The sequence below is a fragment of the Hippoglossus stenolepis genome, chromosome 9 (assembly GCF_022539355.2).
Source record: "Hippoglossus stenolepis isolate QCI-W04-F060 chromosome 9, HSTE1.2, whole genome shotgun sequence".
In the NCBI taxonomy this organism is placed as follows: Eukaryota; Metazoa; Chordata; class Actinopteri; order Pleuronectiformes; family Pleuronectidae; genus Hippoglossus; species Hippoglossus stenolepis.
In genome coordinates, this window is record NC_061491.1 from 5,911,068 (window position 1) to 5,981,325 (window position 70,258).

At 42.6% G+C, this 70,258-nt stretch overlaps 1 protein-coding gene across 2 annotated transcripts; it reads right to left on the bottom strand.

The window, feature by feature from the left end:
- Window positions 1–28,936: 28,936 nt before the first annotated feature.
- tet3 (tet methylcytosine dioxygenase 3) lies at window positions 28,937–60,384 on the bottom strand. Of its 2 annotated transcripts, XM_035165663.2 has the most exons (11): window positions 59,641–60,384; window positions 58,891–58,950; window positions 43,745–46,694; window positions 41,714–41,804; window positions 39,674–39,767; window positions 38,363–38,571; window positions 37,519–37,669; window positions 37,278–37,367; window positions 36,925–37,062; window positions 36,428–36,776; window positions 28,937–35,665 (listed from the first exon to the last, which is right to left on the bottom strand). In XM_035165663.2, the coding sequence occupies exons 3-11, from the start codon at window positions 46,644–46,646 to the stop codon at window positions 33,897–33,899; spliced, it is 5,793 nt and encodes a 1,930-aa protein (XP_035021554.2). In that variant the 5' UTR covers window positions 46,647–46,694; window positions 58,891–58,950; window positions 59,641–60,384; the 3' UTR covers window positions 28,937–33,896. The 2 variants fall into 2 exon arrangements, with proteins under 2 accessions (XP_035021554.2, XP_047197150.1); XM_047341194.1 differs by lacking the exons at window positions 58,891–58,950; window positions 59,641–60,384 and adding an exon at window positions 50,053–50,447.
- Between the last annotated feature and the right edge of the window lie 9,874 nt (window positions 60,385–70,258).

Sequence of the window (70,258 nt, forward strand, 5' to 3'; positions counted from 1 at the left end):
CCAACGAATCATCGACGATTGAATTCGTCGGCGACTATTTTTGTCATCGATTTTTGTCGATTTATTGACGTTGATTCCCCACATCTTGACACAATTAGCCACTTTAGCCCGATTTCTCTTATTGATATTGTTAATACAGTATAACACATGAGGGTGTCGTCCTGTCCTATGGATATTATCCATACTAGGCTTTTATTCGACGTAACTGAAACAATTGGGCCCTGGTTACTATAAATTTTTAACAGTTAACCATCACTAGGCTATTTTCCCGATTACAGCTAGTGTCCAACCAATTTTAAAAAAGACCAATCTTAAAACAACCTTTAATCTCTAAAAGATTGTGGCTAAGCAACTTCTTGCCACTGTCGAAGGAAATAACATTTTTGAAACCTTCCAATCTAGCTTCCTTGATATGATTGACCCCTGCATCTTATTTGATAGACGAAGGAAATGGGTAGATGTATTATAAGAAGACACAGTAGTTGCCACCCGCCAATGAATCGAACAAAGAAGAAGAAGAATTATTATTACTCGCGGCGAGCAGGAAAAATAGAACAGATACCAAAACCATCGCTGCAGATCGTGAGCCGGCCGGGGCTCGTGGCTGCCAGTGTGAATAGCCCAATTGATAAACAGGGGTGCCGAAAAGCGGATAGCATATCGTGGTGCTTTGCGGAGCTTCTGCCTCGGTGTGCCTGGGGCATAACACAGGCTTGGCAAGCAGGATGCAGTCATGTAAATGCAGTCTTTTGATTTACATTTTTACTTTTTAAAACTGCTGGAGCAGATACAGCATGGACTGTTACTGGAGTAAGAGATATGAAACATTTATCTGAGAAAATAAAGAAACATCATGAGTCTACAAGGGCACACATGGAAAATACAATGAAGCTATAGCCATGTTAGGCACAACTGACATCGCTGCACAGCTGGATGAAGGCCACAGGATTGGGGTGAGAAAACACAATGAAGAGGTGGATAAGTTGACTGTGTCAAATTCTGCGGCGCATTCGAACTGGCTTTGCTCGGCCACAATGAGACAGATTCCTCTGACAACCCGGGCGTTTTCAGGGGTTTGGTCGATTTTCTGGCTTCGTTGGAGACTGTCTTGGAGGAGCATCTCAAGACAGTTATCGTATTTAAAGTCACATCAAAGACAGTGCAAAAGGAACTTTTGGACTGCATGCTGTCAGTTCTTGAAGATTGCATTCTGGATGAGGTACACAATGCCGATTATCTCGCTATGCAGATGAGACAACGTTTTCACCCGCTTCAGGAAGCAAACACTGACTCAATTGCCACAGCGCTGTTGGAGAGGCTGAGCACTATGCTCGCTCAGTGACAAGAGAGCAGGCTGATCGCCCAGGCCTATGACAGGGCTGCTGTGATGAGGGGGGCAACAGGTGGAGTACAGCGTAAGGTACTGGATGTTTACAGAGATGCATACTTCGTCCACTCTTATGCTTACCAGTTGAACCTCATCATGCAGCAGGCAACAACACACCCAATTTTTCTTTGTGTATAGTTTACCTCATAAGATATCCAGCAGTATATGACACCTCCTTTGATTTTGTCTTAATAGTGTTTGTTAATAGTACTGTATATGTTTCAGGAATGTGTTCTTAGTAAACACTAGTGTGGTAGTGGGGCGTGGTCAGCGTCGGCTGCAGGAGGGAGGGAGTGGAGATGGGGTTCTGGGATCGGTGCCAGGGAGAGAGTCTGATTGTACACAGGTGTTCCAGTTCAACTAATGACTCTCTCCCCTTTATCAGCAGTAGGGCGCTGGGGCGCGGGGGTCGCCCAGGAACCAGCACACAGCAAACGAAGAGACGTGTCTGGTGTTGTATATTTGTATGTGTGATAATATTGGAAAATAAAGAGACTTAGAAGAAACCTACCTGATTCCCCCTTGTGTTCATGACGAGGAACCCACGGTGACGCAGATACGTGTTACAACTAGTAACCAGACTCAGTCTGTAGTCTAATGATGCATACTCTACTTACTATCTGAGCACAAGGGCAACAACTAATAATAATTTACAATATTTATCAATCGGCTGATAATTATTATTTTTTTATATATTATTTTGATTTAGTTTTCTAAGTTTAGTTTTTTAAGTTAATTTGTGCAGTATCCAGTTTACTAGCTGTTAGCTGTTTTTGTGTAAAAATGACTGACTGACTGACTATTGCAATTTTTGTTAAATCGTAGTGGGATGGTTACTGAAAACGGAGTATGACACAGCACAGCCCCAACAAGAATATTTTTCACCAGCCGCCACTGTCGTCACCTATGTTACACCATGGCCCCTCAAAATCATTTCCACAGCCACTTCCATCAGGTGACTCTTACCATTGCATGTGTGAACACGCAGGCTGGCAAGATCTCTGGTCATGTACAGGAGCTTTCACAATAGAAGCAACAGGCAAACGTAGCAAAGTATAATCACAATTGACGGAAAGGTGTCAGCCCAAACAAAGCTAACAGCCAAATCATTGCCCACGATAAAGTGAACCGCACTCCAAAAGCTACCTCATTTTATGTAAGAGAATAGACAAAATTGTTAATCCAATCCCACCAATAAGTAAACGGTCATTGCTGTCAGACTGTGTGTCTGATAAAGGCAAAATGGAGACCGGTATTTAAGAGTCATAGCCCGCTCTATCCCTCAGGATTTTTGTAGAAAATTTAGCTTCACTTCTTAACAGTGACACAAACCAACTCTAAAGAAAGGATCATATTCATCCAAAACTGCAGGAATCACTTCAGAGACACAGTCTGTACTGACAGGCGCAGCAGACCTCATGTCAGATTTTATTCCTTTATTTCTAATTAGCAACACCAGTCAGTCCACCTTTCAATGGCCTTTCCTATAACAGTAGTTAGTGATGCCTTGTCAAAATTGCCTTGCGACCAGCTTTCCCCACAGGACACTGGTCAAATTATGTCAATTGTTCCCTCTCCATCCAAGTCATCGCCCACAGCAGTGCTCTCTGCTGTGGGCATATTGTCTGCTGACAAAGCGGAATCAGCGGCTGTGGTGAGCTTTCTTTCTTTATTGAATATTACAATTCAACCTAGCAACACATTTTTACACTATTCCAACACTATTCCTAACAGAAGTGTTAACATCAACTGCAGCTAACCGTAGTTTAGTATGTCTAGTCAGAGCCTTAAAGGGGACATAGCATGCCCATTTTACCACAAGTTGATATGGTTCCTTGGGGTCTTAATGAAATGTCTGTAACATACTTTGGTCAAAATACCACAAGGATCATTTAAAACAGCACCCTTTTTACCCTGTCTAAATGAGTGAGGGGGGACGGAGGTGGGGGGTGGGCCAAGACCATGTAGGGAGACTTCCAGTGCCTTGTTACGACACAAAACCCAGGAAGCTCATTCGAGTCACTCAAGCATGACGTTTCTGACTTAGAGGAACCATAACAAAACGCGCGAGTGTTTTTTTCCCCAGAGTTTTTGGGTTGGTAGACATGCCAGATACCCACATTAACGTGTAGAAGCACTAACAAAGTGGAATTTGCATGCTATGTCCCCTTTAACACATTCCACATATGTTTGGCCATTTCTCCTCTCCAAGACCTGAATCACTGGTGATGATGTATACAGTACTCATAAGTCAGACTGACGCCAATGCACACCCGATCCTCCCTACACCCCTTGTCATCTTATACAATATTCCTCCAGCTCCAACTTAGTTTTTTTCTGTCTGCTCTCTCTGACTCAATATGGAACTTAACTTACAGTTCATGTTTGGATTTGACATGCTCCATTTGGAGCAAGAGAAACTCTTAGGTGTTGTGCCATAATGCATCAAACGTGATACCATGAAATGGTGTGCCTTTCGGCATTCAATAAGTTTGGTTATCAAAATAAAATATTAATTATTAATATTAATTATTAATAAATAATAACTTTAATTGATTAAAGTTACCTCGGGGCACCACCCTTCAAAGGAAGGGAAAAGATAGCCAATTTATTGAATAAGTCTCATAAAGGTTCTAACTACAAATTTGGAACTCTGATTAACAATTAAATTAATAACTATAACCAAAATTACCATATAGATAGTTAGCTAAGTTGAAGGATATGGAGTTCTTGACAGTGTAGAGGTTGACAAAATTCACTTATGCAACATTAATGAAAAAACATTTGTGAAAGAAAAACATTTATTATGAATATAATAAAGTATAAAAACACAAATTACTAACGGTCTAATTGCTAAACAAAGATAGGTATGTGTGTGTGTGTCTGTGTGAGTCAGCGTGCTTTCAAAATGGTGGCTGGCCAAAGAGATAACACCCTTCCCCCACCTATTGTAATGTTTACGACCTGTAGAGATAATGAGGTGAAGAGTTATGCGTGTGTCTGTGCCAAATTAGACAAAGTTACTAGATTGGATGCAACGAAAGACTGTGAAGAGCATAACAGACTAACATTACTTTCTCAATAACTTGTACCCTGGTTTTCACACCTCTGATGCTCCCTGGGAGACTGAGTTCCTTGCTCTGGTTTTTGATGGCCCCTGGGAGACTGAGTCCTGGGGGAGCATGCGGCTTCAGGCTTTGATGGCACATGTAGACCGAAGTGTGGTTTCACAAAAAACCATGGCCCAACATAGGTATGGTAAAGACAACTGGAGTAAACTCACATAAATCCCATTCAAGCCATTTAATGTTTTCTTGAAGATGCAAATCTCCACGGCAACTGAATAATGATCTGCAATGTTAAGCAACTGCTCTTTTGTGCAAAAAGTCTACACAGATGAAACAGTAATAAATACCTCACATTCAGCTATTTAAGAGGATGAACGCCCCAGCTGGTTTGTAGTCTTCCTGCTATCTGCACCCCCTGCTCCACTTACTAATCTTCCTCCTACGCTTCATGCACCTACTGTAGTTGGTGTTTATGCACTCAAGCCCAATGGATCAGAGCCATGCAAAAACTCACCCATAGATCCTTCAACAGTTTATAACTGGATGAAAAAATCATTAAATACTCGCACACAGTTTTTAATTGCATGTGACACATTATGAATTGCTGTCTCAGTTATGTTTACCATTGTTGATAGTCAAAATGATTATTATTTCCCAAACCTACACAAATACTCTTGCAAGCTTGCAAAACCCTGCAGTCTTGTCCACTCATTCAGGCTCACAGCTTTGATTATATTACTCCCGTTATCTATGGTCATGCACACTTGCTGAGTTTCTGACAAGTTCCATGACATGAGAGCATCTTTCGGCCTTTGTGCAATGAGCTCTACTGTATGATCATCACGAAAAAAGTGTTTTGGGAGGCACGAACCTTTCAACTCCAAGTTGTCAATATAATGTACTGTTAAGTTGAGATAAGGCTCACAGGTTCTGCTGGACCACAGATCCGTAGTTGTGGTGAAGTGGGTCACATTTGTTAGCTGTTGGGCCACCTTTTCTCTTATTGAAATGTACAACTCTGGTAGAACATTCTCTGCAAAAGATTTGCGACCTGGGGCAATGTCTTGACTGGTGATGTATTTTGTTACTGCTGCCAGGATCTCTTTCCATTTTTGACTTTTTTTGTTGCATGGGATTGATTTGGCAAACCAAGAAGCCAGACTCATCTGGGGCTGGTTCCTTTGACGTTTTATTTGGGGTGGGTGGAGATGTGGACATGCAGAGTTTGAGGCATTATTCGTTTTGTAGTGGATGGCATTTCAGGTGGTGAAACTAATTCGTGGTCCTGCTACCTTTTGTGGCAATGGCTTTGTGGCGGGGGAGTGTGCTGTCTGCTGTGAGAGGGGAATTAGGAGAGTGAGAGAAGTGAAACTCCAAAGAGAATATCATGCGGACGGCTTAAAACATTCACGTGACAATTTGTACTCGATGGTCGCGATATAGTAATACATCTCACGTGATTGAGAAAAAGTGCACTTCTCATAAATATTTATAAAAAAGTTTTTTTAAAAAAAAGTTAAATATAGTAGCACAACTCTGACTTACTTACCAATTTATTTGAATACCCTCACACTCTCACAATTGTTAAATACTCAACAGTTCATCCAGAGACAATGGTCTTCTTTAGTATTCACTTGGTTAATCACAAGAGCAGATAACAACAGAGGAAACTTTGCCACAATCTGCATGTTTTCTATGCTCCTAGTTTCTAGTAAATAATCACTGATTGCACCAGGGAGAGGAACGTAGTGAACATAGATACATTGTTTCTTTTTGCACATGACAATAAATCATTTGAATTCCTTTGGTGGTATTGAAATAAATAACACTTAAAAATAACTTCAATCACTTGTAGTCACGTCAAACTACAAAGTAGGTGTTTAGTTGCAATAATTAGGCTTAGTTAATTATGCTCTCCTCTCCTACTCATTTTGTTAATTCTACTGGGAAAAACACACAATCATTACATAAAAGGTCTTGAATTTTGAAATAAATTTAATGATAAATCCTAATACATTTTTGGCATTGTGCAGCAGGCATGATTAAACATGAAAACATGAATACTGAATTGCCTGAATACATTAATGATCCAATTCATTAGTATTATTATTATTACACTTTCCACACACATAAACAATGACTGATGGTGACAATTACTTGTGTACCTACAATTCCCTCCTTTCACATTTCAGGGAGGGCTGTCTGTATCATGTCATGTATTGATAAAGATCAATCAGCATAGAAAAAACTAGTAGATTGAATAGTTATTAGATGAGGAGTCTACAATCAAAAATGCAATAAAAAAAACAGGCAAAAACGTTCATGTACTGGTCAATTTTGAGATTTTGGTCTATTTTGCTTCCATGTCTTCTTTCACTCCAATGGAAAAAAAACTTCCAAGAATGGAGCGATGCTTGTGAGCTAGTTCAGGCAGCCAACTCGAGCTGCGCTGCTCCAATCATGTGACATCCTGTGACATACCCAACTCTCCACAATTATCTAGAATACACACCCACCCTCTTGGGCAGTCTATTTAAGCAGAGAAAGTTTCCCATCACTCCCTTTGCTTTCCCCACTGCTGCGTCAGAATTGCTGCCAGTTGCTTCAGTGCTCCATCATCCATGCTTACCGTGCTGTGTCAGGCTCTACAAGAAGGAATATTGATTGTCAAAGATCATCAGTTGCTGCACCCTTGAGGCTTTAATACAGGTGCATCTCAATAAATTAGAATATTACATAAATAACCAATAAAACAAAGGATTTTTAATACAGAAATGTCAGCCTACTGAAAAGTATGTTCATATATATATGCACTCAATACTTGGTCGGGGCTCCTTTTGCATGAATTACTGCATCAATGTGGCGTGGCATGGAGGCGATCAGCCTGTGGCACTGCTGAGGTGTTATGGAAGCCCAGGTTGCTTTGATAGCGGCCTTCAGATCGTCTGCATTGTTGGGTCTGGTGTCTCTCATCTTCCTCTTGACAAGTTCAGGTCAGGCGAGTTTGCTGGCCAATCAAGCACAGTGATACCATAGTCATTAAACCAGGTATTGGTACTTTTGGCAGTGTGGGCAGGTGCCAAGTCCTGCTGGAAAATGAAATCAGCATCTCCATAAACCTTGTCAGCGGAAGGAAGCATGAAGTGCTCTAAAATTTCCTGGTAGACGGCTGCGTTGACTTTGGACTTGATAAAACACAGTGGACCAACACCAGCAGATGACATGGCTCCCCAAATCATCACCGACTGTGGAAACTTCACACTGGACTTCAAGCAACTTGGATTCTGTGCCTCTCCACTCTTCCTCCAGACTCTGGAGACTCTTCCCCTACGAATTGGGACAGCCCTTCAAGAAGCTGTTACATCATCAGTAGTTGTCGATGTAAACAGACGAAACAATTTTCCTGGGGATGTCATTCTAATAACATTGTTGAGATCTTAAATAAACCAATGATATTGCTTGCAGTTACTAAAGTGACAAACCTATAGCATCCAAATTACATCTGTGCTAATTCAGGTGAATCAATGACATTTGCCATTCATCAAATAAAAATTGAAAAGCTTTGATGCTCTGCATTATTTCATGTATGAATCCAAAGCACACAGCTTCAGGCTACTAGCAGTGGTCTGTAGGCAGCCCGGCCAGGAAGATCTTAGAGGAGCAGTTAAGTTCAGTAACAGTGCTACGCTGCTATAAGCTGGTTAAATCAAGTGCATCGTGTATATCTTTAAAGAAAGGGGATGCAACATGAAATTGTGTGAAAATACGGGATTATTCGACTTTTCTTTTTTTTTAAGGTTCGGTTTGAAGTGTGGGTCTGAAAAATCTCAGTTTCGAGGGCTGTACAGCCCTAACACTTGGCCCTACCCCTCCATCCCAACAAGAATTGGGACACCTTACCCCTACGCGTGAAGACGCAAAACAGAGGGGAAGGGCTAAGGGGTAGGGAGAAGGGGTGAAATGGGATTGGGCCTAAATGGGCCATTTTCCTTTTCTACAAAAAACAATCAGCATAGGTTATGTTATGTTGCAATATCCGTACTCCTGATGAATGAAAATCCTCCATTGGATAGCTTTGTCCACATCATTCCTTGATAGGCCAGCCACACACAGAGTTCTTCCCCTACACAGAGCCTATAAATAGTCACAGCCACTCTGTCCACAGAGATACTAACGTGTAACATCGTTACATATGATCATATATTCTCAGTGTCCACTGGCCGAGTCAGAGTGCACACGGAGCGAGCGCTCATCTTTCTCACTCACACACACACACCCACACCACATAATTAACATTGTGTTTTACTTTGTGTAGAAATAAAAAATACAGGACCCCTCCCCCAAAAAACTATGACAGGTGGTTAAAAATAAATCCTGTGATCAGTCACACACAAACATCAGGCTGTTTAAATGCAATTAAAAAAAATTTAAACCTGCATTTTACTTAAAGGGGACATAGCATGCAAATTCCACTTTGTTAGTGCTTCTACAGGTTAATGTGGGTATCTGGCATGTCTACCAACCCAAAAACTCTGGGGAAAAAACACTTGCGCGTTTTGTTATAGTTCCTCTAAGTCAGAAACGTCATGCTTGAGCGACTCGATTGCGCTTCCTGGGTATTGTGTCGTAACAATACACTGGAAGTCTCCCTACATGGTCTTGGCCCAACCCCCCGTCCCGTCCGTCCCCCACACTCGTTACTTCGGGTTTACACCGGAGGCTGCGAGGCAGCGCAGCGCCGTTCCCAAGCACGCAGCCGGGCTGTTCACACGGGACGAGCATTTCTCCGCTGGTCAGCCCGCGATTCACTCACATGTGGCATTTGTCTGGATCGTTGGGACTGGGAGGCTGGAGCAGCTGCTCGGGAGCGACCGCCGCTCTCCCGTGCGTGAGCTGGAATTTGTGTCAGCGCCACACAGCCAACAGTGTGGAGGACTTCCGCAGTGTTCAGCGCTACTGTAACCCCGAACCCCGACATTCACGGGTACAACAACAAGCGGAGAAAGCAGAATCGCGGGCTGACCTTATATATACAGTCTATGGGGCTGACCAGCGCGGAGAAATGCTCGTCCCGTGTGAACAGCCAGGCGGCTGCGCGCTTGAGAACGGCGCTGCGCTGCCTCGCAGCGGTCTTCCACACTGCCAGCTGTGTGGAAGACTTCCGCAGTGTTCAGCTCTACTGTATGCCGGGTTACAGTAGTTCCGCCGGGTTACAGTAGTTCCGCCGGGTTACAGTAGTTACGCCGGGGTACACCGGACGCGGAAGTGCCGCTGCGAGGCAGCGCAGCGCCGTTCTCAAGCGCAGCCGCCTGGCTGTTCCCACGGGACGTGCATTTCTCCGCTGGTCAGCCCCATAGACTGTATATATAAGGTCAGCCCGCGATTCTGCTTTCTCCGCTTGTTGTTGTACCCGTTGAATGTCGGGGTTCGGGGGTAAATGATGGTCTTCATAGCCCCCCACCTCTCTTTCTCTCTCTGTCTGTCTGCTTGTGTGCTTGTAGTGGATGGGCAGAGGGGGACATTTAATTATGTGATTGGGAAAATTAAAACTCCAGGACAACAAGGGAATACAAAGTATGGGATGCATATTTGATAATTTATATCATATAAAATATGTAATTTATATCGTTTAAAATCATGGGGGGAGAGGGGGGAGGGGGGAGCTGGCTCATTAGCATTTAAAGGAACAGGCAGTCAAAACAGGTCGCTCTGTGGAGGGCTGTTTTAGACAGGGTAAAAAGGGTGCTGTTTTATATGATCCTTGTGGTATTTTGACCAAAGTATGTTACAGACATTTCATTAAGACCCCAAGGAACCATATCAACTTGTGGTAAAATGGGCATGCTATGTCCCCTTTAATACTTCTTAATTCTGCATGTGTTGTGTTTATTGATTCACTGAAGTTTATAAAGACTTGCTCTGACTAGTTTTCTTACTCTTGTGATCAAAAACATTGATCTGAAGCTCAATTCTAAGGCTGTTCTGTAAATAGATTTCAAATAAATGAACCCATATCCATAGAGTACGGATACAGATAATTTAGTTACAGATACAAATACAGATATAGATAATGGTGTACTCGCTCATGTGTGTGTTGTGTTGTGTTGTTTGTTTGTTCCCACAACTAGCAAGATAGTTATCTTAGCAACCATGGTTACATAATTTGGAAATGCGCACATATTGTGATGCCAAGCTGAAAACCCTACATTCATGTACATGATATTGTAAACAAAATATGAGCTGTTGAATAAAAACATATCAATGTCACATCACAGCATCTTGGGATTTCATGGTGTCTGTGCTGGAAGATACATTCATCTTCAAACTTTATTGATCTTTGTGTTATGTGTAATTGCTGCAATGTATGTGCATATTGTCATTGGGCCTCATTCACCAACCAGTTACTGCATGTTTTTTATTTCTACAGCTATATGATAAGATTTAAATGACCATAATATTTTATCCTTTTTATCTTAAAGAGACATATACGTAGGTTTCAGTGCATATTTTAATTTTTACAAATTAGTTTTATTTCTTTAACTGTTTTAGAGATTTTAAACACATGGAAATGTTGAATAGAAAAACACTTATTCACAAAAGTAGTCTCCCATCTTTAGGTTGTACACACTACTGGTAAATATGTCACATGTTCCATGATTTTACAGCTGTAGCTTTTAGTCAAAATGTTCCGTCCAAGTGTATCCTGTTAATTCTGAAAACAAGTTTCTTTCTTATTCTGAGAGGAGAGATGGCTCAGGAGATGCAACTGCACTACATGGTGCATACTGCACTAAGGTCTGTGGGTGCAGTGTGCACCAAGCCTGACCCGCACGTGACAGGCATTCGAGCCTGATGCTTAATTAAGTTAATGCAGTTAATGAGGTTGTGTTACTCTGTCCATGACACAGATGGTTATTCCTTGTTTTCCCACATTTCAGACATGGGCAGTGTAATAAATCAGCTCAGTCAACGTGACCGACCTGACCTGAACCCAAATATTATTTTAAATATTTGGTCTGAACCCAGACCAGCATGTCCAGTCTCAACGGGTACTGCCAGGCTATATTTCCAATTATTTGGTGGTCAAACTCTGTCCCCCTCCCTTTTCCCGTCTCTCTTTGGTGGTCGACAATATTTCTACGTTTCAAGTTACATCCACAATTACAAAAGGTAAGATTCTGATGTGTAATGTTAGCATTTAGCATGTTTTTGTACTAACCAATGCTACCATAGTGATAACTTACTGCTTATGTTATGTGTCTGTATGTCAGTCACTGTTACAATTTTCCTAACGTCATTGTCAATCTTGGTTTCAAGCAAGGAGAAATAACCCTTGAAGAAAAGCCAAAAGTCTCAGTTTGAGCGTGAGGGACAGTTTTCCTGCAGGTTCAGTGCAGGCTGGTTCACGAGACAGGTTCCTTTTCGTCAAATCAATCAAGTTTCTGTGAATCATATCAATGCTATGAATCTACTACTGCTAAAGGATAACTTTAAACATTAAATATATATATTTCGTACATTACCCATATAGATAACACTAGTGTGTAAAGCTGTGTTAAAGTAATGGGATTCACAGAAACTAGATTGCGTTCTGAGTTCTGTCATTTCTTTTACACTTCTGTGTTCCTTATTTTAAAGGGGTAAGGTGAGATTAGTAATGATTTGGCTAATATTACAATTTTCTCATTCTTATAATTCATACATCATCCATATAAATGTTCCTCACTGTTCACATGTATTCCCCTTTAGAACAAAAGGTCAGAAATGTATTGTTATTGTATAAAAATAACGTTTTGATGTTTAAATGGACCTGCAACTAGTATAGTATGTACTCAGGGATTCCTATCCTGTGCAGCTTCAAAACTGCCAGTGTACCTGTGAGGCAGGGATACCTTTATGTAACCTCGTGGCAGCACTTCTTTACCAGGCGGCTCATTATTCGCAGCTGAACATCACTGCTGTTCCCTCAACACACGGCTGCACAGAAATGGAACATAAGTGGCATAAGCCAAGAACTAACTTTGTTAACATGATACTTTGATTTTATTCAAGGATATTTGTTTATGTTCATTATAAATGGTTTTGTATTTATATAGCGCTTTTCTAGTCTTGATGACCACTCAAAGCTCTTTACAGTACAGATTTACATTCACCCATTCACACACACATTCATACAGTGCATCTATTAGCAGCACTTTGTTGTTCTATGAGGGGCAATTCAGGGTTCAGCATCTTGCCCAAGGACACTTCGGCATGCAGATGGGAAAGACTGGGGATCGAACTGCCGACCTTCAGGTTGGCGGACGACCACTCTACCCCTCAGCCACAGCCGCCCCTTATATAATTTTATAATTATAAAATTATAAAACTTGTTTTTGTTTAAATGCAGGGGATTAAACCTGGTCAGGGGAACAACATTGTGATTCTTTCAGCCAGACCTAGGGAAAGGAGACTGGTAGAAGGCATCAGGTTATCATCATTATTATTAATAAAGTAATTAATAAAGGACATTTTCTGTAGTAATTGTATCAATAAGATATCACATAATGTAATCATTTACAATTTTATTTGAGCATTTATTGTTAGTATTTATACTGTCAGTCGATCAAGCAAGAAAGTCCAAACCCGATCTTTTCAGGCTGTTAACAAAAATAAGGTCTTTCTACTACTCTTTGAAAACAAATAAGTTATTTCTTTATTTTTAGGTGTTTTATTTGAAGTTTTGCATTAGCTTACTTTATGCAAACAATAAGCTAATCTTTGTTTGTTTTTTTCTTTTATTCTTCGTCTTTTTCATCGGAGCGACTTGTACAAGGGAGTAAGTTCACCTCTGCCTGAACTCTCCACGCTCAGGGTGGATGAAGTCTACAGTGACCTTTCAGATGATGTGGATCCTCTCATAACAACTTTGGCCATAGACAATAATGTGCCTCTGGTTGGAAAAAAAGTTAAAAGGACAAAAAGGTAGTTTCTTGTCATATAAGTAGCCAACAAAGACAATGCAGAACACGTGTCCACACGCAGAAGCCCCTTGCCCCCCACAGCTGCCACTTTCTGATCACAGGCAGGGACCCTCTACCTGAGCAGAGGACCTGTCTCAGACCGCGGCTCACGAACATCCTCTTTTTTTAAATGCCGGCTACAAACAAGTTTTCCCTCCGAATAACGGTATGTCAGTTATTCCAGAGCAATGCTCCCATTTCTCAAACCATCCAAACGACTCATCCAAATAAGCTGCATACAAAGAATTCAACAAGCTCTCTGACCGGCTCTTACGGGACACTGTCATTTGTGGATATATGACATGGATGTGGGAAGGACATAATCAGGCCGGGTGCAAGAGTTGATTGTGTCTCAAACCTTGAAATAACATTTATATATACATAACATATAACATTACATATCATTTAGGTGACGCTTTTATCCAAAGCGACTTACAATAAGTATATATGATTTGGCATTTTAAAGAGTGAAAGCCGAAGCAGAAATTTGTGATGCAAGCACATGCATACGTTCCTATAGGGTCTCGTTGGCAACAAAACACTATAGGGTGAAGCTCTCCAGCCAACCAATGAGCTGTAGTTTTTGTAAAGCCTTTAATCATTTTGAATTATCTAATCCTTCTAAATTACTTTAATAATTAATTTTTATTGCAGGTTTTGATTAAAATATCAATACAAATATACAATAATGGCCATGATCAATAGACTAAATCTATTCATACATGTTTTTATCGTACAAACAGTTATTTAATGAATTGCTTTCCTGCTGTTTCCATGGCATTCGGTCCTTCATACTCCTAGAAACCCGTTGCTTTCAAATTAGCACTGATACTTGGATAACATTACTTCCTCCCTTTCTCTCCGGTGGGTCTGATGCCTAATGACACAATGATCTTAAATGAAGGATTTCATTTCAGTGTCATTTACAGTGCAGGAGAATTGTTAGAATTCATGAAGAAATTGTATTGGGAGTAAAAATACTTAAAGCCTCGTGGAGGCGTTTAAAGTTGAAGTAAATATTTTAGCAGCTTTTGTAGACAAAAAGCGGTTGTGAAGCTTGTGTTAAAAAGTTCGAGCACTTTTTTCTCTCACTATTTTGAACTTAATTTCCCACAGTTGAAAAGCGGAAACCACGAGTAAAACACGAAGCTGATGGAGTGACCGCGTTGAGCAGGAGCGGAAAAATGTCGAAATGAAAAAGTGACTGACCTCCGTGGTTCCAGATGCTCCGACACTGACGAGGAACACGAGCAACCCGAGCACAACATGGACGAGCTGCCTGCGTCCTCCTCCGTCTCCCGCTGTGAACTCACTTTCACCCTGGATGTCAGACAGACAGAGCGGATCCGGCGGCGGCTCCACGGTCAGCCTCCACCCGGACACGGCGGGGAGAGGACGGGTTGTTCACCTCCGAGCCCTCGCTCCTCACCACCGGAGTTTAACCCGGGGACCATCGATGAATGACCGTCTGACTGCACTGACACGAAACAATATGTCATGTGACCGAATCATTTTCTTACACTGGGCAAATAGCACCACCTCTTTTTATGCATTCATTTGTTTTGCTTATTTAATGTGAAACTTTTTCAACATCGTCCATGTCACGTGAACAAATACATATTGAATCATTCATAAAAACGACAGATAGGGCCTCTTATTTTTACTTTATATATTTTTCTTCATGGGGATTTTTTAGTAATCCCCCATTGTTTTTTGTAAAAAACAATGTTACAGCAGGTTGCACCAAATCACAGCATTATCTCAAGGCAATTTACAGACCTCTCAATATTAAAGAGAGTGACTTGGTTACGGTGGTGCAGAAACACTCCATTCAACAGGAATAAACCTCCTGAGCCAGACTCAAGGTGAACGGCCGCCATCCTTAACAAATGTGTTGAAGGTGAGAAATGAGGTGAAGAGATGAGAGACCAGGAAAGGTGATGCAACTGTGGTGTATAAGAACTCTCTGTCAGACTGGTTGCTATATGTAGAAATTTGATTTTTATAGCCCATATTCACAAATCACAATTTGTCTCATAGGGCTTTAACAAGGTTTGACATCCTCTGCCCTTAATCCTCAACAAGAGTAAGGAAAAACTACAAAAAAAACAACTTTAACAGGGTAAAAAGAAGGTAGAAACCTCAGAGAGAGCCACATGTGAGGGATCCCTCTCCCAGGACGGACAGAAGTGCAATAGATGTCAAGTGTAAAGGAGAACATCAGAAAGATATGGGTATTTGCAGCATTGATAAGAATAAACACTTTGTAGCATAATGGAAGGTCAATGAATTGATGGATTATTGTCAGTAATTGTCGACTATCTGAGGAGAAATATTGTATATCAAGCAGTCTTGTTGTAATCATAGTCCATGGTCAGCAGCCACCACGATCATGATCCACCATCAAGATCGGATGCCACTAGAGTCCACAGTCATTGTCCACTGGATCCACCATCAGCTGCCACCTCGGTCGTGGTCCACCACCATTATCAGATGCCAACACGATACAGGATCCGCCATTATTATCACGATCAGCCAGCATGATACAGGATCCGCCATACGGGATCCACCATTATGATCACGATCTCTGATACGCGATCCACCATCATAATCCACGATGTGGCCGTGGATCTGCGGACGATAAGGCAAAGGGACTCCGGGGAAGAAGTCAAGTCAGTAACACGTATTGATGAGACATTCATTTCTTTGATGTGATAAGGATGGAGAAGAGGAAGGAGAAGCTGGGAAGAGAAGCTCTGTGTGTCATGTTAAACCACCAACCTAACAACTATTGAACAATCAACTCTACCTCCTGATCCATATAGCGACCCTCTAATAGCTATGGTGCAACTTGTGAAACAGGGTGCATTGTAAGCCAAATAACACATTTTACATATTTCAACCAAATCAATGAAAAAATTACGACAAACCTTCAATTCCAGTGGTGGTCAGATTTAACCTAATTACCACAAAATTGAAATTGTTAATAAAAGTAGATGCACTTTCAACAACATAAGTTGATTTTAATGATGAACATATTTATATATACACAGGTATAGTCACTGCACTGCAGAGTCAAATGTCAGATACTTTAAATGTGTGGTAACATACAGTCGAAGTGTGCAGCATGGTGAATAAGAGGACTCTCTTCCAGGATTAGGTTAGTCAGGTTAATTACAGCCTTATTTTGGAGCACAATAAAAGCTGTAAATCCTACATATAATTACGTTTCAGCATAAAAATCAATGATGTGGCCACAAAGGGTGTCACATAAAGAGTCCTTTAATTCAGGCAAAATCCACAAACCGAAAAAGCAAAGAAAAACAAGAGGCAGGGCTGACAAAATCCTCAAACAGAAAAAACAATGGGAAACTAGAAAAAAACACTCAAAAGGGATAAACTGTAAAAAAGTATTTTAAAGAAGTCACGATGAAGGACAGAGGTGGGTGAGGTGAGGCGACCATGAAGACGACGACCTGACAAAGGGAAGCACAGAGACTTAGATACACAGGGCAGGCAGGGGTAGTTGGACACAGGTGAAACACATCAGGGACAGGTGCAGACAATCACAAGGGCGGGAAACAGGACAAAGACAGGAAGTCAAGGTGGAAACACACAAGGAGCACAAACTACAAAATAAAAAATGAAACGCAGAACTCAGGGAGAAACATAAATCCAAACACAAGGAAAACAGAGGTACAGGCATTAACAAACAAAGAGTCTTTAATTCAAACCTAAACACTCCTTATTCAGGAGGCAAAGTCCAGAGTAATAAGTCCAGAGTTTGATGGCGCCATGGTTTATATCTGGTTTCCATTGTCCATTGATGGAGATTCCAGGCACTTGTTAGAGCTTGACAAGCTCTGTTGGAGGAGGATGCTACTTTTCCCCTCGCTCCTGCTTAAATCCAACGCAGCTGTAGTTTAGGGGCAGTGTTCGGCGTACACCCCAGTTGTCTTCCTCAACGTCCTCAACATGAATCCAACATATTGTAGCGAACAGATAAATGGAGGCAGAAGACGTTATCTTTCAGTCAGCAATGCACACATTCAGCGACACACAATAATAAAAACATGACTATATGAACCTGTGTATTATTTGAATAGCTTAGTATTGAATGCACAATAACAGGGTAGCTATGTTTATACATGGCACTAGGCCAAGTTTAATATAAAACACAATTTTATACAATATATATTGTTGGGGGTCCCTGCTCCATCTCTCCATCAGTTTGGGGGTCCTTGGCCTGAAAAACGTTGAAGACCCCTGCTCTAAATGACAATATTTTTATTTGAAATTTGAGAGAAGGTCAAGACCTCGGTATTGTAGCGGTCGGTGAGCCGGTCGCTCTGATCGGACAGCATGTTGCAAAGGCTTATGGGACTATTATGTGTTTGGCGATGTTTAGCCATTTTGACTGATATTTGGTTGATGTTTAGACTTGTTTCATGTGGGTTTTGTGTGTTTGTGTTTGTTCGGTGGTAATGTTGTGTTTATTTAAGTTCACTTGTTCAATCACCATGACTGTGAAATGTAGTGTCTGTGATGGGGTTCCAGTCGCTGTTCATATGAGAAGGTTATGTTAAGTGTATATAAACCATTCAACTTGCTGTCGTGCGGTGTATTGGATGCAAGTCAAGAGTTTTGAAGAAAGTTCCCTGTGCAGCCTTTTCATTCTCACACGCACTCGCCACAGTATTATTCTTTAAAAAAAATGTTAAAAGGTGATTTAACTACCTAAAAATAACTTGTACAACACCAAAATACGATGTGCTCCTCTGTCTGATCATTACCGTCTTTGCGGTGGGTGAGTGAGTTGGCGGTGGAGTCAGGGCTGGCCCTGGCAATGTTGGCGCCCTAGGCAAGATTTCAGATTGGCGACCCCAACATACACACGCAAATTGTCATGCATCCCCAAGAACTTTTGGACTGTATACAGATGCACACACAGGCAGACAAAATTGTAGGCTATAAAAAATAATAAAAACATATAATAACAAATATAAGAAGAGTCTGAAATCTGCTGTACTACAGCTAGCTAGCTATTCATGTCGACAAAAATAAACATTAATGATGTCCACAATCGGGGTGATTCTTACCTCTATATTGTTCTTTCTTCTCCTCCTCTACTTTGCGGCGCTTTCTGAATTGTGCACCTGATAATTTAATCCTTTTTTGACTCATCTTTGACTCTAACCGTAGTCCAACACCGCAGCGTGAACGTCGGGGAGAACCTGAAGCGGAAGCGTCAATTCTCGTGTGAGCAGCCGCCTGGCTGTTCACACAGGAAGCGCATTTCTCCACGCTGGTTCAGCGGTAAATGATGATGGTCTTCACAGGTGACTGACCTACGCAAGCCTATAGCCGCCACCCCCCCCACAAGAGATTATGTGCTTGTGTGTGTCTGTCTGTTTAGACACAACTGACAAATGTGTGGATTAAGTACATAATTAAAGATGGGGAAATTTCATCATGTGGGGGCAAAAATCAGGGAAATTTAAACTACAGGAGAACAGCGGGGAAATCGAAAGTATGGGATGCATATTTAATCATTTATATAATATCTAAAATCTATTTTCAGTGTGTTTTCCGGCCCGATTTGCTCGCGGCGAGCGGAAAAAATAGAACAGACCCCGAAACCATCGCTGCAGATCGCGAGCCGGCCGTGGTGCTTCCCGGCACTACGCTGCCGGTGCGAACAGCCCAATTATTTAACATGGGCGCGGAAAGGAGGCGGACAGCTTTTCGTGACGCTTCGCGGTGCTTCTACCTCCGGTGCGTCCCCGGGGTTAGAGGATGATGGTGTGATGTTAATGCATTGGTTTACATTGCATGTATCACGTCATGATAAATCAGTCTCTTGTGCCGCCCTCTCTGCATTTTGCGCCCTAGGCAACCGCCTATGTCGCCTATGCCAGGAGCCGCCCCTGGGTGGAGTGGATCATCTTCTCGTGAATACATAAGGTAACGTAGTGTTAACCTTTCCTGCTCGACCTCCAGGGAACATACAGGGGAGATGTCTGTCTTCCTCCTGGGCTGAAGCCGCTTCTTGCTTCAGAGTTAACACCCTTCACTTTTTCAGCAGTTGAGAAATAACGGATGACACTTCTTCTTGCCTGGAGAAGCTGCTGTATTTATTTTCCAACACACTGCAAATTATACTCTACATCTTTATATTGTCTCCTTTCTCCGCTCATGGTCTCCTCACCTTTCTCTCTGCTGCACGCTCTCTCGATTCACTACTCACTCTCTTAAACACACGGAAGCCCTTTCTTAAAGGGGACATAGCATGCAAATTCCACTTTGTTAGTGCTTCTACACGTTAATGTGGGTATCTGGCATGTCTACCAACCCAAAAACTCTGGGGAAAAAACACTCGCGTGTTTTGTTATGGTTCCTCTAAGTCAGAAACGTCATGCTTGAGTGACTCGATTGAGCTTCCTGGGTTTTGTGTCGTAACAAGGAACTGGAAGTCTCCCTACATGGCCTTGGCCCACCCCCCACCTCATCCCCCGTCCCCCCACACTCGTTACGCCGGGTTTACACCGGACGCAGCGAGGCTGCGAGGCAGCGCAGCGCCGTTCCCAAGCGCGCAGCCGCCTGGCTGTTCACACGGGACGAGCATTTCTCCGCTGGTCAGCCCGCGATTCACTCACATGTGGCATTTGTCTGGATCGTTGGGACCGGGAGGCTGCAGCAGTTGCTCGGGCGCGACCGCTCGCTCTCCCGTGCGTGAGCTGGAATTTGTGTCAGCGCCACACAGCCAGCAGTGTGGAAGACTTCCGCAGTGTTCAGCACTACTGTAAAACTGGCACAAACACACAGAGCCCCCCCACTTGTTACGCCGGGTTTACACCGGACGCGGAAGCGCCGCTGCGAGGCAGCGCAGCACGCTTGGCTGTTCACACGGGACAAGCATTTCTCCGCTGGTCAGCCCCATAGACTGTATATATAAGGTCAGCCCGCGATTCTGCTTTCTCCGCTTGTTGTTGTACCCGTTGAATGGGGTTCGGGGGTAAATGATGGTCTTCATAGCCCCCTCTCTTTCTCTCTCTGTCTGTCTGCTTGTGTGCTTGTAGTGGATGGGCAGAGGGGGACATTTAATTATGTGATTGGGAAAATTAAAACTCCAGGACAACAGAAGGGGAATACAAAGTATGGGATGCATATTTAAGGAAGGAACCATATCAACTTGTGGTAAAATGGGCATGCTATGTCCCCTTTAAAGGAGTCACACTACTCTTATAACACAAGGCCAATTTGTGGGGAAAAAAACAGAAAGGTGGTGATGATGAGAGAGAAGGACCAGGTACTGCCCACTGTTCCCACCAAGGACAGAATCAGTATTATATCGCTGTGCTGTTAAATAAAAAGACTGTTCTGATCCTGTTCAAACAATGTAATAACCACATATTATTTGGAAATTATAATGGAAATTACAGGCTCAAGTTAACTACACACCTAGCGGAAGTATCATAATAATATGTTATTTATTGTATAACATGTTTTGCTTATGAACAGACAACTCTATATCCCAGTCCTCTAGCAGAAGTATGAGCGAAAAACTCTCTGCTCAAAGGGTCTTCGAGGCGATACTGGAAGAGGACAAGGAAGGGGGTCTTCTTGCGTATTGCACAGTGTTTCTGTATACGCAGATAATTAGTTCAGGGTGTCGTGAAGTTTGAAAATTAAAGCAAAATGAAACTGAAAAAGTAGCAGGTGGGAGACTAATTACATATAAAGCAGCACTGGGCACAGATCTAAACACCTTTTGAGTTATAATAACAACTGAAAGCTACCACAGGTTCTCTCTCATGTTTGGAAGGGGAGAGTGAGGTGAGGGGTATTCAGCTGCAACATGCAACTTCACCACTAGATATCACTAAATTCCACACACTGAACCTTTAAGTGTGAAGATTTATATTCTAGCATTAAACATCTATGCCTATCCAATCATGTGATGTGCCTCATTCTCCAAAATCCTCTAAAATACACACCCTCCCAATTTGGTTGTCTATTTAAGCTGCAAAAATGTCCCATCTCTCCCCTTGCTAACCCCCCACTGCTGCTGCGTCAGTATTGCTGCTGTTTGATTCAGCCCAGGGGTCTTTCTCTTTCTCTTTGTCTCTGACATTTGCAAAATCATAGACTGCCCCCAGAGATTTTCAGAGGTTATGAGATTATGTTTAGTGCATGTCTGAAAGCAGTATAAGACACAGGTGGGTGCAGCTCATAAGGGTGGGGCAGGCAATCACAGGGGGTGGGGATCTGAAATGAGAGGCCGAGGTTACAGACACCATAAAAAACATGACCTATGATGTGACATTAGATTAAGTGAAAACTGGGAAAGCTGGAGGGTTGGCTACAATAAAGGGAAAGAACAAAAATCAATTGTGATCAATTTATGGAGATGAAAGCAATTATCTAAACAAGGTTACGAAGTGCTTCAAAAAAAAAATCCATGGCAAAAAGAAGAATGAATTACAATAAAAGGTATTCAGTTCAGTTAAATTTTAAGGGCCAAATCATAACATAATAAAATCAAGACCTTGACATTTATGGAGAAAAGTTCCCACAATGAGTAACATATACCTTGGATAAAAAAAATAAATAAAAGAATATAGGTTTAGTAGCACTTAAATGGCACTTACATGTAGCACTTTGTAGTTTGGCTTTCTTGAAGAAAAAATTGTACTTTCTTGATTCTTGTTGTTCTGGGTTTGTACCCTCATGGTTGAATGCACTTATTGTAAGTCACTTTGGATAAAAGCGTCAGCTAAATGAAATGTAATGTAATGTAGTGGTTGTTGAAATGAAAATAACAATGATAGTCTTTAAATGTACCTTGGCGTCATCAGAACCTAAGGGTACGCTAAGGCTAAAGGTAAATCTGATTGGCTACTGGCTTGTATGGCAGTGCAATGAAAGCCATATTTTGGTCATGTATTGCTGGGTTTGGGACTACTTCCTGGTTTTTTACTTGCTCTGTTTTTCGCCTTGATAGACTATAGACAGACAGACAGACAGACATGTCAACATACAGACAGGGCAGATGATCAATAAGAAATACTAGTGAAGAGCCCTTCTAAACCTGCTTGTTTAAAATAGGTTGTTCTCATGTCCTGTGTTCAGAATTATTCCTTGTCATTAGTAAGTCCTCCTCAAACTCTTGTACAATATACTCTCACTTTTTATTGTTTGCGTGCCGGACGTTGTGTGCAGAGATTTTTATAAACACTCTATTGTGCAGAGTGAAGACGGACTCAACTGTCCCGGGGGTTCAGCTCAATATTTTGAGCACCACATATGAAATCTCATTCACCTCCATTGCATATAAATACGTTTTCGTAAATAAGTACACTCCCTGATGCAGCAATGATGGGGTCAAGCAAAGGGAGTGATGGGAAATTTTGTCAAAAAGGGTGTGTATTAGACATTAGACTATCTATCTATCTATCTATCTATCCATCCATCCATCTATCCATCCCATTGGTCAGCACATCTAATGGCTATTTTCTCTACTGTACTCATGATTGTTGAGAGTAAACACTCGCTGAAATCTACACTCTGTGTGACTGAGACTGTGTTCTGCAATTGGACTTCCCCAGCTTTGGTAGATCATAACAATTATCCAATGGTAACCAAGATGTGAATAGAGATACACCAACATAGGGAATTGAGAACATTAAAATGAAACTGATATTCAAAATAATCACAGCCATTACACAGAAAGCAACAGAAATTATTCCAAGAAATGAGGAGGAAACATAAAAAGAGAGTGCCATAGATGGATGATTGGCGTAGTAGAGCCAATAAAAGGAGAAACAAAAAGTCACTACAAATATAACCTGTGCTATATATTAAATACACTATATGATCAATATTCATATTGCTATTATAAATATTAGAACCAGGAAAATATTCATGTTCAATATTCAAGAATTGAATAGTCACTGTTTTTATGGCCTCTGAGAAGAAGCCACTGCAAAATTCTCGAAATCTTTTTTTCCTGTAAGTGGCCATTGTATAACAAGCTAATATTTATAGGTTGTTTTTCTAGATCTCTCCTGTCTTCCTCTGTCCCTTTCTTCTATCACACAGTATTGTCTCTCAATAAGCACTGCTTTAATGATGTACTGGAGCACACCCACTCAGATTGTTGCTTCAGTATAACTCTCACCTTTGTTTATAGACAGTTGCCTCAGTTACCTCACAAATCAAATCATTGGATTCAGAGCAGACAGGACCACAGCACCTCTCGTTTGGAGCCTCAATCAGGAACAGCTCAAGTCTTGAGGCCCAGCGTTGATTGGACTTAAAAACAAAGCAGAGTCTACTCGGGATTAGCTGGAAAATGTAGCATTACAAAGCAGAAAACTGGCTGTTTTTCTGGGCTCATGAAAAGTTAAGCATATAGAAAAATATGGCTCTCGCACAACAGTAGGCTATATAAAGTAGTTCAAAAGAGGTCATTCTGAAACATCCACGTCAGTAAAATCCAACATACACATGAATACAACACTGATATTAAATATTTATCAGATATTTAATATTTATCAGATATCAAATATTTATTAGATATTAAATATTTATCAGATTGAGTAGTAGAACAATTTGCTGCACTATAAGAACCTATTTTTTAAGACCATTTTCACATACTATTACTTCAGTAAGGTTTTGAATGCAGGACTTTTACTTGTAGTGGAGTATTTATAGTGGGAAATTAGCACGGTCTCCAACTTTTAAATCGCTGTACCATTAAAAACCTCAGCCATACTTTGAAACGTCTTTCAGACACCTTGACAAGAACTTTAAATGAATATCTATGCACATTATGATGATGATGATGATGATGATGATGATGATGATGATGATGATGATGATGATGATGATGAACACCTGGACTCTTAAGTGTGAACACAGGAGCAAAGACAGACGGTATTTTAAGGTGTTTAATGCTAAAACTTGCAAAAATGACAACACACAAAAGATAAGTGAAAAGGCACATGGGTCAAATCCTAACAGGTGCATAGGCAAACAAAAGAAAAAGAAAAGCATATTATTTCCCCTTATAAAAAGCTGTGCTCTTTTCAGGTTTATCACATAAGTATTGTAACACTTGCTTTAGTTAATTGTATATTGATACACCAATAATCAATTATAATATCATATAAATAGGTGGAAAACCTATACATTTTTCACAGTGGCATAAATTTTGTATTCACAGCTTCTCCGACATCTACAACAATGATGGACTATGATCCTATCAAGACCTATCATTTACAGCTGCTCACTGCCATGTCCACATGTGGTGTTCCATGGAATCAATCATACCCACCCACTTGCAGAAATAATAACAGCATTTAGACCGTAGACTGTAGCTTTAGACATATGAGCAAGGGCTTTGTGTCAAAGTTGCACAAAAAAATCCAGCAACAACTGAATCATTCTTTGTCACAGTATGGAACATATATCTTAAAAAGGGTATGTATATTGGAGGAGAGTTTGGTATAATGTTTTACTCACATCATGAAGTTATAAATATCAGTTGTTAAATTATAATAAGTTATTCACAGGTTTTATTTTTCTCCAAGAAAGCATTTCTAACTTGGAGCATTGACTCCAAGCCCTGCATATTTATTATGTCCACAAAATCAAATTGGAACATATATACATATGTTGTTGGATTGTCCGGTGCTAATTTCTGGAAGCAGGTAGCAAGAATCTTATCAGATGTAATGATTGTAGGTATACCATGCCTCCCAAATATTATTCTATTGAATGATGACTCTCTTATATAATGCTCTTGCTTTATCAAGCTATCAAAAAAAAAAGGAATAACAGCAGCAAAAGGAATGATAGTACGGAGATGGAAATATCTGCATGATTTAATTTATACATCGCGGGCTTCCAGCATTTCCCAAAGCTCTTTCTTTAGAATCATCAATAGTAAGAATATAGGGAATGAAAGCTGAGGAAATAGATCTGTCTAGTTATGGAAAAAGTGAAATCCCAACTATAATGAAGTTGTAGTATATACAGAGTGAATATGAATGAAATATTATAATAATAACAATAATAATAATAATAAACTTTATATATAAAGCACTTGTCAAAAAAATTAAACATGTATGAAATGTAAAATGTAGTAGAAATTAAAACACCAAGAAAATAAAATACAATATCAAAGTTTTAAATAATGGAAAGGCCTTTCGATAAAAGTGCGTTTTAAGTGTTGGGAAGCTAAAATAGGAGTGATATGCTATCTTCTCCAATCTTCAATTTGGAGCCTATTGTGTGTTCTTTGCTTAAGACTTGTGAAAACACCATTACAATAATGAAGCCATGAAGAAATAAAAGCATGTATGATGATTTTAGTGTCTTTAAAACTCAAGATCGATCTGATTCCGGATATATTCCTGAGATGGTAAAAACATGTCTGAACAAGTATTAACATGGCTCTCAGAGTTTAGGCTGGATCAAATATGACCCCACGGTTTTTGGTGACAGACCTGACATTGTGGATAGAGGACCCAGAGATGACTGAGAATCTGGGAATGTAAGTGATCTGGGCCTAATAATGAGAATTTCAGTTTTGTCAGAGTTCAATTGAAGGAAATTATTTAACATCTTAACCAAACGGGACAGGTTTGTAGGGTTGTTGCTTCACTGGAAGATATATTTGTGTATTGTCTGTTCGTAGCAAACTACTGACTACAAAAAATATTGAGGTACAAATACATGTAGGCCAAGTCTGTACATTCAGATTTGACTGGTATGATGTCCTTACTTGGTTATAATCATCAACATGAACCTTTCTCACTCATCTCCATGTCAACTGCTCTCCCTGCCCTGACAGCATTCTCATTCTCTCTCTCTCTCTCTCTCTCTCTCTCTCTCTCTCTCTCTCTCTCTCTCTTTACTCTGAACGAACCACAGTGAACATGAAAGATTGAAAGATATTATCAGTAAAGAGGTGGTGTTTTTGGCCATTATGTTCCGGAATGAATCATTGAAAATTTCTGATCTGAATAGCAATGATTGTTAAAGTTACATCAAGAAGCATTGACACATCTCTTGCACTAGTAATACGCTTACTGGTACTCATTTCCACACTGTTGTCAACTCACTTTTCTTGTTTTTAGAGGCCCAAAAAACGTACGAATATCACCGGCACCCTTTCTCTTCGACATGATTGCACTCACTTAAATCTTTGATAGCAACAATAACGTTAATATTTTAACTTATGCGCATGACTGTTGGTCGATGGGTGAATGAGTGGCTGATAATACGACCCGGTGCACAAGATGGCGTCTCTCAACTTCTGCGTATTCGGGGTGAGCTTAACTGTTTCCGGTCTTTAAAAGACCTGGATCGTGATAGCGGTAGCATCACGTTAGCAATAGCCGCAATCATGAGTGTTTTTAATTGTGATCTTTGGTAGATCCTGGAGACACCGTGTATAGAAAGTCGTTTCGTTTTTGGTCTTGTCACTGACCGGCGTCCTGAAACGCTTGTACACACCGTCCTCAAACCGGAAGTAGTAGAACGGCATCATGGAAACAAATAATGTCATTGACTGCCTACATCTGAGGGTTGATTGCCGTCCGAAGTGATCGCGACGAGCAGCAAAAATATGCTGGACGAGTTGTGTTTGGATGTGTATCCTCGAAAACAGAAAAGCAAAGCCACAAGCAGCACTCATTAAAATACAATGTATCCGCCGCTGTTTTTGTTGTTGTGCTTAAAAGTAGTGCTAGCATTAGCTGGGAGAGCATAACCATATACAGACATATACAGTGATGTCATGACCTGGCGCTTTGAACGCCACTGGCCTGTGGAAAAGCAACTGCGAACCAGCACTAGCACCAGCCTGGAACTGGAACCTGGTTCGAGTTGGTGGAAAAGGGATATTGGACAAACTGCATGAAGAGCTGCCAGAAACAGTGCATGAGCTGCACTACACCGTAATTCCTTAATCGTTCAAAGTTTCATAGTGACTATTTCGGCTCTCTCTGAGGTTTCTACATTTCTTTCCCCTGTTAATAGGCTTTTTTGGGGAGTTTTTCTTTACTCTTTTACGGGTTAAGAACAGAGGATGATGCACCTGTGACTTGTGAATATGGGCCTTAAAAATCTAATGATTGAAAGCTGCTTAATGAGGACACTGCACTCTGCTCTCTGGCTGATCATCCTGCTGTCAGCTGAACTAGGGCAGAGTCCGCCTGCTCTTGTTAGACTGAAATCAATAGTGATGACATGTGCTCTTCCACTGTTCTATGGCCAGCTGCTCTTTTAAATACCATGAGTTAGCTGCATGTATCCAAACTGATTACAAGGGCTTCAAGGATGACCTTTTCAGATCAATATCTTTGTTCCGTACTTACCACTGATAGGGCAGACTGAAATTGTGTTGCTCACAATTGTCTTGTCTTTGTCTTATGAGAAACAAATGATCAGGAACAAGAGACTACAGAAGGGTGTCACGGTGCGGTGGTGTAGTGGTTAGCGCTATCGCATCAGAGGGTTTAGGTTTGAATCCCAAGTCTTTCTTTGTGGCGATTGAATGTTCTCTGTGTCTGCCTTAGTTTTCCCACAGTCCGAAGACATGCAGAATGGTCTTAGGTTAAGTGGTGACTCTAAATTGACTGTAGGTGTGAATGGTTGTTTGTCTCTGCATGTTAATCCTGTGATGGACTGTCGACCTGTGTGCACCCCACCTCTCCCCCGCTGTCACCTGGGAGTGGCTCCAGCTCACATGGTATAAATGATGAATGGAGACTACAGTAATTATCCTGTCCAGGAGATGTTCTGCTGCAGTTTTTTCTTTAGACTTGATCACTCAGACAAATTCCAGATATTGTGTTTTCTCATGTGTAAGCCAATCAAGTTTTCTTTTGGATCTTAACTTTATCTAAAGAATCTCATTATTTGAGACAAATAAATATTAGTGGAGGGAGACAGAAATAGGAGCAGATCTTACGGATCAGGCTGAGACAAGAGGAAGGCTGTTTCAGGAGCTGAAGTGCTGATCCAGAATCGCGGCTGCAGCCACATCATGGATCATGGTGGCAGCTGATCATGGATTATGATTACAACTAGATTGCTTAGATAAACCATATGCCTACTCACACACTGTATACTACCATTACTGGCAATACCTCTATCACTACAATCGTAATTTCTGCTTTGTCAGACTTTCTTTTGTATAAATACTTTAAACATTGACACACCTCGATTTATAGAAGACGCAGTCTTTTCTCATCAATGTTGTGCTGCTCTAAATGTTCATTGTCTTAAATGCGAATTGCCTTCACTCTTGATCTTCGTTCTTGCCTTCCTCCAGTCAAGCTAGCATTTATTCCGACTGGTAGGTGAGCCAGGAGGAAAATGGAGACGGAGTATTCACAGTAACTGGTGAGCACCCAAGCTGGAGCTCTCTATGCCTGCCTCTAATTAATAAATGGAGCCAAAACATGTTTTCACTTCAATGTTTTTATTTATCGCGCGACATAAAACAATATTGTGGGCTTTTTACCACATACACTATGTATTCACATAATACACCATACAGCTACAAAGAGAGAGAGACTGAACAAAAACACTTTTTTTACATACTGCATCCTTGACATGAAAAATAAAGAACCAAGAACAATCCCAAAACTCAAAAAGGAATGTAGCTGCCAGTTGTGTTGGTTCGTTGTCTTTTTTCGTTTTTTTTTCATTTTTTTGAATGGGCCAGGGTCAAAGTCTCTTTCTCAAATTTGGAGTGTTCCTTAAATTAGGGTCATACACAGTGAGATGCATATGTATGTCTATGTGTATGTGTGTGTGTGTGCGTGTGTGTGTGAAAGACAAAATATACAAGGTGTTAAGAGAAAGAGAGTGGTGGAGTAAAGGAAGTGCATGACTAGGGAGAAGAAGAGGGAGGCATTACACAATTGCTAGCCTTGTATTGTCCAAATATCTTAGCATTCAGTTAACATGAACATATACAACATACTCAAAAGATAATTTTAATAACCTTTGGTACTTGCGCTGTACCAAACATGAACCCCAGATAACAGTCTTCATATAATCTGATTCTATATCTCGTCCGAGTTTAAATGACTTCAAGTACAACGTGGAATGAATGTTGATAGAGAGTAGGATCAGCTGTTTGAGTCTCCCCCTGCCCTCAAAAAAGAGATGTACATTTGTAGCGTTGTAACAAAAGACTTTTCATAAAGTCAGCACCAGGGCAGCTTCCAATCCCGTGAAACTGCTTTAACCAAAAGTATAATCCTCTGGACATTCGAGGAGCTCAGAAAAATATTTGTGGTGATCATTTATATCCCTCAAATTTCTTAAAACACACACGGAATTTAAGGTGTAGCATCATAATAGCACCAACCCTTACAAGAACCACCCACCAAACTGGTGAGTCATTTAGAAATGTACAGTTATTAAGGTATGATGTATACCGTATCCTCAGCACCCTCGATTAGGTTAAGTGTGTATGTGTATATAATGTGGGCCATGCATCATGGGTAAAAAAGGAAAAGTGGGTCCAGTCTCTGCCCCTGCACCAATCACACTACTGTTAACCATAATGTGTGTGTGTTTTATAATTATCATCACAACCTAAACACTGTGTCCTCCACAGGGACGTCAAGTGCATACTTACTATTATGAGAACTAGATTAGATAATTATGACAGATACATCTAAACAAGCAGGGAGGCAGATATACCTGATAGTCTAACACAACTGACAAAGATTGTGGTTGTTTAATTACTCGCTAAAACATCGCCCACTGGTTCACTTTAGACTTGATCTGCAGCCACCAGTGTGACCCTAAACATCTGGAACATGTGGCTCCACTGGTTAAACAAGAGCAGGTCTACTGATATTACAGGAACAGTTCAACATTGTGGTTAAATACGCTTATTTACTTTCTTGCCGAGTGACTTGAGAACACTGAAGCTTTCACGTGTGTTGGCATAAAAAACTAAAACAGTTCCCTAGCACGCTATGTGATCCATACAAAAATCTAAGTGTGAAAACAATAGGTGTTTTTTTCCCCATTGTTTCTACACTTAATGCTAAGCTAAGCTAACCAGCTGCTGGCTCTAGCTTGACATTTATCATTCAGATGTGGAAGTGGCTTCAATATTCTCATTGTTCCCAAAATGTTGAACTACTCCTTTAAACAAATGACAGTGCAGATCAGGTTTGTGGCTACCTACTTAGATTTGTCCTTAGCTTACTGACCGTTGTTGTTGAGTTGTGGTATTTTTCAGGTTTAAATTAAAATCTGACATTATTATGACTTTATAATGAGAGTTTCTCTTCAGATATTATTTGTCGAGGTTTTGGTCAGACAACTGCAACATGGGGGGATCATAAGTGAGTAAGTCAAGTGCAGTTCCATTCGATAAGTGGGCTAATGAGTTTTTAGAAAGTGACTGGTCTTTGTCGGTTACATGCTGACATGGGGAACAGTACTTAAGAAAGCAAAACAGCAGTGTTACGAAGCACACATTTACACACAACACATCGGGTCCAAGTGTTGTTTACTGTTGTTAAGGGCTGTCAGACACTTCAAAATACCCCCTTGTTATGTCATTGTTTAGTTACTATCCTCACCAGTTAAATAATCTTACCTAAATATTTTAATATTTACATTTTTTATCTCTCTCTTGAGAAACCCCCCCAAAAAAAACTAAGCTTCAAGTTGTGAATATTCGGCTCTTCTTTTTGTCTTTAAAATCAAGATTAAAAGTGCTTTTATAAATCTTTTCTTCTGTATGTACAATTTGTATTAGCTATATAAAAAAGATGAAAAAAAAACATCAAAGACAATCATTATCATCATCACCATGTAGTAATAAATAAAGAGTAAAAAAAAAAGAGGAGGTTAAAACGAGTGAGGAGATCTAGAGCACACAAAGGGACATATGCTTGATTCTCTGCCCTCAGTAGCAAGTTGGGATTGTGACCAGTGTCTCTACAGCGTGAGGTACAGAGCTGGAGACTGACCCCCACGGAGGGGTGACAGGGTCTTTCACAGATGGGCCTTGACCCCAACAACCACCCAGCATCCAGGAGTTAGTCTGTGTCAAGTTCTATTAGTCGCTCATGTTCATTGTAACTTCCATCATATGTTGAAAGTAAACCATGATACCTGCTTCATGGAGAGATTATAAAAATGAGGCATTCATGGGACTCTACTGGCTGTTGTCAATAGTCTCTCTCTTTGGTTCTTCTCTTTCACACACGCACACACAAACACACACACACACACACACACACACACACACAAAGTGAGAGATTCATTGACTCAATGCAGTTGCATTTTATGCTAAATCCCAGAAGCACCACTAGTTTTGTAAGATCTCTCTTTGACTCTCAGTGCTGTAATTTTCTCTGTGAATGAGTTACCCAGAACGCATTGAAAAACTTTGCTTTCCCTGCTCTGTACAGTGTACTTTTGTGTGAGATCAAACCACTTTTCCATGATAAACTGCAAAAAAATCCCCTCAGAAGGAACCTTTTCTAAAGCCCAGTGACAGAGCTGCGAACACATGCTTTGATTGGTTGGCTCTGTGGTGAAAAGGTGCCTGCAGAAGGACATGCCTCGCTCTGCTCCAAGATGACAGCACCATGCAGAGGACGGAGTGGGCCCTTCACAGTAAATCAAGTGTAATAGGAGAGCACCAGAGTGTGTCTACGAGCACCGGAAAGCACTACTATCCCAACACTGTGTCCTTCTACTCTGACCCAGGATGGGCCTTCCAAAGCCATCTCTGTTCTTCATTCACATTTGTGCCACAATGGGGCAAAGTTTAGCGTTACCTCGAGCTGCTTTGGCAAAGCTCATCCATGATCAGCAAACAGGGTGTGAGATCCCCCTCTACTGGACATAGATGGTCAAAGCAGCAAGGCAAGACTACTGGCTTCTGAATGGATCTCAAGTGCTTGAAGGTTTGTTTGTACACACCACTTTGAAACGGCAGCCACTGCTGCCCTCTAGAGTTTACACTGGAAAGTGGTCAACCCCACTTGAATGTGATCGGAAGATCTAGAGTGCCACCTATTACATCTCTATATGATATTTGCTGATCTGGTTCAAACAGCATTTGAAAATAGTACCACTTATTTTAGCCTCTGTGGATTACCACATGTTTTCCACATAGGAAAACAAAATATGAGTAAGATAAGTCATTATACTTTTCTTTGCATGGTAAATTTCCTGCACTTGTCAATAAAAATAATCCCAATCACTCTGATACTCCACCTTGGTCCAAATAAAAATATTTACTTGCAAATACTATTTGAGCCAGATCTGAGCTTGAGCACCAGAACAAAATCAGCATCAAGTGCCATGAAGAGTAGTGGAATGAAAATCGAACAGAGCTGAAAGTTGAGCACCAATTGAAAGCTGGAGGGTGTAGAAGAGGAGGAGGAGGAGGAGCACATCATCCAGGTACAAGGTAAGCAGCAATGTGGGGTTTAAGGGCTAATGGTTATCATTTTTAAATGGGGCTTTAAATTACCACCATTTGCATCAGAACGATTGGATTATCTATCATTTATTATTATTTATGACTTCAGAGCGCAGGGTCACTGCTCTCAGATACACACTGAAACCAACCACTGTGGAAAATGTGGAGCATTCAGCAGGACAACCAAATTTAGGAAATTTAGACCCACATTGATAATATTTCAATATTTTTTTATGGAGGCCTGAACTAGATTGTATGAAATGAAGGTTTCATATCTGTCAATAATAGAGATACATATCTACGGGAAGCCTGCTGTAAAGGCCTTACTATAAAGAGTGGTATGATTACTGTGATATTGATTTGCTGCCTTGCCCCGCAAATAATGGCTCCTCCTCTAAGCACAGCTGGAATATTGACAAGAACAAAGAAAATCAAATAGAAAATAGGGGAAAATAGGGGATTTTTCCATGTTTTCCAAACATGGAAAAAAAATGTTTGAGTCCCACTGACTCAGACTGATTGGTTTGAAAAATATATATAAGCAAAAAATTATATCATTAATAACATTAATGAAAACATCAATAATAAAAAAAACAAGTCTTCATTATAATAATACCTGTAATAACAACATTGACAGTAACAATAGCAATCATAATAATATTGATAATAGCAATAATTAGAACCATTAAAATTCTACAAACAAGAGAAAGCAATGGAGTTCCTCTCCAGGGAAGAGAGAGAAAGAGCACCACAGGCAGTGTGTCTGAAGACGAAACCACTGCCTGACATGAGGTAAAAAACAATAAAAAGGTCCCCTCCTCCAAGAGGACTGCAGAGGGGGCAGGATTCAGAGATGCCAGACTGTTAGACGGGCGGAGAGACATTCATCCTGCTCATCACTGTCTCCAGCCCTTCACTGCACCACTCTGTAGTCAGTTTGTGTCTGTCTGACCTCAGACAAAGTGGCTGTAGGGCCCAGTGAGGCGGGTGAAGGCATAGGGAGACACAGTAACCATAGAGGTGGTGTGGAACGTGGGGGCTAACCTTGTCACTGGCCCTTCCCTCTTGTCTTTAGATTGTCCTGGTCCTGGACTTGCACCTGCCACTGTAGCCCCCCATTTGCGTTTCTTACCGAGGGCCTTGATGTCTTCCTGGGAGAGGCCAAGGAGAGCCGCTTCCTGCTGCCTCTGCAGTGCTCGCTCTGCCAGTATCTTCATTTTGGCCTCCCACAGAGCCAGGCCGTGCATGGGCTGGTTGAGGTTCTTGTGCTGGTAGAAGACCAGGGAGATGCGGGTGGGATGGGAGCGATCAGGCCTTCTGAGTGGTGTGGTGGCATGTAATTCCCGACGGGCACATTCAATCAAGATGGAGCCATGGGCTGGTGCAACAGCTACACCCCCAATATTGGGATCCAGGAAGTTGTGCTCGCTGTCCGACCACACCTCGTCCTCTTCCCGGCGCTTGATGCTCTCGATGTCATTCTCAGCTCGCCTGTAGTCCCAGTGGACCTGATCTGACTGCTGCAGGGCATCAGGGAAGAGACGGCCCTCAGGGGCAGGGGACGGAGTACTGCCTGCCACTGAACCTCCACAAGACTTCCAGGCCTTCTCCTGGAGCCCAAGGGGAGTGGAACATCGACTCTCCCCAGTCTTGGACCAGATTTTGTCAGGGTATGCTGCAGGATTGCTGTGCTTCAAACCAGGGCTATATGCAGCAGGGCTAGGCCAGTGTCTGGGGTTGCCAGGGTCTGGGGTACCTGGCTGTGGTGTAACTGAGCCTGAGTGAGAGGTGCCAGGCTGTGGTGTACCTGGGTAAGGGGTGCTTAGGTGTGGGGTGGAAGGACGTGCAGAGCCTTGGTATATGTTACCTGGGAGCGGAGTGCCAGGGTAAGGGGATGGAGATGGAGAGAGAGGTACCTGGTGTGTTGGTGATGGGGCAGGGGAGGCCATCATTGCATGTGAGCCTTGGTATGATGCCCACTGCTGGGGGAAAGGAGAGGACTGCCGCTGCTGTGAGTGCTGGTGAAACTGCTGCTTTTCCAGGTTCAGTGATGAGGCTTCAGAACTTTGTTTCTGGTTCAGATGGCTGTCCCAGTTTGTGGGAGCGATACTTCCATTAAGCTTGTGTCCTGGCCAAGCAGCATGCTGGATGATGTTGCTTGGTGTTTTAGCACCAGCCTGGCTTGGCACTGTGCCTTCATAGACTGGCACATCCATAGGCTCCTGTTTGATTACTGGAGTGCCCCTGTTGGAGTGCTCAGAGGAGACAGAGGAAGGACGGGACTGGTTGTAATCTGCAGGCTGGCCATAAGCGCTATGGTGTGGTTGGCAGGTTTGCTCCAGGTGGCCAGGGTAGGACTGGGCCAGTTTGGCCTGAAGGCTCTGAATATCAGGTTTCTGGTCTACTTGGACAGCCTTACCGCCTGCTTTGGGCAAAGAGCCATTTCGACCCTCGTAGGTTCTCAGCTTAGGGGGGAAAAGTGCATTAGGGGGGTAGTTGTAGTAGCCATAGTGCACTGCGGGCAGATTGGGTGGTGGATGGTAACCATTCACTGGATCAGGTGCAGAGGGCTGGCCATTTGGGGGGAGGCCTCCCCTTGCATAGTAGGCAGGGTGTGGATAAATGTTGTTGAATGGGTCTGCTGCCTGCACAGTGTATCCATCAATTGATCCGTTGAAGGGCTCCTTCTTGATGTTGGGCTTCATCTCTTGTTTTATAATTGCTGAATGACCAAAACAAATGAAAGGAAAATTACATACTAAACTTATTATCATCTTATTAAAGGCATTTTATCTTTTTATTTTCTGTATTCCTGCATTGGACATTTATTTTTTGATTAATTTTACACACTGATTACCGGTTAAGGTAAATGCATATCAGGCTGCCATACAAGGCCTCAAGTCAAACAACACAAGTCATTTTCAGACATAAAGTCTGTTCCCAATTCTCCGGACTTTACTTTGCTTTGCTTTTCACACATGCACAACACAACAGGACTGGACAGTAGCTTTCACAACAAAGCAAGAAATCCTCCGCATTATACAGGTGAGAGGTGGTGCAGCCCGGTACAGCAGGCAGAGGCAGGAAGTGACATATTAATTCTGCTGTGACTCTGTCGGCACAAACTCTCTTGTTTGTGTCTTTTAAGTGTGTGTCATCGCCTTTCAGAGATTTTTTTTTTTTTTGTTACATTTTTTTAAATTTTGCATCTGTTGTGTGTTAGAAGTGTCATCAACCCCCCCACCCCCCCTTGTGCTGATGTGTTCTCACATCGGATTCTCCTGACTTTCTACAGATTGTATAAGCCAGGAGCCAGATGGAGAGAGTCTGCAGATAATCTGGGGCCTCTCACTCTTACATCTCCATTTACACATGCACCTCCTCTGGAGAAAATACAGTGGATCTGCAGAGTTCAATGCATGTCTGAAAGCAGCTATAATTTCCCTTAAAGTGACACAAACAGAAACACAAAACAATAACCCACCTTTATTGCCTTGGGGTTGAGGTGCACTGCAGACCTCAGTCTTCACCACTGTTTTCTCTGGCATCTCCCCTGCCTGCTGCATTAGTTTACTTTTCTTCTTCTCCGTCGCAGCCTTCTTGGCCTCCAGTCGGCGCTGTCGGCAAGACTTGGCAGGTTCGGGCAATTTGCGTACTTCACGGCGGAAAGCCTGCAGCACCTGGAGTGCTCTTGTTTTCATCTTGAGGTTCTGGGCCTCCTCGTTGCCAAACTCATCAGTCCGGGAGATCTTGTAAAGAGGCAACACATGAAGCTGCTCGTCCTCAGGGATCTCCTGCAGTGAACGGTTGTCCTCTTTAGTTAAAGTGCACACCTATCAGAGAGGGATATGGTGAAATGTAAACTGTGCCAAGCAACAGAGCATCCCTTTATTTAGCTTCACAGAAAAAGAACATTGTGGCCGTTATTCACGTTAAATTAGCACCAAAACAAACACTTCAGATTATGGTGAGTGGTCTTACCACTGTGCAACCATTATGGAGATTGTGCTGGTCCTTATGAGCGTGGGCGCAGAAGTCCATGCAAGCAGTGACTCCAGAGAACGGTCGGCCATCCTTTAAGCCCAGCCTGCACTCTGGAGCTTTGGACTCTGTCTGACACTAAGGGAGAGGACAGCAACATGAGACAACATGTTAACAACTAAAGTTTTTTTCTCCATTCTCAAAGACAGCACTTAAGAGACCTCTTTGTAAGAAGCAGGAAGTGTTTAAGTGTGACAGCCGGTGTCTTGATAGTTTACTGTATGTGAAAAACAGGTTTAGTGGGTGGTGAAATGAGGTTATTATTGTGTTAAGATTGTGTCTGTACAACAAACCTGATTACTGTACGCCTGTGGGGCGAGCCGTTCGTACAAAGGAGCCACCTCAGTTGCCAGATCCTGAAAGTTATCCCTGATTTTCTCCTCCTGCAAAAAAAAAAACAAAACATGAAACACAGGTCAGAAGAAATCGCAAAACCAAAGAGCTTTAAAACTGTCCCGTTAAAATAACTGCATTAAAATGGTGACCAAACTCTGACATAAACAACTCCTTCATTGTTGTGGTTTTGATGAATACCTCTTCAGGGTGATCTCCTTGTAGCCTGAACTTGCGCGGCAGTTTGCTTCGAGCGTACTTGCAGCCATTAAAGTACATACTCCACGAGCAGCCAAAGGAGAAGGAAGCACCACAACTCTCGGTATCCTTGCCTTGACATGCACAGGTACGGCTGCAGGGGGAGACAGTGAGCATGCTCTCAGCTTAATGTATAAATGATGTGAACCCCATGTATGCGTGTACATCATGCGTGTACACTACATGTCAACTGAGCTGAATAAGACATGAAAGTGGCAATGAGAAAATTTGGGTAACATTTAATTTGGAGCACTAATGTTACACCACATTATCGTGGTCTCCTGCAAGTGCAATGGAACAGATATACATTTTATCTTGAACTTATAATACACACATTTAAGGTCATGAATTAGCGAGTCAATAGGCTAATAGCATTTAAGGTACATGTGCAAATATCTGGTGAGGAAGATACATAGTTAAGATGTTTTGCAAACACCTTGTGTTTTGATTTCGTGTGATTTTATCTTCATGTCTGGAGAACTTTAACTTCTCCATATCACAAACATCTATACACATCTCACAGGATAATGTGCATAAACCCAACCACATAGAAAACTTAATGATATGGGTCTTCCTCTAACTCCTGATAAAATGACCTGAGGTAAAATAGTTAATGTTACAAAATTAACTCTTCACTTTAAGTTCCTCCATGACCAAAACACCAGGCATACATGCAGCAAAAGTACAGTAATACAATATAATGCTGACATGCAGACACCATTTGTTTGAACATTCACAAACATGTTGTTTAGAAAACCAGTGTCAAAGAGTACCCATCAATACTCACTCATCATTCAGGCCACAGCGTCGGCTGGTGGGGTTGCCGTATTTGGTGAGGCTGTCGCTGAGCTCACGGTACAGCTTGTCAGCCAGCATCTTCGGGACACCTTCCCAGGCCATAATGAGGATGATGATGACAGCGTTGGCACAGTGGTGGCCTGCACGCTCACGCACCAGGCAGAGCAGCTTCTCAGTCTCACTGCCACGGCGGATGACCTGACAGGAAACAGAGCTTATCATTATTCTTGCTTTTACTTACACAGGGGAGTTAGATAAGCATCCTGAATCATCAGAAACACCTCAATTTATGCTCAATAGTTCAACACTCTGATTTGAATGCACACTGTCATTCTCACAACTAAAATGAAATGACAGTTAAGCACCTTTAGATGTAATGCACATATACACACTTTTGAAATACTGTGCCAAATACAATGTAGTTGATGCTTACACTGCAATTTGGAATTATATATGATGCATGTATAGAAATATGCATTACTTTACTGAGAAGAAACAATTCTACTTATGATGCTGTAGGTTAAATTAGCTGCAAAGTCAATTCACATTACACATACTAGAATATGTTATTACCTTTACTCTGATGGAATAAAGGATATAAATATCCTACCTCACATACCTCACTATATTCCCTGTCTCTCTCTGTCTCAAACACACACACACACACTTGTCTCTCTATACTTGTGAGGACACATTATTGACATAATGCATTCCTTAGCACCTTACCCTAACCTTATCGATCACAATTAAGTGCCTAACCCTAACCTAAATCTAATTCTAACCCTAAACCTAAAAACAAGTCTTAACCCTTAAACAAGCCAAAATGTCCTCACAATTATGTTTTTGAACCAAAATTGGTCCTAAAAACTATACAAAGAAAAGTGTACACACACACACACACACACACACACACACACACACACACACACACACACACACACACACACACACACACACACACACACACACACAGCCTCACTCAGTAGTTAGGAATAAAGTCATAAAATCATTAGCAGGAAGTGTCAGGGGTGACAGGAAGGGTGAGCAGGCAGTTGTTACAGAGAGAGACCTCCTACTGATTTACTCACTGTTAGTAAACTTGGCTGTGTGTCTCCCCACATATTCAGTACAAGTACACACACACATACGTCCCCCTGCACATCAATCTGCTGTTGATTGGCTGTCTTCGTTGTTCTCTCTCTTACTTTAACACAATGCACCATTCTTTCATCATGTCCGTCATTCGATGAAGGCTTTTTCAAACTTCATCACCTGACAGTGGTGATAAGATACAACTTACCCACTTCGCGATTGGACATCCTCGTGAACTCTTTCCCTCTCTGCCTGTGTACACCACCTTCTCAATCCGGATGGCATCCCCTTTCTCTCCATACCTACACAGGAGATGACAAAAGTTATAGTTGTTTTAATGTTCACGCATTTCATCACTTGGTGTTTGGAGCCAGAATGGCTCATGCCTGACTTCAGGGATGTGACACTACATTTAAACGCACTCTCAAGTCTTTTCTGTGTGTCAGGTCCTGAAGAGCCAGGCTGAGTTCACATTGGAGTCTGATACTGGCCACATATTAAACGATAGTGTGAGCAGCTAAATAAAAACATTGGATCTCGAAAAAAATCCAAATTGAGCACTAAGGCTTGCAAAGTGAACGTAGCTTAAGATTAACAAAGACAGGCCAAGCTCAGCAGTTCTGGCAGGAGAGGAGTGTTCATAAGACTCTGCTGAGTTTCACACAGGAGTGTCAGTGTAAACCAGAACCCACTAGCCTCTACACAATGTCAGCCACAGGGATCCTATTGGACAGATTTCTCTGCTGGGGTTTATGTCCAAATATTCACACATCATGTTGTTTTGTGTATTCGCTCTGTGTGTTTGTGTGTATGGGTGTTGGGAGTGCTCGGACAGCCAGACCACATTTCCACCCCAACATTTGTCAAAGTGTGGAGGTGTATAGTAGTGGGGAGGGGTCATAGGTTGCGTTGGGGGTGGGGGTGGACCATCAGAACCTGTCAGATGCCATATCAGGTCACCTCACCGCCTGATACCTGCCATTGTGAAAACTTCAGCCCTGAACGGATTTGGCATGACAGTGAACACAAGGGGCTCCTGCTGAATAGGAATCACTCTGAGGGGGGTGAGAAAGTGGGAGGTGGAGTAGGCTCTAGCGCCACAGGGGTGGCCTGCTAGGGTCAGGGGTGGGTCAAAGGTCAGCTGGGGACTATGGGGTCTTAACATCTTACATCATCTCTCAAACAGAAAGTGGTCTCTGGTCCAACGTCCCCACTCAACCTGTTCTCTCCCGGGACTAATGACTCATTGGTCTTATTCAGTGAATAACAACCAAACATGTGCCTCAGTGAAATGTACAATGTACTATGTTCAGTTTCTGTAAATAGGAGGAATGACTCAATGAGGCATCCAGTTATAGAAGGTTACGACACTGATTGTTTAAGTATCATGTGGTTGCAAATAACAGACACCATAAAACATCATCAGATTGTCTTAACTAATCCTAAACCTTAAAAACATTTCATCATGTTCGACCAGTTTTTGTGAAATAATCCGACAGCATTTCATCCCAGAGGCTGTAACTGCACTTTGGTTATTAAAAGCACCAGCAGGGGATCTTTCTGCTGTTGCGCCCTAAATTGAATAAATAGTAATCCTGTTTTTTTTATAACAATGTCTGATTGATGCACTTTAGGCATTGGATTATTTGATTAGTTTGGTGAGGCTGTCTTGTTAATACTATATATGAGACATGGATTAGATGTCCTGTTGACTAATACTGAACGTCATTGCTTCTTGTATATTTACCATCAATTTGATTTGAGATTGCTCTCTTTGAAGTTATATTTATATCATTTACATACATAAAAAAAATATATCAGAAGTTTTATCCTCAATTAATAGTAAAGCGATATTATAAAATACAACTGAAGAAGATCCTAGTGCACAAAAACACAGCGAATAATATCATGATGATATCATATCATATTTTCTACTACAGTTTACTTTCTCTCCACTTCTGTCCCTTCCTTCTGACTTCCTCTCCCACCATCTTTCTCTGTTTCTCTCTCTGTGATTGGATCTCTATCCTTCCTCCTCCCTCTGATATGCTGATGATGGTGTTACTCCTACTGGATTCTGGGTCACAGATTCCCTGAGGACAAAATGTGAGGAGGAGGGAAGGTCGAGGGAGAGGAGGAGGAGACATGGAAAGCAAGAACATGTAGGAGGGAGAGGAGAGGAGAGGAGAGGAGAGGAGAGGAGAGGAGAGGAGAAGAGAAGAGGAGAGGAGAGGAGAGGAGAGATCACCTGGTCTCCATCAGAATTCGGATGGATGCAACAGTAGGTCCAGATCCCAGGTGATTGTAGTAGGGTCCTTCGTCTTTCTCCTGGATTTGTTCTGGAAAAACACACAGTGAGGACGTTAGATTGGTATTGACATAATCCTAATAATGGTTTATTACATATCATAAATATTTTGTGACAGACACTTGAGTTTAACTAAATATAACTATTATTTAGTCTGGTTGTCTATTACTATGAGTTAGGGAGCAAGAAAACATTTGACTGTCTTTACTAGCATGTGGTTAGTTGGTGTATTTAATTTCATCTACATTTCATCATCATTTTTCCTAAAATCTCTGCTCAATTTGCAAAAAAAACAAAAAAAGGGTTAAATGACAATACACTTCTTTTCAATACATTGTGCTATACTTGGGTTAAATCATTTTTGTCAATACTATCATCAACACCAAAAAAACGTTTCTGTAGTGGATATTAGTTAGACTTTATGAATAGTTTTTTTACATTTCATTGATCAAATAAATGTCAACAATTAGGGGTTAATTTATGTCTCGCTCAAGCTGCAAACATTTACCTGTAAATCTATCTAACTCAGCAAAGAAGTGAAGGGTCTGTGCATGTTATTATATAGTTTCCGTTGTACAAGTTTAAAGATACATCTCATGTGTTTTGGTATATTTTTTAAACATTGAGAAGCGTTAGAATGTCCGACTGATTGAAACATCTAGTTCCCACAAGCACATGAACACCCCCCCATGCACAGACAGTGGGCTGTGACTGCAGGGTGTGGTGCATGAGTGGAGACACTTTGCAAAGCAGAAGAGTTTTGAGGTAGTCATGACTGACTCAGTGTATGTGAGTGTTAATGGGACTGAGGGTGTGTCTGAGTGCACATTGTGTGTGCACTTGTGTTTGTGTTGTGTATGAGTGTGTGTATGTGTGTGTAAGTGTGTCTGACCACCGTCCTACACACGCCTGTATTTTTCAAACCAGGCCATGTGACTTCAGTGCTAATCTGTGTGTGTAACACAGAGCAGCAGTGTGTGACCTACATTAACTTTAAGTAGATAATCATTTAGACTTTATTGGACTTTGCATTGCCTATACTATCTCTATCATAACAGCTTTGTGTTTTAAACCAGATCTGTTTAACAAATAATGTGCTCCTCTTGCTTCTCTAAATGTAAATGTTTACAACACTGTCAGCCGACTGTCTGAAATATGGACATACATTACACACATGTGTTGTGTATGTCTGGCTCAAAGACAACTTGAGGTCAGATTTCCCTGTTAGTGCAGGGAGACACCAGGGTGTGGCTCAGGGAAGGAAGTGGAGGAGTGATACAACATTTTTGTGAGGAAATTGTGTCTGTTGTGTACATCATGGTTGTATATTGTATCTGTGTGTGTTGGAGGCAGTCAAATGTGGTGTTGTGCTACCATGAGTAGACATGGTAATGTGGGAACACCCTAACTGTTGTAAATAAATAACCTGAGCAGGCTTCTGCCCAAACTACAGGGCTGAAATCCACTTCTGTGTGGCTTTGGGTCTGGAACGACTGCTATTGTTTTCTTCTGCTGCCTTTATTGTCTCGCACTATCACAGTATGGATGGTTGCAGCCAGACAACCCACCAACACACACATTCTTAGACACACTCAACAAGCATCTATAGAGAAGCTGGAGGGGGAGGTGTGACCAACAAAAACTAATAGCTGACCGGTGTAGATTAAGTAGTAAAGCATTGGCAGTGATTGTATTATTAATGTTTAGCTCAATAGCAAAATATTCAACTTGCAAGTTCAGAATGTTTTCCCACAAATGTATTCATGCATGCAAACTGGCAACCTTTATTATCCGACACTAGTCAGATTAACATTCTTGAATGTCGCTCTACTCAGAGATGAATGGGTGATGTTTGTGTGAACATTAATGAATGTGGATCTCAAAAAGGGGCTAATGCAGTTTGTGGACTGACAGACACCTAATTCTCCTGCATACACACAAGCACTGACAGGCACTAACACACTGACTTACCCACACAGGTACAGAGGGGAAACTCTGACTGTAGATCCTTGGAGGGAGTATCCAGCAAGCTCTTGGTGGGGCTCTCCAGGTAACGCAGAGGAGACTCGAGGAAGCCTCTGAGAGATGGAGAAGAAGGCAGACTGTCCTTCGTGGGAGTGTCCTCCTCAGAATAGCATGTGGTGGACAGTACTGTTATATCACCCGAGGTTTCAATCTTCATGCGTTTAGGCAGCGGGGAACAAGGAATGCTGAACTTATCCTCTATCACACTGGGTTGCTGCTGCTTGTCCAGCATTGCCTCATGATGCAGAGGGACATGGAGGGGCCCCTCATGCTTCTCCTTCACAGGGGTCTCTGTGGAAGCCTGGGTCATGGCTGATTCACTTTGGGTCCCTGACTCATCCTTGTGAGCTTCCATCTCCTTATCAGTTGGATGAGGTGTGGAACTAGCTTGAGTGGTGAGAACTGAGGGAGCTGACTGGGACGTGGATGATGATGTGGGACTGAGGTCCCGAGGACTGGTCTGGGACTGATTCCCCAGCTGCGGTGCTGTAGCAATTTCCTCCATTGACTGACCAGCATCTGGGGCGTCCCCAAATTCAGCCTCAAACTGGCGAATCAATTCTTCGTACTTAGGGTCTATGTTGATAAGACTCGGTAATTGTGAGGTGCTGGATGGAGACATGGAGGTCAGAGGTGTGGTGGTGCTGGTGTTACTGGGGGCCAGGGTGCCTATTCCTTCTGACTTAGCATGGGCTGCAGGAGCCATAGGTGGGGGCAGAGGGCCCATATGGGCTGGAGTGTTTTCTGACAAAGCAGAAACGGTGAAAGAGGGAGTCATTGAGGAGTTGGACATGGATACCTGAGATTGGGCTGGGGCAGGGAGGCCTGCAGCAGCAGCCTGAGTGGAGTTACTATGGAGGTGCAGAGGAGGGAAACAACCTGCTTGCAGGCTGGTCAGGGCCGGGGCTCTGTCCATCATGAGGACTGGTGGTTTTTGTACGCTGATCTGAGTCTGAGGCAGGAACGTTGGCATGGAAGCTTTCTGCTTGGTCTTCTTGATAATTATCTGTTTGGGTTTGGGCAAGGGAGAGCTTGCAAGCATCCCACTTATACCTTTTAAGACAGGAGACCCCTGGACACTCTTTTTCTTCCTGGGTTCTTTAGGTTCCTGCTTGATAGCCAGATGTGGCAAACCTTCTGCCTCCATCTGTGGCCACCATTTTTTCAAGCTTTGGCAAGCCAAAGGCGCAGATGGGCCTGGTGCTCCAAAGCCAGGGGAGTGGTTAGAGAAGAGGTTCCTCTTGTAGTGAAGGTGCTGTTGTAGAGCTGCCTGAGTGGAGTGGCTGATGACTGCTTGGCCAGGTGACAAGTGAGTGCCAGGGTAGTGCTGACCCTGCTGCTGACCATTAGCCATGCCATAATGTCCCATGGAGGCAGCATGATGATAGTGCTCACCAGAGTCTTGCTCTTGCTTTAACCTGGACAGTGCTGGGTTATCCTGGGACTGGATACCTCCATTCTGGTTCAAGCTGAGCTGCTGTGTGACTGGAAGCTTGAAAGGAGCATTGCTGAACTTGCCACTGGTGTCACCAAGCAGCTGTTTGAGCTCTGACATAGGGTCTGAGCTACTGTGAGGTGCAGCAGCAAAGTGAGACTTGGGCTCAGACTTAATACACATCCATGAATCCCTCTGTTCAGAGCCTCTGCCTGGGCCCTTCTGCCATTGTTGGGGACTGTGGCTGAAGCCTTGAGGTTTTCCCTGACCTGGGAAGGGAGAGGTAGAGGAGGGGAGAGGGGAAGCATGAGGTGGCTGGCCCTGGGACTGGGGCCTGTGGTGCTCACAGGACACTGGAGCCTGCTGGCTGGTGTGTATTCCTGGGGGGACGGACTGACAGCGTGAAGATGCTGAGTGGGTGCCAGGAGAGTGTAGAATCAAGCTAGAGCCATTGGGTGGCTGGGATGGGAGATTCTGGGTATGTTGGTGGTGATGAAGGTTACTGTTGTAAGGGCTTTGACCAGGAGAGCCAACAGCGTGTGGATTGGTACCAGATAACTGGGTCAGGGCTTCAATGGCAATAGCTGTCTGAAGATTGATGTTCTTTGCCTTGGCTAGGGAGAGCACCTGGGGGGAGCAAGGAATTGGGGGTTTGGAGCAGGGCACTTGGTCTGGGTATGGGCCTTGAGATCCCTGTAGCTGCTGAGAGTATGAAGTAGAAAGATGGTGGCCACCATTCACCTGGGTGTAGGGATGAGGTTGATGCTGCAAACGGGGTTGTTGTAGATGACGGTCTAAGTGTGGGGGAGCATCAGTGGTCTTGGGGGCACCTTGGTCCTCGCTGGTTGCCAACTTAATCTTCTTCTCCAGCCACTCAAGGTAGTCTGGACAGTCAGGCCCATCACAGTTGCAGTTAGGGGGCTTGTGTCCGTGTTTGGCTTGGCTCAGTGCTGTCTGTAGGGTGTTCAGCTCTTCTGGAGTTTGGCGCCTTCCCTCAGGAGCACCTGCAGAGATTCTGGCCTGAGCCCCCTCAGCACCCATCTCCTGGGTGAACCTTTCATATAACTGGGCTGTGTTAGGCTGCGCAAGAAGGCAGGAAGAGGAAGAAGAGGGAGGCAAGGAGCCAGCAATAGCGGAAAAAGCCACCAGATTGTGGGCATCCTCCATGTTTGCATGGTGCACAGGCTCACCAGGGGTTGAACCACTGCTGCTGTTCCAACATGGCTCTTTTTGTTGGGTGTCACTAACTTTGCCATGTCCTGCCACCCAGCACTTTCTCGGAGGCATGCTTTCTGCCCTCTGCTGCTCTGTTTCCATAGATTCTTCATCATCAGTACAGTAGCGATTCACTCCATTGGCCAGTTCCAGGTTCAGCGCGCCTTCCTGGAGGCGGTCATGTGACCCAATTTCCATTTGGCCGCCACTTCTGGGGCCATCCACTGAAGTGACTTCACGAACAGTCTGAAAGACAGATATGAAACTAGGTTAGTCAGGTTATAAGAATCCAATAAATCCAGGACTGATATGCAAAAAACATACATTGGACATAATCACCCACTGTCACCACGTGTAAATAACAATAACTGTAAATGTATATTTCCCTTTTCACAGCTCTCCCCTCTGACGCATACATAACATACAGTACTGCAGGGTCAGGTCAGTAGGGCTCAGGAAATGTGAATTAACTATGGTTTCAGTGGATTGATTTCACAACAAACTTGTTTTGTCACAGCTCGTCACAGGTCATGTGACACATTTTCACTGCTGTATATGAAGACACACTACTATCAGTTGGACTATGCAAAGCAGACAGATGGTGTTGAGAGACTGTGTGTGGTACAGGTGGTGGAGTGGTGAGGGAAACAGAATGCAATAAACAAACAGGCAAAAGTTGAATCACAGGAAAAAATATTTTTCAGCTCTCAGGACTGGACAAAGAAATATTTGTGTGGAAGTGCAGAAACTACTTGAAATACATTGTTATGGTGTCATATCTTGAAGTAATGCACACATTACACAAACAGTTGTAACTGCACATCCTGAAATCCCCTAGAAATACACCAGTTTCAAGATGAGTGGAGAGATGTTGTTGAAGAACAAAAATCAAAGGACAGACAGAAAGACAGCCAGGCAGACAGTAATTTATGGATTTATTAGGGGGGTTATTGATGATGTTTTTGTGTTATTTAGATTCTTAGTATAAAAATGCAATGAAACACCAATTAAGAAATTACAACACACACAATTTTTCTAATTCCAAGAACTGTTGATTATCATAATCTACTAAAAAATTAGTTCCTGGGTAAAAGAAGTACTATGTTAGAAAGTGAAACCATTTAAACTGTTTACATGTTCGAGATCTTCTTTAAAAAGAGAAATATACTGTATCGGACTACAACACCTATGCTCATACAAAGTACTTTCATCAGCCAAAACTAGGTATTGATTAAGTTGTGGTCTTTGCGGAAAGCACTGTTGTTGTAATTATTGCTGTTTTAACTATTAAAGATAACTACTTTTGAAATATGTTTTCCAATAATTTATAATGGGCTTGTTGATTTTTTGTGTTGAGTGTTAAAAAATGATTATAGCGGCAAACTGCAGCTAAACTAAGGGTCTGAGAACTTGCAGTGCATCGCTCATTCACTGGACCATAAAACCAAAGATAACTATCCGGAAAAAACCTTAAATGGCAAACCTAAAATGGTCAGTGTGTTATGCTAAAATAATCGGAAACCCAACAGACAGCACCTCATCTAACACAACAGCCTAGAGCAGGGCTGGTTGTCATGAGATGTATCAGTGAGAACTGTCTTTGTCAAACGAGTGACTGAACATCTTGTTTGAAGATGACCTGGTGTCTGAACATAACAGTTACTTGGTCATCCTGTACTGTCATATATTGACAGTTGCCACATCTGTTGCAACACACATTCACATCACATGACCATTACATTTTTAATGACTTTATTCTGCTATGCTGGAGGCACCAGTAGAGTGAGTATTACCATAATAATGTACAAAAGCTGTGGACAGTTAAAGAATAATGTTGCTACATTTGTCTAAATGACCACTAATCTGAGTTGTCTGTTAAAGCCAACTGTGTTTCTCCAGTTCACATGGATTGTCAGATATTACGTGCTGACAATATTTGGCACAGGGGAGCTCTTCATAGATCACAGTTAAATGAATGTAGAGAAGAACAGAAAACAAACATAATCCAAGGGCAGGCAGAGAAATCATTGACAGAGTTCATGTTATGTCTTATTGCTCTTGTGAAATGACAACAATGGCCGACTCGATATATAAAAAAATATTTTTGTGTTTAAAAGAAGCGGATGTGCTATGAATAACATTTATAGTGTCAAACTATTCACCTTATGTGTTTACTATAAACACAAAAGTTAACCCTAAACAAGCAGCTACTGCTTCACAAGGAAACATTTGGTTGTAAGCACAATCCTTCCCTGCCAGGAGACATAACAAACACTGCACTATGATAATGTGAAGGGGATATAAATAATTTTTTAACCAAACACACAACTCAGCCAGCTCATGTCCCACAGCCCAACATAATGTGATCAAGTTCCTGATCCAGATTGATGTGAACCACAAAGTGTTCTATCATCTCCAGCTAGAAAGAAAAAGAAAGATGGCTTCTGGTTGTAGATCCGTCAGTGTATGACAGTAGAAGTGAGTCTGGCGTCCAGCTTCCCTGTCATTTGAATATTATTGAAATTAGCTTTTGAAGTGGCTAATTACTGGCCAGGCAGTATGCTCGGCTCTTTTGAGTCCACCTTCTGCGCCGGGTGTCTGATGGGGGGTCCCAGGGGGTGGCGGTGGTGTTGGTTAGAGGTTGTGTGAGGGGGGAGGGGGAGGGGGGACAGCCGGCATGCAATACGTGAGAGGCCCCATGTCTGCACTATCTGTGGCATCAGACGGGAAAGAGGAAGGGGGTGGGGGGTTGCTGTGTACGGCAGTTATGAGAACTGCAGTGTTGAAACAGAGTGACTGCAACACTGCACAGCCTAACATCCCACAATCACGCACCGTCAGTCACACACGCTGACACTCTCTTTTCCTCTTTTTCTCAGAGTTACACACACAAAACAACTACCACAGGCTATAGTCACATGGGTTCAGAGCACTTCCTGCTGAACATTTACAACAATTACATTTTCTCAACTGTGCCAGTGCAGATAACAAATACTTCAACACACACACAACCTTGATTGACATTTTGTCAGTCTAGGATGTTAATAACCAAAAACACTAGCATTCACACCTGCAGCGATAAAAACCTCACCAGGTGACCAGGAGTGTACAGATCACGTGCTTTGACAAATATTTACTCTATCCTTGTCTTCCCTTTAACTGTGTCACTCACACACACTTACACATATTTGAATAAGCTTGGCACACACCAATAACTGCGTCTAAAACTGTCAACACACCGAACAGGATCAGACCTCGCAGAACCTGGTCAACCAGGCACTAGTGTCTGGGAGCCCTTTAAACAAGAGCCGCCTTTACAGCTCTGTGTGAGAGTGAATCCTGTTCAACACTGACACAGCAAAAACGACTAGAGGGAGGAGGTGAAGTGTGTAAAGATACTACTGGTGGTAGTGAGGGGGTTAAAGTCAGCTGAATAGACAGCTGAACCTAAATCCTAGATACACAACAGCCCCCATCCTCCCTCTTGTCCTCCTCCTTCTCCCCCCACCCCTTCCTCTGCTGCCGTGCTGAGCAGTAACATGAAGCAGAGGCTCTGACAATATGAAGCCGGCTGAGAGCCTGAGGACCAGCGACGCATACTTACGTGGTCCTTGACGTCCAGACGGAGTTGCCGGTCATAGAGCAGAAAGCAGAAGAGGACACAGAGAGGAGCATGAGACTTGCTTGCCGGCACAGCAGCCTACAGGCTGTACGGCTTCGTTGGCTTGTTCCTTTTTACTTCTTCCAGTCCGTGCAGCGCACAGACAGAGCTAGTGCCAAAAAACACATGCATGCATTCACACGCGCGCACACAGTCGGTTGCATACACACAACACACCTCCCCCCAACACAGCACACACGTTTCTCATTCTCCTGCCTCTTCTTATGTCCAATGCTTTCTGTTCTCTCCTTTTTCCTTTCTCATTATCTCTGTCTGCTCCTCCCTTCCTTTTTTCAATATCCTCTTTCTTTCTCTCAGCTACACATGCAGTCGGCTTCTCTTCGCAGCCCCCACCTTCCCCTCTCTCTCTCCCTCCCTCCCTACATTCCCCTCCCTCTCGCGCAGCCTCTCCCTCCATCTCCTCTGCTCTCTCTCTTCAGTGTGTGCAGAGCGAGAGGCCATTATCTGAGCCACAGCGGGCACGTACGATGGAATGGAGGAGTGTGCAGTGAGCAGAAACAGAGAGCGCTGTGAGGGATAGTAGCTAGTAGCGGCAGCCTAGGAAACAGCACAGTGCAGCAGAGCTCTTACCAATGAGAAAACCTCTCCCTGTCTCTATCCACGCCTTTCAACACTGCTTGCTTTGCTACATTAGATGACGTTACATATAAGGCTGTGTTGTGTTCTGTTGATCCACAAAAACCAAGTATTGGCAATTTCAACTATGACAGAGCTTCCCTGCGAACCAGCGGCTGCCAACGAATAGACAATCTCAACTCACAACGGTATCAACAGGAAAAAGAGAAAGGAGCAAAGAAAAGCAGCTTTACGTTGCTTATTCATTCCTTCTGCAAACGACATCTGCTTTTCCTTACAGAGATTTTCTTCCACCTTTGAGCATCGAGCCCTGGGCCAACGGAGAAGCCATCGATAATGGTTCCACAATGTCCATTTTCTTCCTCATCCACATCGGTTGCCCATTCATCGCGTGAAACGAGAAGCTTCTATTTTACACCTGGGGCTGATAATACATCCTCCAAAAAGGCTGCATGCACAAGAAAGTGGAAGGTTTTGTAGATGGAGAGGGAGCTGGCTCGCTGGCGCTCTAGCTGGTCCTTCCTCTAAGATTCAAAGGATACAGACAAGGTGGAAGGTTTTTGACTGAAGGAAGCGAAGAGTCACTTGATATATAAATTCATTCATCCAAACTCTATATCGTCAACCCTTTCACATCAAGAAGGATGGAAATGGAACAGTGATGGAAGTATGATTACAACATAAGTAAAAGAGCGAGACAACTACGACAGTCAAGAGTGGATGACACTTCACCCAGCCAGAAGAGCAGGATGAAGAGAAGGGAGTGGAGAAATACACTAAGGAGATGGAAAACAACGAGACGGAAGTCTGTGGAGATGACAGTTAAAAGCAAGACAGAGTCATTCAGTTACTCATGTGACTGATTCTGTAATGGGAGGTGAGATGATGAAGAAGAGGAAGAGGGTGCAAACTGGCAAGTTGTAGCCCAACGAAGACAGCAACCGCATGTAATCAACCCTAAACAGTTCACGAGGGACGCGAGACTTCTGTCCTCTCCTGTTCACCAGCCTATGATCATGTCCTCTTCTTGTTCTCTCCTCACCATCGTTCTGTCTTCGCGTCACAGCCACTATCATCAGCAACAACGTCGTGATCACTGGATGTTTCCTCTCTCCTACTTGCAGGCTGACCGGCCTTGCGGTGTCTCCTCTCTTCTCTCCAACATTGCTTCGGAGTTTCAGAGCAGATTTAGCCAGGAGGATGAGAGGGGAAAACATGGCTGTACCTTCCATGCAGATCGCTGTCAGCTCCGTCGTAATATTTTTCTGTTATGTTACTGAGCGTGTGCCAGCAACACTGCGATAACTTCAGTAACCTTTCCCTGCTTCTCATAGTTTGGCTTCCCCCGTTTCTCCTAGTCTCTCTTGGAGCTTTCTGCCTTTGCCTCCCTCTCTCTGAGCCTTTTCTCCTTCTAGCATAGCTTATTGCATTACCGTTCCAACGCTTTCTGACGCACCCGATCACTGGCCCCGTAAATTGTACACTGCCTGTCTCTCTGTTGCCACACATATTCGTATGTACACACACAGATGAGCGTCAATCCCAAAGAGAAACACTGCGCAGCCTAAGCTGTCTAAGGGAAGGAGAGAAGAAGTAGAGCATTAGGTCACATGACCGGGGAGTGCCAATGAGCGAGAGAGAGCAGTGAGCAAGAGAGGTAGGAAACACATGTGGAGGTGACGTAGCTGCATCGTCACCATCATCAGCGTCTCCCACCACGATGCTTGCCTCTGCCACGGGGTGGGCGCATGTATCATCTGACACATGCCCAGTCTCTACTATCACCAACACCACAGACCAACGGACGCAAACATGCTCTTTCACTCACTCGGCTGACTCGTGCTCGCACTGTCCCCCGGCTGAACAGTGACACAGCATTTCTAGCTCAAGACTCGACTTAACCCCTGAATCGCATGCTCTCCACGCACAGTTCATCGTTTCACAAACCAACTGAACACAACAAACTTTTTCTATCCTACCAGGCCAGCGCTGCACTGTAATATTTTAAAGCTAATGTGGTCATTAGCCTAAAAGAGATGTGGGCAGACTGGCAGCTAAATCTAAAATACACAGTGCTACAACTGAAAGATATAACATGGTGATCACACTTTCAGAGTTTTTAAATGAGCATCAAGAAACAGAACAGAAACATAAGTTGAACTTGTGATGGAAAGGATGGAGGAAAACCATAATACAACATAATACATACACTCACTCACTCCCATTGTGAAAACATTATCTCGGAGTGTGTTTGTCATTGTCAAAGCTTAGTAGAACACAGAAGTGCAATTAGACCATAACATTAGCATAGAAGAGGGAACCTCCACGGTAGAAAATTCAGCTGTTTCCCACACAAGAGGAAGATGCTAAACAACAAACTGTAAATACACAACATGTGACACAATTTACTGACTATAGGTAAATTACAGTTAGACTTCTCTACTCTGGATTAAAACATGTACTTTTAAATAAAAAGAGATTTACTACTGAATTAAGACAGAGACATACATTAGGTGTTTTACTGTTTGATTAAAACTACACAGGAGTGTCAGCACAATGTTGCCATGCAGGTTTAACCAAAAGAGTGAACCTCCTCAACACAATAGGTTACATCTCAACTAGATAACAGAACGTGACAGGTTACAATATAACCAGGAAGCATACGGTCTGTAGCCATAGTTACCTTGTAATTTAACTGTTTCCTCACATGACACTGACCAAGACATTATAATTTACATCAACAATCCAAGTATCTAAACCTTTGAGTGAAAATAAAGTAAAAGAAATGTGACACTTACAGTAAACCTGCTGTAGCCGGGCATTGTGTGTGTGTGAGAAAGACACCGAGAGAGGATGGGACGACAGAGAGACTCCGATTCTCACATTGATCACTTCATCTCACAAAGTCTTCAATTTATCATTCAAATGACTTGTTTCACGCCCTCGTCTCTCTCTCTTTCTCTCTCCATTTCTCCCTCTCTTTCCATCTCTCTCACTTCTGTCTCTTGCACACTGTTTCTCAGCAGCGTGGAAGAAAGATCTTGCTTGTAGGAGGGATGACTGACAACAAAAGTCCGACCCTCAGCGATGTGTGTTGGGTTGACTTGCATATGACTAAGCCTGACTCATCTTTCTCTTTTCTTCTCAACAGAGTCCTGACATACAACCCTCACACACTGAAGCAAGCTTTTAAAATATTTTATCAGCACCATCGGTAGTAGGAGGTATGTGTGTGTGTTAAGAACACATTGTGTGGTTTCAAGGGCTAAATTGGTGAACTGATGTGAGTTTTCACTCTCTCTGCACCGCCATCATCTTTAATCTGTGAGAAGATCTGTGCCATTTAGGGTAAAAAAACACTTTCTCTAGCAGCCATTTAATGACTCACATGAGCATCATGGTCATGACATGAGGGTCCTTTCCCCTCCTCCCTCCTCTTCCTGTCAGCTGACTCCACCTCTCTCCACCACTGCTACTATACCACCCCCCATTTGCCCTGCAGTCTAATGGCATCAAGGTCATCTGATTTGACACACTCTGTCACTCTCTCTCCTTCCCCCTCTCCCTCTCTTTTTTCCTTTATCTCTTTACCTTTCACTTTCTTTCTCTTTCACTGCACACACACGCCTGTTTCTCATCATCTGCACACAGAGGTTGAGACACCAAATGGTCCTGCAAATGCAGGGGCACATTTCTATGGGTTTTTTTCTCCACACACACACACACACACACACACACACTGGAGCTCATACAGTATTGGATTGTTAACTGAGGATCACTGGGTTTATTGGTGGGCGGGACAAGAGGCTGCAGGGCTACACTGAGCGAATTTGGTTTAACAGAGTAGAAGCAACACAAAGTGTTTGAGTCCATCTGTTTCTCTATATGAATAACAAACTGTAAACATGTTGTTCATATTCAAGAATCACCATTATTTCATCCTTCCATCTGTCTGCTGACTTCCCAGGCAGGTTGGTGTTAGGTTCAGGGCGTGTTTGGGTGCGGATCGTAGTAACGAGTGTTGGGTATCCAGTCTGAGTCATACCTCCTGACATGTGGCACGTGCAAGTCAGCACGAACAGACCCAGCTGGGGGAGGGCTACCCCCCCTAAACTACTCACAAAGAGAAAGGGAGGAGTGGTTTGGTGGAAAAAAAATTGAAAGGTGGTGATGGGTGGGGGGAGCTGTTGGGCTGGGTGGAGCCGCTAAAAAATAACAAGGAGAAGGAAGAGGAGGGGAGGGGGCGCTGTTTCTAAGAGGCAGCTCTTTGTGCTTGAGAATAGGGAGATGAAAAGAAAGAGAAAAATGTAATCAATATACATGTTCAGAAAATGTTGGCTCTGAAACAAAGAGAGTGGAAAACAGACAGAAGGGACATGGATATGGAAATATGAGAGTTAAAAGCATAAAAAAAGAACACTGCGTACTATCTGCCCAGGTAATGTGTGTAAAGCCATGGAAAAGAGCTAAGCAGTCACATCTAGATGCTCAATCATGTTATCATTAACAGTTATAGATTAATTATATTCAGCCTGAGAGAATATGTGGCTTTTTGTTTGCAAAATTATTTGAGAGTACAATCATAAATCAGCTCAGAGGGAGAAAGAGAGAGAAACCTTTCTCAGTCCCGCACAGTGGCTGGTTGCCAGCCTTGTCTCTCTCAGGACTTGGGCTAAGATTAGCTTCCCATATGTTCAAGTCAGGCGTAGCCCGGCTTAAAGGGACAGCACTCAAAACAGAAGAACCTTCCCTATGAAGCCATGTTAGTGCTTAATATAAACTAAACTACCTGGATCTACAACCTGTCAAAACGTATTATTTCATTATTCAAATGAAAGGTAGACTGCTAGGATGAAGAGAATGAAGAGGCTAATTTGTCCTTTTTAATGTGAAGTTAACGTGTTTTACATGCAATGCATTTCTACTAGTTGGATGTCTTATCTTGTCATTAGTCCAATGCTCCACCTTTTTAGCAGATATCAGCCACCAGTGAATTTACATATACTTTAGAAATCCATATTTTCAAGTGCGTGTTCCAATAGCGTGTGATGAAAACTCAAACAGCTGTGGCGCTGTATTACGTAAAACCTGGCAGCATCTGGCAGTAGAGGGATTCAGGGCTGAATAAACCGCGTGCCCAGTGGGAGCAGCAGAGGAGCTGCCAGAGAGGTGAGAGTTAAAGAGCTCCAGCAACAGCTAAGAGCTCCTCCCCCTTCTCTTTCCATTCATTTTTTATTAACTGCGGCACCAGGCGGCTGAAAACGTCCCTCCGACATCAGAGACAGACACCACCAACCTTTACTCATATTGCCATGCAGGCTATCAATCCACGCCAGGAATCGGTGTGGGCTACAGTCACGTTCAGTGGTACATGCAGAACTATAAGCAGTGGAGCAACAAAAACATTGCAGAGATGAACGTCTGATAAATGTCATTTATTAGAAATGTAAGATGACAACACAGCTTCCTATGTCCAGACAACTGGGTGTAAGTGAGGCAACTGTTGCTGACTACCCAAATTATAATATCATGTAAAATCAGGATTTATGGATGTTGTTTTCAAATCCTTGCAGTGTCTTTGATAAAAAATATCTTTTAAAACCATTGAAGGAAGACTGAGTGTAATTCACTTGCACTAAACACCAGTCACTGCTGATGCAACAGTTGTTCAGAGCCGGAAAGCAGGTGACTCATCTGGGTTTGCATGCAAGATTGTAGAGGACAGTTATTGGTTAATTGTAGTTAAGTTACCTTTTTACAATAATTCATCTTAAACTGGATTCATATTAACAGTTTTATCAGCATGAATTCTAAAGAAAGACACAGTAATTTCACTGACAGACATTAAATGAACGTTTTAGGACATTAATAAATCTTGGTTTAAATATTTGACTGTGTTGTCGTCAAGCCAACACAAATAGGTGGATAAGTGATGTTTCATTGTGTCTTTTGCACAGTTCTGAACTCTGTTTAGTTCTGTTAAAGACCATTAAATATCTTTCATTACAATCCAGTATCAATGAGAAACTCAGGAAAATCATCATTTGAGTTGAAGTAGAGACCAAAGACGACCAAGACAACATGAGTCCTGAAAGATAAACAGATGCCAGTCTCATCCTGAGAAACAAAACCAAATGTTCTCATAATTATTGACTACATGTTACAGAGGCTTATGGGAATCAGAGCTGCAGTTCTTTACAGTCTGAGCGGAAACCTAACAGAGCAGTAAACACAACGAGAGCCAACACTGAATGGAAAAGGTGATGTCAAACCCTCCACTTCCTGAGTCTCTACTCTATACCAAAACCACTCATTACCCAACTATACACACACATACACATGTGCGTGTGGTGCCGGCTAGATGGTCATGTGACCAACCTTGGATACCGGACTTGAGCTAAAATTAAAGCAATGATGTCACTAGACATTCAGTGTTGCCACGGAAACTAGGTCAGTGTTAACCCTTTGTGAGCGAGGCTGGGGATTCCATGCGAGTATAAACATATGATTAGCAAACATTCCATCTGCTGTCATACACTCAGTGGTTTGAGTATTTCTACTCTACTTTTGACTCTTTCCCACCAGTGAGCTGAGTGAAGTTCATCTCGTGTTTAAAGAGGAAATCCTGTATAAGGGCGTGGAAAACAAATCTGCGCAGTCTGTCTGTCTTGTAACGTGTTGTGGTAACCTCACAACTCGATTCTGTTTCCTGAACTGCAAAGAAAGCAGCCAGACAGCATAATTCAATGTGCTGCTGGACCACGCTCAATGTTATTATGTTTCTGGTAAAACCTAATGATATATAATTGATCTATAACTGCTCATTTAAACAGTCAAAAACAGTGTTTGTTGGGTGTAGACCAGGTTTGTCTTGATGATTGTCCAGGAAGCAGATCTTCATGAGATAAAGACACACACAGAAACATAGACCAAACAGGAGCTCAGAAAACCACAAAGACTGAGAACACCGACTTGTTAAACACAATCAGCAGTGTCCCCCAAAAACGGGGGGATTCACTATTTTCCCCCCTGTGAACCAGATGGCCGTATGGACATTACCTTGTTGATAAAGTGACTGTGTACACATGGGTAGGGATTAGAGCAGGCTGAGAGTTAAACTACAGTTTGTCGGTACAACTGAGCTAAACTCATTCATTGACTGACCTATATTTTGTATCACTGCAGTGACCCAGGTGAATGTATGTGGTATAACATATAATGTTTAAATGCCCTTCGAGGGACAACTTATCACTTCCACGTGTCTGACGGTTGCAACACTGAAAGGTTTCTTTCTTCTACGAGGGGACGTTCTTCTAACATTCTAATTATTATATAACTCTTTCTATGACACCTCGCCGCACAAACTATCTTTCCACATAAACAGACAAGCGTGCCCCGACTCGGCAAGTTGAAGAACAGCAGCTCTCAGTGGCCACGCGCCACAGGTTACTACACCCGGCAATCAAACACGTACGCATGCGTGACCCACTAACTTTTACTCCCTTTACCTCATTTGACTCCAGAACCTAGGAGAAGAAAGACGGCCCCCTTGCTAGCGCGTAGGGTTCCTCCTCCTCCGCCTCCTCCTCCCTCTTCCTCTCCTTGGTCTCTTGCATCTACACATGCCTGCCTCTGGCACCAATCAGTGGGCAGCGTGGGACACTTTAAACTGAGGACGCCGCCACTTCATCACTAAGGCGCTCAGCTCACCACCGCGGCTTGGAGATAAAGTCAAAGTTGCTGATATAATATAGTTCTCAAACAGAGTGACTGAGATTCAGAAGATAAATGACTTACAGTGACTATTGCACCTTTATGCCAAACCGCGAGGATTTCAAAGATAATATAATGAGCTTGTGTCTTCGCTGGAGAGAGTAGCGAATAGTCATAGACATTTTTAGTGGCTCAGACAACCACAACATTTTCCGTATAGCAGGTGTTAATGGTGAAACCCATTCTCACAAATACATACACATACATACATAAAAACAATGGTCACATTTGTAAAAACGCTTGTCGCCGTGTTGACTAACCCCCATGTTTACACCTCCTAAGAGCCTCACTGCACTGATGAACCAACAGCTGACAATCAAAGCAACTGGACAGAGATTACACACAGATGACAGAGATGATACACACACACACAAAACATCGCACAAACACAAATCCAATGCCCTCTCTTACCTCAGCTGCCAGTTTAAGGTTTCCCAAACTGCTTTGACTGATGTCTTCAAAATATTCCACCTTTACAGCCGTCCAACAGAGCAAGAGAGGGGGGAGTGAGAAGGAGACAGAGAGAGATGGGAGGGGGAGAGAATAAGAATCAATAGAATAATGCGACAAGGGCCTGTTCATTATAGACAGTTGGACCAGCAGCTACAACATGCATGTGATTCGACATGCAATCTTTTTATCATTCCTGTCATCCTCAGAAACCGTCAAAAAGCAGCCGTGCATACAAATCTCCTTTCTTTGATTTGTGCTCAGACAGCGAGCCGGCACTTCCCTCTGCTGCTGGGACAGAGAATGAGAGACAGCAATGCCAGGATTCAATTTCAATTATAGAATTATGCAATGTCTGTATCCCAACCTGCAGCCTCCTGATGTATGCATCAGACAAGCCCCGCTTTTTTTAAAGGGCAACTTGGCCAAACGTGCACAAGTGTCAGCGGTTAGTTTAGCTGAGAGTAAGATGTAATAGGTGGAGATGGTTCATCACAGCAGAGCTGATAATTGGACAACAAAAGCATCCTCTTATTTGGCACAGCACGTCCCCCTTGTCTACATGGCCCTGGCTGTCTCAATGTTAAACGATGTGTTTTGTCTTGAGTCATTCCCCAGTCCCGCCAATCTCATCTCTCACCCCCTCCACCCGTCAGCCTCACACCCACCCACCTATCAATCCTAAAATAGTCTGGAGTAATGAATATTTACCCTCCAAGCCTCTGAGCTGCCTTGGTTTGTACTCCTCCGTCCGCTGGCCAAATCCCCATCAGAAGACTCCGACTCCCTCTCGTCTTCACCTCTTTCCCTCTATCCCTTTCTTCTCTCTCTCTTTCTCTCTCTCTCCCCACTCTTCTTTCTCTGTCTCTTTCTCTCTCTCGTCTGTGTTCCAGCAGCCCATTCAGGAAGCCATCTTGTGTTTTTAATCTGGTTTTACATGAGCCCTCGAACGCACGTTCTCTCTCTCTCTTCTCTCTCTGTCCCTGGCTCTACCCCTCCTCTCTCTCTCTCTCTCTCTCTCTCTCTCTCTCTCTCTCTCTCTCTCTCTCTCTCTCTCTCTCTCTCTCTCTCTCTCTCTCTCTCTCCTACTAGTATGCCAATAGGTCTACCGAACACACACTTAAACACATACACACACTTACACACAACAGAGAGATTTTTTTTCTCTTTGATCACTATCGCACCTTCCTCCCACTCGTTCAGTTTTTTTTCCCCTCTCCTGCATATATGATGTGAATGCCCCTCAGCCACCCCCTCCCCCCTTCGCTGTCTCTTCAAACATATACACTCATGAACAAATGCGCACGCACACACAAAAAAAACACACACACACAGAGGTCGTCGGAGAGACGTCACGCTACAGATAGCACACAAAGCCAGGCCGTCCACCAATCAGGGACCGGGCTGGGCTCTGCTGCTAGGGTGAAATTGAAGGAGAGCCAGGGAGGGCGGCGACAGAGAGAGAGAGAGAGAGAGAGAGAGAGAGAGAGAGAGAGAGAGAGAGAGAGAGAGAGATTGAGGGTTAAAAGAGGAGGTTAAAATATAAGAACGAAAAGAGTTTCTGTGTGTGTTTCTGTGTGTGTGTGCAGATCCATAAAAAAGAGAAAAAGGAGCTGACATAAAGAGACAGGGTAAGGGTGGACAGAAGGTGTGTGTGGATGTGTACGTGCAAATGTGTGTGTGTGCAATGGGGGGGATGGGTTCTCTGTATGCCTGTCAATTATCTCCTCGAACTCGCCTTCCCTAAACAATGCCTCTGGTATGTGGTATCGCTGAGCACCATCTGTGTCAGGGCTGCCTGCAATAACTGGACTGGACTGCAAAGTGCGCGCACACACACACACACACACACACACACACACACACACACACACACACACACACACACACACACACACACACACACACACACACACACACACACACACACACACACACACATTCTGACAAGAGAAATGCACAATTACACAGCAGAGCCCAATGTGCTGACTCAAAGCAAGCAAGCGGAGAAAGAAAACGAGCACAGTGCCACTGCTGCACATTAAAGCTACAAAGTTGATGCCACAAGATCAAATAAACATCAGCTTTGAGTGTGATAGTGTCAACGAATAGAAATCGGTGATCTTCAAAGCAAACACATGCAAGAGCTACCTCAACCTTTCACTAAAATGAAAAAGCAGCTGGGGTTTACATTCTCTTTCTATCCTTTCATGCACAGCATATCTTGGAAGCCTATGTTCGTAATGTTAACATTCTGAGAGTGAAAGATCATCTCCACCTTCAACCTTTTTAAACCAGACATCAGCGTACGTTCATACCAGACTGCTAATCATAACCACAAGAGCCTAGCGAACACGGGTTTGTCCAAGTCAGCAACCGGGTACCGCTGCAAAGATGCATTTCCCTTTTTTTCCTTTTTAACAAAGCCCTCTTCTAAAACTGTCACTCGTCAGCTCTTCTGAAATTGGGAAGTTTAACGAAAAACAAATGGTGAAGCAAAGCGCTCTGTTGAGATATGAAAGACAGCAAAAGCATGCAACAGATTGCTAATGGCAGCAGAATAAGAAACCACCGAAAGACAAGACAGTGTCAGCGAAAGTTCACGCAGCCTGGCGAAGAAGCGGCGGATCGAAGCGGAAAAGACAGACAGCGAGAGGCAGACAGACACAGAGACCGAGAGGGAAGTGAAAAGAGAGAGCGAGCGAAGTGTGGCGTGTGGAGGTGAGGCAGCCCAACAGTGACACAGCATTTCTAGTGTCGGTCTGACGCTCTCGTGTGGCATGGGAAACCCCCTCTGCTGACGTCAGATGGGCCACGTGTGTGTATGAATGTGTGTGAATGTGTGTTTATGTGTGAGTAGGGGCGTGTTTGTGTTTAGCCGGACTGCAAGAGCGGTGGCGTGGCTTCAGTGTACCTCAATACAGGTGGCCCCACACACACACACACACACACACACACACACACACAGTTAGTTTGCCTTCAATTATAATTGGTGTAGTTAATTAATCTTAAAAATAATTCCAGAAATATGTCTCTGTCTGTCTGTGGCTTGCATATCTCTAGAATCATTCATCTTATTAGCTTCACACTTGGCATGTGTACTGCTAAGGGCATTGTCTAATTTTGTGCAATTTGGACATGGACTTGATGCATTCAAACTGAAACAGGTGACCAGCCCTCTGTAGCAGCGGTGGCTGGGACTCATCAACGTCAGTGAAGCTGTTCATCACGACAACAGTGCATTCATGACAACTTGCATTCACAACAGTGGCAACGACAATTGATTGTCTGCATTGGGGGTTTTTGCGAACCAAGTCAAGCGTCACTAAACTTTGAATAAACAGGTGAACAGCTTTTTGTGCTGCAGCAGTTTTGCAGCGTCAGGGTTCTGTGGAGTCCAGCAGCCAATCTTTACTTGATGCGACTCAATCACTTCAGTTCACTTTTACAGTTTCAGAAAGAAAGCTGCTACCAGTATCACCACAGGCCAAACAAACAGCCCATTCCAAACAGGCAGGTCGAGAACTGGCACTGCACTAGTGGTATTAATTAAACTAGTCTGACCTACTCTTGATACTGACTGAAGCACAGCACAGATCTTCTCTCTTTTACATATGTGAACAAGCACATTATTCACAGTATATAATCTCAACCAGGCAGTAAGATAAGAACATGTTATGTGAGCGTAAAGGCTGATGGGAAAAACACACATTTCATGGTGACATTTATTCTGTTAAATTGCACAAAGCTTCAATAGAAAGTGCCACATTGGATTGTAGTATATGATGAACAGCCAATGGTTAAAAGCTGCTGCCGATATTCCACATGTACAACAGTGAGCTGCAGCGCAGTTGTCACAGGAGAAGATGGAGGATGTGGTTACCAGGCAATAAGGGACTGAGCTGCTGCATCCATACAGAGGTTAGAAGGCACAGATGGAGGCACTGTGAGGGCGGAATACTGATGGATGGGTGGATTCTTGGTTAAGAGCAGTATGTGGAGAAAAGCAACACCTAATGTCCATCTCCTGCAGCTCCATCTCACTGTACTCACATATTTCTGCAGAGATACTGGAGGTGTGAGGGTCAACAAGATTATTTTAGAATCAAGTTGTTAGTAATTATTCTGTTTTGAACATCTAATTTAAATACTAGAATTTAATATAGCCCTGTCAAAGGCAGGGTGAGGCCACTAGGGGGCCTGGTGTGTCTGTGATCTGTGATATCCTGTATCATAATAGTTGGACAACGTAACTCACGTAATGTCCTGTTTTTAATAACAGCTCAATGTAAGCCTGGCAATCATAGCAGCAGTGCATTATGGGTTGTTTTCTTCTATGATCAATAACTCAGAAGTGTATAAGAAAAGTGTATTTAGTACACTGATGCAGAGTGTAGAGTATCCAGTATAGACTGAATATTCTGCAAATCAAATTCAACAAAACTGAATTTAGTCCAAAACTCCCCACTCCTCACTGACCCTGGTATGAAGTTCTGCCCAAGCAAGTCACCATATTCTTACAATGTTTATAACTGTGGAAGGGTATTAGGGTCGAAAGGATGAAGACAAATTTGGACTTTTTTTCTTTTTGCATTTTGAGAATAAAGTTGAAATATCAAGCAACTGACAGGGATGTGAGCTTCCAGTGTTCCATCTCGTGTGGTTTCTCCTCCTGAACAGACCTGGCAAAATCTCATCAAAGTCCTAATACGGATCACTACACTGTGTTTATGACTGAATGAGAAAGAAGTTCCTTGTTACTGAAATTGATTCTCCAAAACAATTTCACTAATTCATCTACACACGATATTTATTAGAGGCAGACGTGTGCTAATGTTTGTAGTTTGTTATGTTCCTAAAAAATTTAGAAATTTGAAATTTCCAGTTTAATCTCGACATTTTGACTTTTCTTGAAATGAAAAGTGATTAAAAAAAATCTTCCCCTTTTCATTGTTTTTCTTATGCCTGGTCCTTCATAACAGACTGTGGAGATAGATGCTTATAAAGAACTAGGAGGAAAGAGGAAAGAGGACTGGCTGAATGGGGAAGAGTTCCCTCAGAGGTCAGGGGTTTAAAATATGGAGGCTATAAATTTCTATTAGCCCCCTCAGCAACAAAAGAAAAAGACAACAGAACCTTCTTTAAACAAGACCGTTTCCCTCTCAGCTGCTGAACACACATGACGAAGTCATGGTCCTGAAATGTTAAATTCTGTCGGCCATTGTTAGAAATATGCTAATGAATATGCTTAATGATTCTTACTATTACAGAGTGCTTGTCTGTCAGGACAGGACAGGATAGGATAGACCTGCAGAGTTCTGATGGAAACCTTGATTTCCTGTTTGTGGCTAAACAAATCCTTGGCATCTTCCTCTAGACCTCAGCTTTCTGCTCCTCAACACTCAACATGTCCTTGCCTGCTGAGACGTTGATCTATTGTCTTTAAAGATGCAAATAGAATCTTAAAGGAGTATGAATCAAACAATAGTAAAAAACATCTCAGTTCTCCTAATCAAAGAAAACAGTGGCAGATAAAGGCCTTAAATTAACAAACTCAGGTGGAGCTGACCTCCTAACACTCATGGACAAGATGCATTTTAGTGATATATTCTAACCATTTTATTTACTTGATCAAAACAACATTGATTCAAGAGCCCTGTAATCTGAATTCATTCTTTTTTTTTTTTTTTTTTAAATAAGAATGTTTCACTGTCTGTGCTACCTCGCCAGGGAGCTTATGTTTTCGTCTGTATTTTTGTCTGTTAGTTAGTTAGCAGTGTTACACAATAACCCGTGACAGATTACCACAAAACTTGGTGGGAGGATGAAGAATGGGTTCAGATCTTTATGAGTCTGTGCAATTTGGTGCATATCTAAATAAAATATCAAAATCTAGTGAATTTAAAAGAGCTTTCGTACAGGGACTGTTGGGCCTTAGTGGAGGCATGTGCTCTACTGAGTGACATTCTACTCTTGCCTTTGTATCTTGTGGTGATCTATGTTCTTTCTGAGGCTTTAAAAATCCTTTGACAGATACCAACTAAATTAAAAGAAAATCATAATTATGATGATTATTATTATAAAACCATGAGTAGAGGGACTTAGCATGGAATTGCTATGCTATGGAAATTGTTATATTGTATAATATATATCACCTTAATTTCACAAATAAATGTATCTTTTAAGAACTTGCCTTAAGAAATGAATACTGTTACAAGCCTATAAAGGATATGAAAGTGCTTCTGCCATTCATATGTCTTTGCTTTACCACAAAAAAAGCACTATCTGATCACTGATGTGTGATATCAGTGTGAGAATGTCAGTGACTGAAACAAAAATGATGCACTTGTTCTGTTGTACATTAGGACCTGACAAAGGCAACAAGTGTCCATTCCTCGGTCAGTCTTTAGAAGCCTTTTCTGGTTTTTCCTGCTTCTCCTCCTCCAATGGTGCTGACCATTTACTGCATCCTCCCATCCTCCTCCTTAACTTTCTAAACCATCCCCCGGTTTAAGACCCTGACGCAACTACAAACACACACATGCACGCTTCCATTAACACAAAAGTGCACACATACTCTCTTGCTTTCTTCACACACCCACACACACACACACCCACACACACAGAGTGGCCTAAGGTTAACCCCCACCCTCATTCAAAGCCTTAGAGGTCAGAGGACAAAGCACAGGCAACTGCAAGAATTCTCTACTGCTGCTGTTTGGTAGCACTCTCAGTCTCGCAGCCATGCAAACACACACACCCACACACATACAGTGTCCACTCTGTTAACACACTGTTAAAACAGACTCTGTGTCCTCATCAAACATGCACGGTCATACACACGTTTATGAAAGACATTTAAGGTGAATATAAGGTGAACGTGTCCTTCTCTTTTGCTAACAATTAAAGATTCAGATCTTCACATATAAAAACATCAGTGGGGTGTTGTGGATGGCAGCTACATCAGCTGCTTGAATTTGTAAATGAGCACTTCCAACCATGCTTTATAAGTGGATTTTCTAATTCACTACTTGTTTTAATGGTAAGAGTAAAGTGCACAGTACTACAGCATTGTGTGTCCTCTATGAATATAATTGAACTGGCAGGAAAATGACTTCCAGTAATTACATACTACATTACTGTCTCAGAGAGAAGGGTTAGTTGCCATGGGAAGAATAAAATATTAAACTGTAGATCTAAATGTATAAATTAGAGTTTGGGAATTGAATTCCTATTACAAGTGCCACATCTATCATAGGGTCTGTTATTTGGGTAGGTGCTTTAAAGTACAACACTGCACATATGGCATGTGCAACTGACTATCTAAACCCAGTCTGAGGAGAATTTAACAGATAAGGAATGCCAAATTTAGCACGAGTAGCTGAAACGCTTAAAGCTATCAGTTTAAATGGACACCAATAAAATTGTGTGTGTGATGTTTGTATTGATTTATAATTAAAAGCACTACAGCAAGTGGGGTGGGTGGGTGGATGGTTTCCTGACTCTTTCCTAGTCTTCTACTCAGGTGTTTTACCTTGAGCATGGCACTACAATGCCTAAACCCAACTTACTTTGCCTAAAAGCAGACTGCTTCTCCTGAGGAAAATTTGAGTCTATAATAATGTGACTGTTTTTTTGGGCGGACAAAAAGTACAAGAAAACGTTTCTTAGTAAAGAAAGGTTGAAATGATATCTTTCTTTGGGAAAAAACTCCAAAGAGGTTGTGAGAACCTCAGTAACGTTGGTAAACAGCAATCAACAGCATGTAAGAGTTTTCTCTGCATTTATCAGCCACTGACAATCAGTCATACATAACAACAACATTAGTAACGAACTCTGAAAACTTACGACATGCGTGATCAAGAACTTGTCCTGGGTGTATGCCTAATTTTTGCTTCCTTGAGGGAGTAATAAGCAGGGATTGAAAATGATGTGATGGATGAGATTGATGCAACAGCCTTGAATCTTGATACTTCTAAATGTCAATATACTATATCCCAGACAATAGAAGTATTATTATCCGACATTTAATTCATCAGTAACTCACTCACCTCCCACTCGCTCCGTCTCCTCTTCAACTCATCACATTTGCGCAGCTTGCAGATCTGCTTGCCCGTCTTCCGGTTCAAACAGTTTGCGCAGGTACCGCAGTTCTCATTGCGGAGACAGGGAACACAGGCGCCACATTTCTTCCTCCGTTTCTTCTGCAGGTCAATGGCGGCATCCAGGGAGCCATTTAAGGGAGAAAGCGAGAAGAGCCCAGCCTGCTGGTGTTCACTCTCGATGTATTTGCTGAGAGGAGACATGTTCTCTGAAGATTTCCTATACAAGTGAAGAGACCGAGCCTCCTCTGAATCCATGGAGAATTCAAAAATGTCCTCAGGTGGTGGAGCGGGCCCAACTCTTGGTTTAGGCATGGTGAATGTCCTGCCTTATGTGAATTATGTCTCTGAATTAAAAGGATTTGTGGAGTTTAAAAGAATTGGGAAGTTAAAAATAAGGGATGGTTGGTGGTCCACCACAAGTTGGGAAGTGTGGCTCGAGCCTGGGGAGTCATAGCAGTTTCTGCCCAGTCTGGACACAGTCTGGAGGGGTGCAGAGAGAGCAAAGGCAAAGGATGAGACAAAACATTTTTTATTCATTTCATTTCATGTGTATTTCAGTTGGAACCAAGTCCATGGTTAAGTAGCTATCAACTTTAGACAGATAGAACATAAAAGTATTATAAAACAAGCTAGCTTAACAATTAGCTTATCTTATAAAAACCATGCAGAAGTTTAGTTTGTAGATTTGACCAAACATTATCTTGTTAGGCAGTTACTGCTCCAATTTTATAGAAATGTTGTTATTATAGTGGTATAACTAACAATAAATGATTTTAGATGATTTGTCCTGCAGTAATATTCAGTCGGACATCTGTGACTGCTGTCTGATATTGTCTCCTTTCCAAACACAGCTGCCAGAGTTGTGTATCCAGTTGGCTCACAGCCACACAGAGCGACGTGAGCAGTTTGAGAAGAAACTGGCAGACCTGGCAGTGGTGTGTGCCTGTGTGTGCGTGCGTGCGTGTGAGTGTGTGTGTGTGTGTGTGTGTGTGTGTGTGTGTGTGTGTGTGTGTGTGTGTGTGTGTGTGTGTGTGTGTGCGTGTGTGTGCATTCTGAATGAAAGATGGGGGTGATAAGTTGATGGCAGGGACAGTCCTCTTTGTGTTGTGGTCACACGCTCCGGTCAACCGTCAATGACGTGTATTGTATAAACCCTATCCCACTGTTTCTTTGCTGCTGCCTGGTTGCACAGGCTGTGCTGAACATGCTGTGGAGGGTACTATACACAAACATAAGGTAGTTTTACACCACTCTGTGAAATTGTCCACTGCAGTGAATTTAGAATTTTGTGGATATTAAAAATGAAAGAATGACTTTTTGTCTCGGTTTCACTTATATCTTTGAATTGTAAGGGGGGGGAGCAGCAGTGTGGGCAGCAACAAATCATTGTGATGTGTCTTCCAGTTATTGCAGCCCTTACTTCCATTGATTTATGCTAAAATAATGATACAATAAAAGGTCAAAAACCTCTGCACATATGGTTAGATGCACACTGTTGTGAAACCAAGTTCAGCTCAAATGATCTTAACTTAAAAAAAACTTGTTGCATTGATATCTTTGACAGGTCACAGTTACAAATCAATATTTGTATCTGTAAGCTGCCAGCTGCTGCAGGAAAGAAGTGATGTAGTGAATTTATTTAGTGAAGCATTTTAATGAACGCCAAAAGTGAAACATCTCAACATTTAGCTAGTTTGCAGCTGTGCTAACTGGCCAACGCACATTTAGCATTAGCCAAACCTCACTGCTGCCTCAACACTAGTTCATTTTGCACATGTAAGTATAATTTAGGCTTTTTTAATTAGTCAAGAAAAAGTCAACTTACGAAATGGAGGTTCATGGTGGAGCTCAGTGGGTTTAAAGCATTGAGTGCAAATGTGAAACTAGCACCTCTGTGAGGTGTAGCTTAGACTTCCGATAAAGTTACAGGTAGAAACTCTGAGGCTCCATCACACCATAGATGAACATAAGAACTGTATTAGGGTGTAATAGTTTGAGCTGTTCTGTGTTTAAATGTGTGTTCATCGGGTGTTAGCAGTAACACGCGCCCTGACACCTCCTCATGAAGCACGTGCTTTAATAAAAAAAAGTTCGCGAAATGTCAAATGCGCGAAATCAGCAGCGGGAAAGTGAAAGTGAGGCTCAGAACTATCGTTGTTGCTATGGCAGCTGTGGTTAGGGTTGTTACTGTGGTTACTGTTAGCCCACTGTGTGTGCACGTGGTCGCCGACAGGGAGCTACTAACATCACAGCGGGACGTCCGGTCAGCCCACCCCCATCAGATCAGTTAACAGCTAACACACATCCTCAGATCGACACTGAGATAAACGCTGCTTATCAACAGTGTGTTACACAAACTCATTACAGGGCCGCGAGTCGCTAATGACTCTGGGTGACAAAACCCACACTGCGACTGACTGGGTGTGATTCTGATTTACATCCACGCGTCAGGAAAAGTCACACGAATGGTCTCAGAGTCTCAGTAGTTTGTCTTAACTTGCATTTATGACGAAGGCCTAATCATTCATTTGCATGTGAGAAAATAATGCACAACGAAAAGTTTTGTTTCACACATTTCTGCAGAGAAACATAAAAGTGGGAATTGAATCATCCACATGTGCACAACGCATCCATACTACGTAGGAGGAAAATAAACAACTTACCAGCCGTGACGCATGGCTCTTTAAAAGTCCTCCTCACTTCAGCCTTCAGACGCGTTTGTAAATTAAAGAAAAGAATGCCTTTATAAAAAGTCCTTCCACTATCTGATGATGATGCAAGGGTTTTTTTCTTGAGTGTTAGATATATCATGAAAAAAAATCTCCAATGAAAAAAATACTCGTGCACAAAAGAAGAGAGGGAGGAAAAAGTTTTGGCCTGATGACATAAGTCAGACTTGGAGCTGCTCTGTCTGGTCCAAGAAAGAGAGAGAGAGAGAGAGGCGAGAGAGAGAGAGAGAGAGAGCTTGTGAAAGGGTTAAAGTCATCAGTAAATTATGGAGTGGACTCCTGCCAGCTGGAGCCAGGGGGAGGGGTGACGTCACACAGCCAGAGGATGTGGGGGTTAAACTGGTGATCAGTTTACGTTTTTACATGTGAGGTCATAAGATGATCTAAAATGTCTTATCAGTTTAATTGGAGCCTCTGGCGTCAAAGAGTAGTGTTTTAAATGGGCTGACGTCACAAGTGGGTTTCAAACCACATGTTGTAACATCAGGAGGCAGG

Coding starts and splice junctions, on each gene's coding strand:
- tet3 (XM_035165663.2), bottom strand. CDS start 46,646: ATGGAAATTGGGTCACATGACCGCCTCCAGGAAGGCGCGCTGAACCTG. Junction 41,805..43,744: donor TCCCCTCTGTACCTGTGTGG/GTAAGTCAGTGT, acceptor GTGTTTTTCCAG/AACAAATCCAGGAGAAAGAC. Junction 38,572..39,673: donor GATGTCCAATCGCGAAGTGG/GTAAGTTGTATC, acceptor GTTTCCTGTCAG/GTCATCCGCCGTGGCAGTGA.